This window comes from Dipodomys merriami, unplaced genomic scaffold (assembly GCF_024711535.1).
Source record: "Dipodomys merriami isolate MVZ:Mamm:240054 unplaced genomic scaffold, mDipMer1.0.p SCAF_239, whole genome shotgun sequence".
Classification (NCBI taxonomy): domain Eukaryota; kingdom Metazoa; phylum Chordata; class Mammalia; order Rodentia; family Heteromyidae; genus Dipodomys; species Dipodomys merriami.
In genome coordinates this window covers 1,544,151-1,616,239 of record NW_027203815.1, presented here as the reverse complement: position 1 = coordinate 1,616,239, position 72,089 = coordinate 1,544,151, and the positions used below count along the sequence as shown (strand labels likewise).

The 72,089-nt window shown below is 37.1% G+C and overlaps 3 pseudogenes; 2 read left to right on the top strand and 1 right to left on the bottom strand.

Moving 5' to 3' along the window:
* Positions 1-6,582: 6,582 nt before the first annotated feature.
* Positions 6,583-7,053, top strand: LOC138835458 (golgin subfamily A member 7 pseudogene; annotated as a pseudogene).
* Positions 7,054-11,916: 4,863 nt separating this feature from the next.
* On the top strand, positions 11,917-17,711 carry LOC138835453 (periphilin-1 pseudogene; annotated as a pseudogene).
* A 23,784-nt stretch (positions 17,712-41,495) lies between these two features.
* Positions 41,496-41,589, bottom strand: LOC138835467 (U6 spliceosomal RNA; annotated as a pseudogene).
* Between the last annotated feature and the right edge of the window lie 30,500 nt (positions 41,590-72,089).

Sequence of the window (72,089 nt, the reverse complement as noted above, 5' to 3'; positions counted from 1 at the left end):
GTGTAGATCAATTTTAGACATTTGCAAGGCTATGTAATCCTATATAAAAAGGCAATATTTATTGATTTTCCATAGCTACACTATGCTATATCTTTGTAGGAAAACAAGTTAAAATTTGGAAACATAAAATAATATCATTATTTACTACATACAGTTTTATACTTCAGTTTCTTCAAGTAGAAATACCATTTACTTCTACTGCAAAGGAAGGAAAACCTTAATATTACAATTTGTGCCATATTTCACATTGGGAAGCTTTGTCTGTATCAATAAGCTTATTTCTTTTGTTTCTGCTTTCCTATTCATAACTTTGTTTCTCATACTATTCTTTTTTTTAATTTAATTTTATTTTATTTGAGAACATACTGTACAGAGGGGCTACAATTACATGGGCAGGATAATGCATACATTTCTTACCAAGCATTGTAGCCTCCTCCTTTGTTTACCCTTCACCTCCCTTCCCAGCCTCCCCCCCTCCCCCCACCAATTATACCCCCCTCCCCCCCCACCGACATTGTAAAGTTGGTTTTGACATGACATTTTGTACTTCTCATTGTTGCAACAGGTCCACCTGAATCCTTAAACGACTTGTTTGTCCCCATCTCCTCCACATGTTATACTGACATCAAATATAGTGAAAGCGGGGGTTACACTGTGGGGGAAGGACATACAAAGCAACAAAGAAATAATCCTATAAATGCGTTAGAAACACATGCATGAAAGAAACGAAAACATTAAAATACATATTTAAGGGTTCATTTTCCTAACATCACATTATCTGACCTTTTCCGCTTGACTCATACCTATACTAGATATTGCAAATAAGGGAAACCATGGGACCTATGCTTCTTTGGGCCTGGCTTACTTCACTTAATATAATTTTTTCCAAACCATTCCATTTCCTAACAAATGGGGGAATGTCATTCTTTCTGATGGAGGCATAGAATTGCATTGTGTATATATACCACATTTTCTTGATCCATTCATCTACTGAGGGGCATCTGGGTTGGTTCCATATCTTAGCTATGGTAAATAATGCTGCAATAAACATAGTTGTGCTGGTAGCTTTAGTGTGGTCTTGTTTGTAAACATTTGGGTAAATGCCCAAAATTGGGATTGCTGGATCATAGGGGAGATCTATGTGAAGTCTTTTGAGGAACCTCCATACTGCTTTCCAAAGTGGCTGAACAAGTTTACATTCCCACCAACAATGAAGTAAGGTTCTTTTCTGTCCACATCCCCTCCAGCATCTGTTGTTGTTAGAGTTCTTGATTTTTGCTGTTCTAACAGGAGTGAGGTGATATCTCAATGTTGTTTTGATTTGCATTTCTTTTATGGCTAGGGATGTTGAACATTTCTTCATGTGTCTATTGGCCATCCTTCTTTAGATCTTTACTAGCCATACAACGGACAAGGGTCTCATATCTAAAATATACTTGGAACTCAAAATTTAAACCACTCATACTATTCTTCTAAGGATTTTTTCTTTCTCCCAGTGTGGGGCTTGAACATACCTCATGCTCTCAGTTTGTTTGCTAACAGTAGTCAATCTACCATATGAACCATGTCTGCAGCCCAAAAATTTTGGTAGTAAATTGGAGATAGAACCTCATGAACTTTCCTACCAGCCTGAAAACCATTATCCCTGATGTCTCATCCTTTTTATTCATTAGGATTACAGAGATGAGTCATGGACAGCAAGAGTCAATGACTTTTATGTCTTATAGATTCCACTTGTTTGTTAGTGAATGTAATAATAAACTACCACAGATTGGGTAGCGTTAGTACTGTAAATACATTGCCTTTGAGTTCGTGGGAGTAGAACTCCAAGATCAAAGTTGGCTTCTTCTGAGTCCCCTTTCCTTGGCATATTCAAGGCATTCTGATTCTCTTGGAAGAGACTTCAACTTAAATGCTCCATTTGAGATTCTGTTTCCAAATGCAGTCACTTTCTAAGACAATGGGTTTTCTATCTTTAATATGACTTCAGTAGGACAGTATCCAACACATAACATATTACTAATGGATAGAAGAAAATCTCTAATAGGAAATTATTTGATTTGGGCATGGAAGTTATGGTTAGACTTTTAAAAATTAGGCAAAGGGGTAAAGGTCTTATTAGAACTTGTAAAATGAGTATGAAGTCTTGACCTTAGATATGCCAAATTCTTACCCTGGCACACACTTAAATTCTTGGTGGTACTAGAGGACTGAACCCCAAACCCTATACTTATGAAACAGCATCTCTACCAGGGTCATACCTGCAGATTATAATTGGATTTCTTGTTTTGAAGTAATATCACTATGCCTGGGCCTGATTGGACTGCAGTCCTCCTAACACAAACCAAACATTGTTTCCAGCAAATGATTAGTTTCTGAAACTTCTTTGTATTGTCTGGGCTTGCCTGGAACTGGAATTTTCTAATTGTTGATGCCCAAGAAGATAAGATTGCAGGTTTGAGACACTTTAACCAGTAAAATTATTCAATTTCAAAATTTCTTGATATTTTCTATATTTGTGTTTAACATATATAGCTACCCTTCATTTTCTCCCTTTTTTGCTTAGTATTCTTGAATTGAAATCATTGCCTTTGTTTTGGATGGAATCCCATGACAATCAAAAAAACTCCCAAAATTTTATGTCAAACATCATGGAAAAGAAGGCTTCAGGTTGGAAAAAAACATTGATCCTTAAGTTATAAATGCTATATATTTATAGTGTTGATCAACGTTTTCTTAACTATGAAAAGGAAGACAGAAATGTAAAAGATGTCAGACATAATTTTGATGAACTTCCAGGTCTCCTTAGAAATTCTGTAGTTGTCACTTCATGCTATCTTCCTTCCTTAAAGCTTGCTTTATTAAAGCCCTCTGGGAGGATATTGGCTGGACTGAATGGTAATATTCTCCAGGAGATGAAGCTGATTTTATAAAGCTGATGGTGTGGTAAATAAAGGAATGATGAGAATAAGCACAGATATTGTCACAGAATGAGCAGACCAGGCTCAAATACTGAACACCAAAACAAAGCAAAGTTTCCAGTCTGATGATCCACATTGGAACATATATATATATATATATATATATATATATATATATATATATATATATATATATATATATATAACTAAATATACATATACAAATATATACATATACAAATATCTGCATGCATGAATTAGTAAATCTCCAGTAGAATATAGAGAAACTTGGCCTGACAATTATTAAACTATATCAAACTGGTTGCAAGTAAGGTACAGTAAAAAAGCAATAATTTAGAATACATTTTTTAATTTTTATTTTTTATTGTGAAAAAACTGTACAGAGGGGTTACATTTACATGGACAAGATGAGTACATTTCTTATCAAGCATTGTAGCCTCCTCCTTTGTTTCCATTTCCCATCGCTTCAAAGCCTCCCCCCAAACCTAATCCTCCCCTCCCCTCCCCACCAAACTTGTAAAGTTCATTTTCGACATGACAACTTGTACTTCTCAACTTGCAACGGGTCCACCTGTATCCTTATTTAAATGACTTGCTTTTCCCCTTCCCCTCCACAAATTATACCGACATCAAATACAGTGAAAGCAGGGGTTATACTGTGGGGGATGGACATACAAAGCAACAAAAAATAATCATATGAATTCATTAGAAACAAATGCATGAAAGAAAACAAATATTGAAATACATATCTAAGGGTTCATTTTCCTAACATCACCTTATCTGAACTATTCTGCTTGACTCATACATATACTAACTATTGCAAATTAGGCAGACCATCGGACCATTGGGCTTGGCTTACTTCACGTAATATAATTTTTCCAAGTCTTTCCATTTCCTAACAAATGGGGCAATGCCCTTCTTTCTGATGGAGGCATAGAATTCCATTGTGTATATATACCACATTTTCTTGATCCATTCATCCACTGAGGGGCATCTGGGTTGGTTCCATATCTTAGCTATAGTAAATAATGCTGCAATAAGCATAGTTGTGCTGGTAGTTTTAGTGTGGTCTTGTTTGTAAACATTTGGGTAAATGCCCAAAAGTGGGATTACTGGGTCATAGGGGAGCTCTCTGTGGAATCTTTTGAGGAACCTCCATACTGCTTTCCAAAGTGGTTGAATGAGTTTACACTCCCACCAACAATGCAATAAGGTTCCCTTCTGTACACATCCCCTCCAGCATCTGTTGTTATTAGAGTTCTTGTTTTTTGCCATTCTAACTGCAGTAAGGTGGTATCTCAATGTTGTTTTGATTTGCATTTCATTTATGGCTAGAGATGTTGAGCATTTCTTCATGTGTCTATTGGCCATCCTTCTTTCTTCTTCAGAGAATTATCTCTTTAATTCTTTAGCCCACTTATTTATTGGGCAGTTGTTCCTTTGAGGATTTGTTGTTGGGGGATTTAATATTTTGAGTTCCAGGTATATTTTAGATATGAGACCCCTATCCATTGAATGGCTAGTGAAGAACTTCTCCCATTCCGTGGGCTTTCTATTGATCTTGCTAACCATGCAGAAGCTCTGAAACATCATGCAATCCCATTTGTCCAAACTCTCTTTGATTTGTTGTGTTTCCGGGTTTCTATTAAGAAAATTTTGGCCTGCGCCAAGAAGACCTAGGGTTTCTCCTATTCCATCCTGTAATGTTTTCAGAGTTTCTGCTTTGACTCCGAGGTCTTTGACTCTTCTATTTCCTTGAATAATAAGCCTGGAATATTCATAGGTATCGTATTGAATTTGTAGATAGCTTTTGAAAGTATTGCCATTTTCACAAAGTTGATCCTTCTAATCCCAGGATCATGGGAGGTTTTTCCACTTCCTAAATTCTGTTTTAATTTCCTTTTTCAGGTTTTTAAATTTTTCATCATAGTGATCCTTCAATTCTGTGGTTAAGTTAATTCCTAGGTGAAGTGCCCAGATCTCAGATGCCCCCTCGCAGACTACCAGAGACCACGATCAATGCAAACATCAAAGAGTCGTTTATTGCAAGTTCGAGCTTGGTTCTCTGCACACTCGGTAACCGGTGATGCTAAGAGTTCCTGAGTACAAAATTAAAAATTAGCACAGCTTTTATAGTATCAAACAATCAAGTTTAGGGAGTTTCACACAAGCGAGTTAACAAGTTCAGGGGGTTTCCAAACAAGCAAGTTCACATTTTCAGGGGGTTTAAGTTCACCCTGATGGCACATCCCTTTTTCTGATGGAACACTTAGGCAACTGCTCTGTTCCTTAACGGTGGGCAGGGTTGGTGGCAACCTGCGGTTTTTTTAGAACTGTTCCTCTTTTGAGGTTATTATGAGGGCAGCACAGCTACAGGTTGTTGGCTTAATCTTAAAATGCAGTTTCTGTAGCTCTTCATTCCATCCTTTTCTAGAGCATCGGGAACCAATCATGGTCTCCTAATTGGCACAGTCTTTTATATTTACAGTTTGGTATTGGGATCTCAGAACTAAGAAATGGACTGCACTGATCTCTTTTTTTTACAAGGTCCAATTGTGAGTAAAAAATAACGGTACCAAAGGTCCTTATATTTTTTTAACATTTTAAGACGTACTTTTTAATTTATTTTTTATCCAAAGGATACCATTTTTTCCCAATTTTTCCCCCAAAGCTTCCTTTACTACCCTCCTCTTCTTTACAATTCCTCGAGCTTCTTTGTGTCTAGAGTGTAAAACTGTCCATTTTTTCCTCTTGCTTGTGGGACCAAGTTATCTCAGAACAGCCTCAAAACACCACTGAGATGGAGAATTTTGCTAGATTTTAATGCTAAGAGCAGAGCTGTGTCTTATCCTTTTAATACCTGCATTGATAACACACTCAGATTATTACCATACCAGAGCCAAACTAGTCTGTGACTATAGAGTAGATTTCCAGTGACTATGCACTGAAGTGCCTATGGCAAGCAAGCCAGTGATATCCTTTCTCCCAATATCTACTTTGGGAATAGAGAGGGTTTTTGGATATCACCCAAAATAATGTCCCACAAGATCTTAGTTTTAGCAGCTTTTAACCGGGTTGAGTCTCAGGTGATTGAACCCAGAAGGAGTTCAGACTACTTTTCCATGGTGGAGGTGGTCTGAGTGACGATATAGATTTCTTCCAGGTGACTGTCAGCTGGTCTTCAAACTTTACCCTTTAGGGTGTGCAGCTGCAGTAGCAGGTCTCTCAGTGGCTCCAAGGGACTGTCACAGCTCATGCTGGGCTGCAATTTCCTACACAGACTGGTTAAGGATACATTGCATAGACTTGGCAGGCTTTGGCCCTGTTGGATTTTAAGACCTTTTAGACAATAGCCCAGGATAATTTACCAAAATGACATTTTTTTACTTACCATATATATTTTTAAACAAACACAAAAGGCTTAATCTTGTAACCATCTCCAACAGATGCAGTCTGAACACTTGCACACCTGTTAACACTATTCTTTATGCCTATTTTTTTTAAATAATTATTTTATCTATTTTGCCTCGTTTTTCCAAAACTTACTCTGGACTCTTGATCTTAAAAAAAGGATTGATGGGGCCCAGCGCAACAGCAGCTGGAGGGCCTAGGAGGCAGGGCGGCGGGTCCTGTCCTCGCCATGAGGCCGCAGCAGGCGCCTGTGTCCAGGAAGGTATTCATTCAGCGCGACTCCAGCAGTGGCACACGCTGTCAGTTCCAGACCAAGTTTCCCACAGAGTTGGAGAACAGGATTGGTAGGCAGCAATTTGAAGAAACAGTTCGAACTCTAAATAATCTTTACGCAGAAGCAGAGAAGCTTGGGGGCCAGTCATATCTTGAAGGCTGTTTGGCTTGTTTAACAGCATATACCATCTTCTTGTGCATGGAAACCCATTATGAGAAGGTTCTGAAGAAAGTCTCCAAATATATTCAAGAACAGAATGAGAAGATATATGCTCCCCAAGGCCTCCTCCTGACAGATCCCATTGAGAGAGGACTTCGAGTTATTGAAATTACCATTTATGAAGACAGAGGTTTGAGCAGTGGAAGATAAGCCATAGAATTAAAGATCCCACCTGCCGCTGGAACCCTCATCTGTCCATGGGTCAATCGCAGAGTGTCCCTACCTCCTCTCCAGAGCATCAATCCTTTGTATCTGCTGCCAGAGCCATGGTGCCATTTATGCCGAGGACTAACTTTCTAAAATTCCACACCTGATGTGACTTCTAGTCACTCAGCATCCACTTTGTGTCTCCAAATTGTGTAGGACTTGTCATCTTTTGATTAGCTTCTGAGAAAATACAATGAAGCATTTCACTTTTTAAAATTCAGTCATTAAATAAAGTATGCAGTTAGAGGGCCTAATAAAAAGTTTGTTTCTTACCTGCAACCAGGTAAGAAATTGCCATTGGTTCTCTTCATTCCTTGAGCCAGTTTACCTGGTAGCTTTATACTTCAAGAAGTCAAATCTTAGCCAAAATTCTGATTAATAAAAAGCTTTTCTCTAGGTAAGGGGTGTATTATGTCTGTGGTTTTGCCAATGCATCTCCCAGATTTCAGAGAACTATCATTTCTGCCATGTTTCAAATCTTAAGATTTATTTCTGCTGTTCAGTTTCTCAAGCCGAAGCTCAATGAAAAAAGGAGTATAATGTTATTTGTTTTATTACAGCAATTTTTGCTCATAAAATCAGTATTTAATGCAATGTTCATTCTTTTCTTGGGTGACTTAGGTTGATTTGCATTACCTTTGGGTGTGGGAAGATGTGGTTTGTGTTGCTTGTTCATTTACACAAGTAAGCAAAATGAAATGGATGCTAAATTGTCAAACACATAAATGTCCCTGCTCTTTTCCTGAATTTGTAATACACAGTGTTATAATACTTTAAATATAGTTTTGTTATAAAGATAACTTTTAAGAAAAATACTGTATATTGCTAATTTTTAATCATACGGACACACTTTCTGATCCATATTCTCCTCATATACAGTATTCAGTACACAGAAATGTTAGGTTTGGTTCAAATAAAGTGAGCTAAGTGACCCATGTGGAACTCTCAAGACTTCAGTCGAGATTTCTAGTTCTTTTGTCTATACGTTCTTAGTATTGGAGTTTCTTATGTTCTCCTTTTTTTTCAGGATTTGAGAGCACTGTTTTGGGAGAAAATTAAGGAATATATTAGAGAATGAAGTAGTTAAAAAGTTCCAACTTGCAGAGATATTGTAGGTGCTAATACTAGATTTAGTCTTACAAATTTAATTTCTGTCTGGTAGTTAATATATCCCATCTGTCTGTAATATTTAATTGTATAAAACTTATTCATTACTTTATAGCCTGTAATAGTGTGTCTGCCTTTTAAACCTATTGCAATAACTTCAACTTTGCTGAAATATTAACATATTAGTAAAACTTTTCTTAAACAAACAAAAGAAAGGGATTGATGGGCAAAGGTCTATATTCTATAACTTCTTCAAGCTGACTTTTTGGGCGTTGATCCTACCTAGGCAGGAACACATAACCTTAGCCTATTTTACAAAGAGGTTACCAGGGTTAGATATCATTAAGAACAATATTTTAAATTTTGACAAAGGCAAAAACATGTTCTATAGCTACAGCAGTCTCTGGCTACAGCAGTGTAGCTTGTTTAGCACTCTAGTTTGTAAAAGCATCTTTTTGGATGGCTTAGGAATGTGATCTCTAGTGAACCTAACAATGCCTAAGTTACCTGTGCAGGTCCTCAGACAGATGCTAATAGAAACACAATCTCAGGTTTAAAAACGTTTTCTGAGCAGATGAATATTATGTAGCTGGTGTCACCTCAATTACTGCCAATTAAGGCTTTTGGCACATACTTGGGTTGGGATTTAAACTATCCCCCACATTTTACAACCCTAGCTTTTTACTACTATCATTGATGACTGACAAGTTCCTGGCCCTTACAAGGCAGTCATGAACATTAGGCATGCTTACAACCTATCTTCCCATGATCTCCTGGCTCAGTAGTTTTTGCAGAGCCGTGCACAAATGACTCTATGATCTGACATTTCTCACATCCAATCAGTGGCTTACTGCCTCTGGAAGCTCCACCATTGTTTTTGTCCCAGGAATGTCTTCTGCATGCTTGGAAAAATGCCTTATTGGCATGTCCCTTAGCTGGTTGCTGGACTTGGAACTTGGGGCCTGAGTGCTGTCCCTCAGCTCTCCAGCTGAAGGCTAACATTCTGCCACTTTGAGTCCCAAAGCAACTCTGCTTACACATTCAGCACTCTGCTGGCTGAGTAGAGGTGACACTCTCACAGGGACCTTTTTCTGTCTGGGCTGGCTTTGAACCAGTTTGCAGATCTATGAGTCTCATAAAAGGCCACTTTACTCCAATTAAAAGCAATAAGGTCGTCAACATAGAAGTAGCTTTTAAGCATGCTCTTACCTAAAACTTATTAAGAGCCAAACTTACATCTTAGAAATTTGTAAGAATCCTCTGTGCTTTGCTCTGGGCTTGCTGGAAACTATTAAAAAAAAAACCTATAAGAACAAACCTGAATAGCAATTATTTTGGTAATCCTAAATTTTTGTTCAATTTGAGGCAAATGTTAAGAACAATTTTACTTTTAAACTTTATATACCAAAATCCATTCCTAATTTTTAAGCTTCTTATTATTCTCTTTTAATATTTTATAATTCAGTTTTTATTTGCGTTTTGAAAAGATCCATTAAAATCTTAAGGCGAAGTGTCACTCATTGTCTCTTATCTGCTTGTTTTAAAACAGATACACATTAAAAACTTTTAAACTCACATAAGAATTTTTCCTTAATGAAAGAATTACAATTACTGTCACTGTACCAAGAAGCTAGGCTTAACCTTTATAACTTTTAAAAGCATCCTAATTGTAGAACATCATTAAAAGCAAGTCACATTATACAAATAAACTTTTTAGTCCTCTTTTTAAGGCCTTATTAAATTTAATTTTAACACATCCAAGGGGCAGTTTTAACAATACAAATCAGATCGCCACATAAGTAATTTTTATCATCATGTTTTCAAAGTCTATATGCAGGGAATAAGGACAGAACAAAGATGGGCCACTCGGCATCTCCTATGGAATAGGCACGCACCCAATCTGACTATCTAGGGTTAGATGCACTGAATTTGTGCCAAGTTTCCATCTTTTACCATGCATGGACTCCTCCCAGGACCTGTCCCACCATCTGTGGACTCCCCCGAGGGTCTGTCCCACCATGCATGACCAGCTGAACTGAACTTCTACCGGCTTACCCTCTTCCCTAAAGGTAGATCTTCTGTTGGCTTCTAAGTTTTTCCCTTTTCTTTTCTTTTTCCTTTTCTTGGTTCATAAATAAAATACAGTTTTAGACAGACAGAACAGGTAACCTTTTTTGACAGTGTAAAACTAAGCTTTATATTTTAATTTTTGTATTTATCCCCAAATTTTTGCCATGGGAACTAAATCCCAAACAGCCAATGCATTTTAAAATATTAGGGTTTTAAATACCAGATTTTCTAATTTTTAAGTTAAAGAATTTCTGAAAAGCCATTTAAAACAATGTAAAAGTTATTTAAAATTTTGGTAATGTCCAAACCTCATAACCTTTTACATTTGAAATTTTATCTCACCTAATTGTTACAGCATGCTGAAAATTTTTATCTTGAACATGTTCACAAACACCTACAAAACACTCACACAGATGTTAAAGTGCACAAAAATCAAAATCAGTTGTATGTACATTTTTAAATTTTTAAACAAAAATTTAAGACAATTTTTCTTTAAAACTAAGTACCTTTGTTGAGCTTCATTTTCCCAGAGCATGCTTTTTAGCAAGGCAATTGACCAATGGATCTTTTTAATCCCTTCTGTTGGAGGAAGGCTGGGGGAGGGGGTTGCCTGAAACTAAACTGGCCTGATTTTTTTTAATCCAATTTTAGACAAGAGCAATTTTCAAATTTTTACATTGTCAGGACTAGCTGAAAAGTCCAAACCAGGCACACAGCCTTCCACACCCTCCCCACTTGCAGACTCCACAAGGAGAAAATATGGCCTGAGGTGTCAAGGGAACCAACCTTCCACGCCTCATAGGAAGGGGGCATAGCACGTCTGTGACTGAGCCCAGCTAGGGGCTGGAACTTTTATTCCCCCAGAAATGTTCAAATTAATAACAAAAACACAAATAAACACAAAAACCACGTGTCCACACTTAAAACTGGTACCAATTCTAAAACAGAACTAGACAACAACCAAAGGCTGGGTTGGGGACGAATGGGCCCCCAGTTCATACCTATCAGAACTCTTCACAATTCTCACTCAGCAAGCTGAATCCAGAGTCTGGTGAGTGAGCTGGCCACCTTCACCAAGAACTTCCCCACCTCAGAAAACAGAACAGAAACCACACCAAAATAAACAAGACAGACAAGTGGCCACAAAGACAAAATCAGGTCTGAGTGAATGGGGTGACATCTCACCATTATTCACAAGTGGGACTCAATTCCATTTACCAGGGGATTTGAATCCCCTCTACTCACCTCCGGAGGATTTTTCATTTAGATTCCTGCAAACGTGACACAGGGGCCTTCCAAAGAGGAGAAGAATTCCCAGTCATCCTGGAGCAAGGGAAAGAAGTCTCTAGTGGCCATCCCTTCAGACTGACAGGTTCTTCCACATGCTCAGACCTCCGTGGGCCAAGGCCTGAGGCTAAAATCTTGCTGGGGCCACTTGCAGGTAGTCAGTGACAGTTTCATCCTGAATATGGTTGATAAATTGAAGGTGCCCAATCAGAACGACAAGCAAAACACTCAACAGAAAGACACAACTAAAGAAAAAGACACATGCTGAGCGTTGTAATTTGCCAACCAGAAAGTGCCAGACTTAGATGGAATATTCTCCAAAAAATTCCCGCATGAAAGTGCCATGCTACAGATGGAAAATTTCCACAAAAATGATGCACTAAACAGCAATTCACCCAGATGGGGACTGGGGGATTCTCCCACAGACCCCGTGGCAGCCCTATAGCATGTCCTACAAGACTCTTTGCCAACCAGAATACAGATCCCGCAGGAAACCAGAATTACAGATACAGAATCTGCAGGCGACCAAAAATAGAGAACGGTAATGACTCCACTTACTTGTCGGGTTTTTCACGACTCCATGCTTTGGGGTCTGGGTGAGTTTATGTGGGGCATCACGGATGAGCCCCCAGAAGAAGTGCCCATATTTTGGATGCCCCCTAACAGACCACCATAGACCATGATCAATGCAAACAGCAAAGAGTTGTTTATTGCAAGCTCGAGCTTGGTTCTCTGAACACTAGATAACCAGTGATGCTAAGAGGCCCTGAGCACAAAATTAACAACACTTTTATAGTATCAAATAATCAAGGTTAGGTGGTCTTCACACAAGCAAGTTCACAATTTCAGGGGGTTTCCACACAAGCAAGTTCACAAGTTCAGGGGGTTTAAGTCCACCCTGATGGCACTACCCTTTTTCTGATGGAACAATTAGTCAACTGTTCTTTTCCTTAAGGATAGGAAGGGTTGGTGGCAACCTGCGGTTTTTTGAGAACTGTTCCTCTTTTGAGGTTATTCTGAGGGAAGCAAAGCTACAGGTTGGTGGCGTTAATCTTAAAATGGGGTTACTGTAGCTCTTCACTAGGTATTTTATTTTTTCTAGCGCCATTACCAATGGAGTTGCTTTCCTGATTTCAGCCATGCTTTTCTTATTGTTGGCATACAGAAAAGCCATGGATTTTAGAGGGTTAATTTTATACCCTGCTACTTTGCCAAAGTTTTGAATCAACTTGATTAAATTGAGAGTGGAGTCCGTGGGATTCTTTAAATGCAAGATCATGTCATCTGCAAAAAGGGAGAGTTTTACTTCATCTTTCCCCATTTGGATCCCTTTTATGTTTGCATCTTGTGTTATTGCTGAAGCTAGGTATTCTAATACTAAATTGAAGATAAGTAAAGAAACTACACATCCTTGTCTGATTTCTGAGTTAACAGGAAATGGCTTTAGTTTTTCATCATTAAGTATAAGGCTGGCTGTAGGTTTGTCATATATAGCCTTTATTGTATTGAGGCAGTTTCTCTGGATTCCTAATTTTTCCAGAACCTTCATCGAAAATGGGTATTGGTTCTTGTTAAATGCTAATTCTGCATCTATTGTGATAACCATGTGGTTCTTATTCTTGCTCTTGTTGATGTAATGAATTATATTAATTGATTTGCATCCCTGAAATGAATCCTGTTTGACCATGATGTATGATTATTTGGATGAAGAGTTGAAGTGCATTGGACTAAATTTTGTTGAGAACTTTTGCTTCAATGTTCATCAAAGAAATGGGTCTATACTTCTCTTTCGTTGATGAGTCCCTGCCTGGTTTTGGGATGAGGGTTATGATGGCTTCATAGAATGAGTTCGGTAGTGAAATTTCTCTTTCAATTTCATTGAAGATTTGAAGGAGTATTGGTGTGAGCTCTGCTTTGAAGGCCTTGTAGAATTCCACTGTAAATCCATCTGATTCTGGGCTTTTCTTGTATGGGAGTTCTCTTATTGTTGTTTCTATTTCAATGCTTTATATGGACCTTTTAAGATGGTTCAACTGATATTGGTTTAGTTTCAGCATGTCAATATTTGCTAGGAAATGGTCCATTTCTGCCAAGTTCTCAACATTATTAGCATGAAGTTTTGAGAAGTATTCCCTTATAGTGTTCTGAATCTTGGTACTTTCTGTGGTGAAGTTTCCATTCTCATCTCTGAATTTATTTATTTAGCTGTGTTCTATTCTTTTTCTAAGTTTTGCTAAAGTTCTGTCTATTTTGTTAATATTATCGAAGAATCAACTCTTTGTTGTGTTGATTCTTTGTATGTTTTTTGTCAGATTCTAATTCGTTTAATTCTGATTTAATTTAATGATTTTTTTTCTGACTACTGGATTGGGGTTTATCTTGCTGCTCTTTTTCAAGGAGATTCAAATCTGTCTAAATTTTTTATTTCAGCTCTCCAATTTGTTGTTGTAGAAACTCAGAGATATAAAATTCCCTCTGAGTACTGCCTTTGCTTTGTCCCAGAGGAGCTGGTAATTTGTATGTTCATTTTTGTTGAACATCACGAACATTTGAATTTCTTTCTAATCTATTCCGTGACCAATTGGTGATTCAACAGTGTGTTGTTCAGCATCCAAATGTTACAGGACTTTCTTTGGTGGCTTTTGGTGTTGAGTTCTAAATTTATTCCCTTGTGTTCTTAGTAATGTAAGGTATAACTTCAATATTTCTGAATTTGGACAGGTTTGCTTTGGACCTAAAATGTGGTCTATTTTGGAAAATGTTCTGTGTGCTGCTGAGAAAAACGTGTATTCTGATACTTCTGGGAGAAATATTAGGTAGATGTCTGTTAAATCTAGTTGTTTAGATTTGTGGTTTCTCTGTTGAGTTTTTGCCAATTTGATCTATGAAGTGGGGATAGGGGTGTGATAAAGTTCCCAACAATTAATGTCTTTGGATCTATGTGAAAATTGAGGGAATGTAGTGTTTCTTGGATAAATTTGGGTGCTCCGTGGTTTGGTGAATAGAGATGTAGTATTGTAATATCCTCCTGAAGGAGCTATCCCTTAATTAGTATGCAGCGACATTTTTTATCTATTCTCACTAAATTTAAATTGAAGTCTCTTTCATGTGATATTAGTATTGCAATTCCCACCAGTTTATGGGAGCCATTTGCCTGGTAGATTTTGTTCCAGCGTTTCACTTTCAAAATGTGTTTTTCTAATGGACAGTTCTGACTTCTGAAGGCAGCAGATAGAAGGATCTGGCTTTTTAACCCAACTAGACAGTCTATGTCACTTAATTGGAGAGTTAAGTCCAGACTTATGAATGAGAGGTGTTTGAGAGTTCCTGCAAAGTTATCCACATTCTTGGGAGCTTCAGTGGCTGGATTCTTCCTATGGTTGTTGGATTCTCAGTTTGGGTGCAGTTTCTTGGCCTTTATTGTGGTCTTGTTGATTTTCTCTGTGTAGGCATCTTTAAGTATCTTTTATAGGGATGGCTTGGTGAAGATATATTGTTTCAGTTTTTCTTTGCTATGGACAGTTTTTATTTCACCTTTGGTTATGAAGGAGAGTTTAGTTCGTTACACTGTTCTTGATTGATAGTTGTCTTTAGAGCATGGCCTTGATCATTGCATGCTCTTCTTGCTTTAATTGTCTTGCTGCAATATATGAGGTGATTCTAATTGGTTTTCCTTTTTAAGTGGTTGACTTTTACTCCTTGACAGCTTTAAGGAACTTTTCCTTTGTCTGAACTGATCCCGTGCGGATCATAAAGTCATGATGGGATATCCTATCCTTGTCTGGTCTATTTGGGGTTCTAAAAGCTTCTTGTATCTGAATAGGCCTATCTTTTTTCATGTTTGGGAAATTCTCTTCTAGGATCCTATTAACCAAATTTCCTAGACCATTAAGTTCTGTCTCTATGTGATACTCCACATCCATTATCCTCAGATTACGCCTTCAGATGGTGTCTTCCAAATGGTGAATAGATGTATCATATTTTTTGGATTTGTCTTGGATAGTTGTATGTTCCTTCTCTATAATAACCTGGCTGTTCTCACTCCCTCAGATTCAATGTTCTGCATGGTCTAACCTACTGTCAAGATTTTCTACTTTGTTTTATTTTTCTTTCTTTTCCTTCTAATTGGTTGGCATTGAAGGCTTCAAATTCTTTGTTGGAGCTTTGTTTTCAATCTTGTATGAACTTCTTTATTTCCTTAATTTTGTGCTCAGTGTTTATTCTAAAATCACTTAGTTGATTGGTTATGGTTTCCTTGAACTCCCATTCCTGCTGTTGGGCTCCATTCTGCATTCCCTTTGTGATTTACCTGAATTCTTTCAGCTGTCTGTTTATAGATTCCATGAAAATATTTGTGTATTCTCATCCCCTCTCACAATTCCTGTATAACTCTTTGATTAGCTTTCTCACGTTCACACAATTCCTGTCTTTTTTTTTTTTACTGTTCTTAGCCTGCTCACATAATTCCTTTATTTCTCATTGACTGTTCTCAACCTGCTCATGCAATTCTTGTATCACTCTTTGAGTAGTTCCTCATGCTCATGAGATTCCTGTATTGATCTTTGGTTTGCCTCCTCTCTCTTCCTATCGTGCTCATCCTGAGACTTTTTCAAGTTTTCAATCATTTCATTCACCATGTTTAGCAGTAGTATTTGTAGAGCTTTTTGGGAACTCTCCTCTGGATTATTCATTAACTCTTCTGTCACTTGATTATCACGAATGGGAGTTGAGATACCCTGATTTGCCATTTTTCTTGTGTTTTTCTGTCTTGTTCTGTCCGTTTGGTATGAAAGTAACATTGTGTGCTAGAATAGTATTTTAAGGCAAGCATCAACCACAGTCCTGTATTTGCACAGTCAAAATGGCTGCAGATAAATTGTAGTTCAACAGATACAATCAATTCAAACAAGTATGGATTAATAGGCTTTGAACAGCAGAGAAGAATTTGGCAAACCAGAAATTATTAGGTTTAGGGAAATATGTGGGAGAAATAGGTTTAGATGTATGTGGAAAGGTAAAAGGAGAGTGAAGTTAATCAAGTCCTAACTTCAGGGAGGGAAAAGGATTGGACAGAATGTTAGGAGAGAGATTAAAAAAAAAGAAAAAATGGAAAAAGAACAATTGAAATTTAAAAAGTGAAACTCAAAATCATGAAAATGTAAAGAAATGTTATTGAGAGAAGAAAAGGTAGGATGACAGGAGGGGAGGAACAGAAACGAAATATGAAAAACTAAAAAATAAAAATCCTTAAAATTAGTTACTTGAAAATTATATAGGTATAAAGAGATAATACTGCTATTAAAGAATTTAAGCCTAAGAGTTTGTGAATAGAGTAATAAATTTCTTGATTATGTGTGTTCCCAATTGGGGATAACATATGATAATCGATGAAGGTTATATATCTGCGGCTGCGCAGAACAGCAATTAAGGCATGCAAAAAAGAAAGAGAAAAAATGAAAAGAATAAAAAAGAGGGGGAAACAAGCTACATAAAATATAATTTCACTCTTTCTTGTCTACTCTCCAGCCACCATGAGGGACAGAAGAGATGGTTTTAGAAGGAAAAGTTTCTACTCTTCCCATTTTTCAAGGGACCATTCTCCCCATAAAAGGGAGCATCCATTTTTCAGAGTCACCTGGAGGTCAAAAGGACTCTCCACAACAGATCTGGCTCCAGTTTCAGCAGCAGGGGCTACTCTCCAGGACGGAGCAGAGCATATTCATTCTACAAGTCTCAGCATAGTTGTGGTGCCTGAACTCTGGGCCTGGGAGCTGTACTTCAGCTCTTCAGCTAAAGGTTAGCACTCTACCACTTGAGCCACGGCACCACTTCCAGGTTTTTACTTTTTGCTTGTATGGTGCTGAGGAATAGAACACAGGGCCTCATGCATGCAAGGCAAGCGCTCTGCCACTGAGCTACCTCCCAAGCCCTCTACTCAGTCTCTGAAAACATCACGAGACACTTCACCTTCAAGCTCTTCAGCAGTTCCTTCATCAAGGGTTTATCGGCAACACTGGGAAACTTTCGGGATGGTTGTGAAAATGCTGATTGAAAAAGATCCTTCATTATTACAGTCAATACAGTTGACACTGAGGCAGAATTTACATGAAATAGGTGAGCGTTGTGTTGAATAATTGAAGCATTAAATTGCAGAGTATGATAATTCTGCTCAAGATTTTGGAGAGCATTTTTAGAAGAATTAGTGTTTAGGTATAATAAACATTAAAAGAAATGTTTCTAGATATAACCACCCTCCCTCCTCCACCTGTGGAACTGTGTAAATCTTTAATGTATGGGACTTTTGTGATGAAGAGCAATATTTTATTTGGCCATATTTCCAATTCAGTCAAAGGTCTAAAATAGTCTTTGAACGATACTTTAGCTATAATTTTTTTCTAAACATAAAGTCACTTAATCCATATTCCCCCTTTGAACTTGCTCTATTCTACTGTCTTCCATAACATATGCTGATTTGTTTGGTCATTTGAGTGTAATTTATAGCTAGACATCTTTCCATTTAAAATGATAGTCTTTTGCATTCTTGGAGCAGAGATCGCAATGTAAAAACTGCTACCATTTTGAGTTGTGAATTTTTGTTTTTGCTGACTCTTTTGTTAGTCATTTACCAAGTTGAGGATATCATTCAAATAAACAGTACCCTGGTATCTTAGTGCATATTTGCTTTCAGAACAGTTTTCATTCAGCAACAAAACAACTTTCAAAATTCTAAATCATAACTTCAAATTTTTTCTCAAAATAAATAACAGTGTTATCTCTTAAAATATTCATGAATGTTTGGAGTACTGTAGCTGATCAAATCTTAAATATCATATAGTAAGAATAAAAGAAAGCAATTTGAGGTGGACGATGAGTATTATAAAAATGTAATTACTGAAATAACTTTCTGCGGAAAAAACTCAGCAAATATAGGAGATTGGAGTTTAACATTTTCATAGACCCATACTGGTTTAAACAATTTTTCAAACTATTCTTTTATTAGTCTCTATAATGTGAGTGTTTTGTTCTGCTGACTTTTTTTTTGGGGGGAGGGGGGGTCCGGTTGTGGGGCCTGAACTCTGGGAGTAGACGCTGTCCCTCAGCTCTTCAGCTCAAGGCTAGTGCTCTACCACTTGAGCGACAGCGCCAATTCTTGCTTTTTTCTTTTTGCTTATGTGGTGCTGAGGAATCAAACCCAGGGCCTCTGACATGCAAGGCAACCGCTCTACCACTGAGCCACCTTCCCAGCCCCTGTTCTGCTGACTTTTAAATGTCTTAATCTTCAAAAATGTTCTTAAAGAAACAAAGGAGAATTAGTAAGTTAGCAAGAAATCTGTGTGTGTACAGTCCTTCATGAGTGAGCCAACCAAATCATGAGTTAGTTAAGAATTTAACAGGGACCATTAGAATATTCCATTTATTTCCTGGCCATTTTCAGTAGTCCTGTGCATTGAACCAAAATAATTTTTTTTATTTTTTTATTTTATTTGTGAACATACTGTACAGAGGGGTTACAATTACATGGGCAGGATAATGCGTACATTTCTTACCAAGCATTGCAGCCTCCTCCTTTGTTTACCTTTCACATCCCTTCCCAGCCTCCCCCCTTCCCCCCCAATCCAAATCCTTCTCCTTCCCCCCCTTCCTCCCGCCCCCCCACCCCGCACCGACGTTGTAAAGCTCGTTTTGGACATGACAACTTGTAATTCTCATTGTTGCAACAGGTCCACCTGTATCCTTAAACAACTGGTTTTTCCCCATCTCCTCCACAAGTTATATAGTGAAAGCAGGGGTTATACTGTGGGGGAGGGACATACAAAGAAACAAAGAGATAATCTTATAAATGTGTTAGAAACAAATGCATGAACGAAAAAAGCCATTAAAATACATATCTAAGGGTTCATTTTCCTGACATCACATTATCTGACATTTTCAGCTTTACTCATACATATACTAGATATTGCTAATAAGGGAAACCATGAGACCTATGTTTCTTTGCTCCTGGCTTTGTAGCATTAGTTAATACAGAAATTTTAACAATCATATTTGTTATTACTGCCCAATTGCATTATACTCCCATTCTTTTTCCATTTCTATCATGTTCTCACTTCAATTCTGTCCTATTTCTATGCCCTTTATTGTTGCCTTCATCTAAAAGTACCTAAAATTTACATTGAAACTGGAAATAGCAATATAAATAATTTAATGAAGCTTATGATGCGTGCTTCAAAATATGTGTTATATCATTTTACAAGTTTTGATGAAAGCCATTTAAGTTTTCTAAGACCACCTTAATTTTCCTCTCTTTGAAATCTAACTTCTTAATGTTTCCAATATTTATAAACTATAAGCCCCATAAAAGTTCCATATATTATCTGCTATTCTTCAGTGTGAATATTGATGTGTTGCTCACTTTAGAAAGATCAAGACGTCATTGATGTTATTTTATTTTATCCTCTCAGTGTTTTCTTTCCCTTAAATATTCTGTTCCCAGAATTCAGTTCCTTTAATCAAGATTTTTTTACAAGTAAAATTTGAGACAATACCCTAGGCAGAGGAGTATTCACTTTATTGAAATTATTTGATGTTTACTAACATATATTTCAGTACAGGCACAAGCATTTAAAGCTGTTATAGCTTGCCATTGGCAGCATTCTAACAAGCTTGTCAGTGTTTAACAGCATATTTGGTTTTTGCTTTTTGATGCCTTTTAAAGTCTAATTTTAGGATAGATATATTCAGAAGGGTTCTACAGTATATTTTGCAAAATGCTCTTATTTTTAGATTGTTGTTTTTGATTAATGCCCAAATGATGTGACAAAACTTTTATTGTCTTACTATAAAGCTTTCATGACCAACAGGAAAAATAGATATTGTAAAGATTTTTGTGAATTAAAAAACACAAAATAAAGTAATCAAGTTTAAATAAAAAATATATAATTTCACTGTATTGCTATAGTAAATATTATTCTATGTGTATTACCTTTTAAAAAAATGAACACTATTTGACATCTAATTTGAATTAATTACCCCCTTCTTCATCAGAGGGTCATCAACTTAAACGTTATCAACTATACAATATTTTCACAATATATTTGCCATTATTTTGGGAAAAAACCCAAAATTTTAGTATTGTCACATAGTAAAACCGAAAACAGTTTAATTCTCTGGAAACTCCTAACTTTTAAAACTGAATAATTGTTAAGAGGACAGAATATATGTCTTCTTCAAAATTATTACAAATACTAACTACTCATTTTCAAATTCTGAACCAGAATTTTGACATTCAAATTTTGAATGTCTCTGGTACACAGACATACAGAGACATTCAAAAAAGTACTTATTTGCATGTTAATTAATTCTGCAATAGCTGCAGTTTCAATGGGGGTTTGAGAAATCAACAGAAAATATAGCCACATTCTTGTAGAGGATAAAACTACGATGTGTAATAATTAATTCCTCAAGAATAAGCTATTTTTTCTATGACCATCAATCCCAAGCTTTTATGCCATAAAGTCAACCTAGCCCAACAATTTCCAACTTGTAAGGTGCACCTTAAAATTCCCGTAATTCCCATCATGAACAGCTTATCACTATTGCAAAAAAAATACTACACTTCTGCTAATGTGATGCCCTTCTTAATGTGGAAAGAACACTACACTAAACTTTGCTGCAACATTTTCCCCCCAGTGGTATTCTTGAAATCCGAACACTTGCAAATATTATTTATATTTATATTTTTATCTATCATAGATATTCAGGAGGCTAAGATCAGAAGATTATGGTCAAAGCCCACCCAGGGAGGAAGGATCCTTAGATTCTTATCTCCAATAAACTGCTCAGAAAAAGCCACACAAAAGTGGCACTGAGGTTGAGTGGTAGGGCACAAGCCTTGAGCACAAACCAGCTCAGAGAGAGTGGCCAGCTCCAGTGTTCAAGACTGAGGACAAACCAAAAAACAAAAACAAAATAAAAACAAACCGCAATCCTGGCATTTTTCTCATTGTATACAGAGGCACGTAATTGAGGAAATTTCTTCCTGTATTACAAATACAGAGACGAACCAAGACGTCACAAAATTACTCTCTTCATACCTTGTTACACCAAAGCTTCAAAAAATTGCTTTTTCTAAATTTATAAATTAATTTCATGCATTTGTTGCCAACTCTGTCTAGATTATTCACAGTATCATTTTATACATGCATTATCTATTAACTAAGTTCTAATTATACCTCACTTGAAAGAAAATTTTAAGCAAATAGAATTCCAGAATCATTTGTGATTTTGTCAATTAAACCCTCTACTTAAAAATAATTTTTGGTATCCTATAGAATACAAAATTACAAAGACAAAATATTTATTTGAAATCTATATTCTAATATAGCCATGTCTACAAAGTCCTACATTAGATGAACTTTGCTATTTCCCCAGGCTTAAACTTTTGTAATCCTTCATCATTTGTTTGGAATCCAACGGGATGCTTACTTTTTCAAAGTTTTCATTGGGAATCATGAGCCATTTTGCATCTATGAATGTTCTGTAGTGAAGAGAGCATTAAAAACACAACTGAGGATTATAAGGGACTTGCATTTCAATAGGAAACGACTTCTCAAAACATACTGACAAAAATTAGCCCAAACTTCCAACTGTGTATCCCTTTCTTTTTGTTTGGTGTTTCATGGAGATAAAATTATACTATCTGGCCCAGGGAAGCTATCTCTATGTAATTATACTCTTTAATCTCGTGTCTTAGTCTGAGTGCTAGAATTCCAGGCTTGTATCACATTGCTTTGTCATAGTTTGTTGGTTTATTTAATCTACAGACTAACAATTCTGAACTTCTCTGACTGCTCAAACTGTTTATGTACTATTTTCAAAGATGTGCTAACATTTAACACAGGATATGAACATGTTCAGATGCACATGCAGGGGTCTCTGATTCATTCTTCCATGGATCCAATCCCTTTAATAATGATTTCTTGACCTTCTTACTATCTCTGGTTCCTACCTTTGTAATATTCTCAAGCTTTTTGAAGAAATTTCACTTGAGGATCTAATATTAAAAATTATCACTTGTTCTAGTTTTACTCAGGATATATTTTATATTTCTTTAACTTTTCTACACATTCCGAGAGTTGTTTTATTTGTGTAGGTTTTTTTGCATATATAATTACCTCTGTGTGTATGTGTATGTTTGTAAGTATATATGCAAAAGCCTCAACAACCTTATTCAGCAATCTTGCTCATTGACTAGTATTTTATCACTTGAGCTCATGCCTATAATTCTAGCTACTCAGGAGGCTGAGATCTGAGGATTGCAATTCAAATCTAGCATGAGTAAGAAAGAAAGGTTCTGAGGCACTTATCTCCAATTAACCACCGGAAAACTGGAAGTGGCGTTGTGGGTCAAGTGGTAGAGCTCTAGCCTTGAGCTGAAGAGCAGAGAGACATTGCCCACGCCCACAGTTCAAGCCCTGCCACGACCATCAAAAAGAAAGAAAGAAAGAAAGAAAGAAAGAAAGAAAGAAAGAAAGAAAGAAAGAAAGAAAGAAAGAAAGAAAAAAAGAAAAAAAGAAAGAAAGAAAGAAAGAAAACAAGAAAGAAAAAGAAATGAGATCTTAGCCACTAGTTCATTGCTAGTATAATTCCCTCACTCTCAACATGGACTTTTTTTTTTCCAGATAAGTACATGCTCTTATATCTAACTTGCTTTGGAACCAGAACTATTCTTCCATTCTAAATTTTACAAATTTGTGTGATTAGCAACCATGATTTAGAGCCAAAAGATGAAAGAGAGTGGCCTCATCCTTCATGTTCCACTTAGTATTAATGCTTTCTGTATGTCACTCCCATAGATCTACATATTGGCATTGGCTTTATTGTTTCAAAGTTGTCTTATTTGCAGAGTTTTCTGTAGTATATTGAACCAATATACTTAAACACAGAACTTTTCTTTCTCCTATTATTCCTATTGTTTCTTCTACTGTTAACTTATGTACACTTGGGAAATAATGCACAACACACAAACTCACAAAAAAAATTCTGAGAATCTTCTTCCCATTTAAATTTAAGTTACAGAGAACTTATGAAATTTGAACTTAATGTACTCTTGGATAATGGTTTCTTTCATGTTTTTATTGTCAAAATATTGTAGAGGGCTTAGAGTATGTTAATGAGTACATTTCCTATTGAGAATTGTTACATTCTCTTTTGTTTTTCCTGTGGCATCCCTTCCATCTCCATCTACTCAAATGCCCCCTCCCCTCCCCAAGTTGTAAAGTTCATTTTCTACAAAGTGTCTTGTTCATCTCATTGTTACAATAGGCCATCCTGTATCTTTCTTTCACCATTTTGTTATTTACCTTCCCCTCCCCACATTAGAAAAATGTATATACAAGATTCAGTGCACCTACATTAAATCCAGTAAAAACAGTGGTTATACCATGGGGGAAGAACATAGAAGACAAACCAAAAATCACATAGTACATTTTAGATACATTAAAAACTAGAGCAAGTAAAATACAGTAGTTTGTGTCCCTATCTTGGGGTTCATTTCACTTAACATCATCTTCTATGGCCATATGCACATGGATAATGTTTTTATAAGTCATTTAAATTCCATATTTTGTCTTTGCAAAGTTGTCCCTGAAACACGTGTCACCTCATGTCCAAAGATGTCTTTGCGCTATTTCAATGAAGCCAGAAAACATTCATTTTAACTCGAGCAGCACCATAGATTGTTACTGGAAATAAGTGGAAGCAACTGTTACTGCAAGTGGAAACTGATGCCAAGAGAGGAATTGAACATGGAGAAATGACAAAATTCAAGTTAATTTATGTGTTCCTTTGTACTGAACAAGGAAAGAATCCATGTCTTGAAGGAAACTCTGTCCCTGACTTGTTCGAGTGTGTTATTTACTCATATAAAACATGTCTGTAAAATTATAGTTGAGAGTTTAAAAAAAAAACAATGTGCCATTTGAAGGCCAGCATAGGAAAAAAGGAAATAACTTAGTTTAAAAAGTTTTCTGCTGGGAAGGTGGCTCAGTGGTAGCACGCTTGCTTTGCATGCCTGAGGCCCTGGGTTTGATTCCTCAGCACAACATAAGCAAAAAAAGAAAAAACCGGAAGTGGCACTGTGGCTCAAGTGGTAGAGCACTAACCTTGAGCTGAAGAGCTGAGGGACAATGTCCAGGCCCAGAGTTCAGGCCCCCCGACCGGACCAAAAAAAAAAAGTGATCAGCTGTAAAGAAATAAAGACATGGACGTTTTAAAGTGACTTACGTGTGGATATTTCACTCCTGAGATGATTTTCCTGTTGCAGGAGTCAGTTATCCATTCCTCTAGTCTGCGCCTGAGTTCTCGATCCCAATAAGGATTCCAAAAAGGCAGGATCCAGTGAGTATGATCAGCAAAAGAAGTCTCTTGTCAAACCAATGCTTTAAGGATGGTCCCAAAGAAATATGTGCAGGTTTTTTTGCTTGTTTATTTGTTTGGTTGGTTGGTTGGTTTGTGCTTGTTCTGGGGTTTGAACTCAGATGCTGGACCATGTCCCTGAACAATTGTCTTCCTAGTCCAAATTTCCCCAAAGCTAGTACTCCATTGCTTGAGCCAAAACTCCACTTCTGGCTTTTTTGTGTTTAATTACAGATAAGAATTTGAGAGACTCTCCTGCCTGGGTTGACTTTGAAATGAGAAAGTAAAAAAGCCAAGTGACATAAGATTTCTGTTTTGAACCAAAAAATACTAGAAGAAGTTTATTATAGAGCTAATAATTGACAATTTTTAAAAGAAGAAAATATGTCCAGCAAAGAAGCCATAACTTCAATAACTCAGCAAAAGTAGGTACACCAAATCATCTTGGAATTATTTTTTCTTCTTGGGAAGATAACTATTGACTTCGTAGTTCCTTTTGGGGAAACTTAAAGTCATATTTACATTTTTTTTGTTGGCCATGGGGCTTGAACTCTGATCTTGGGCACTGTCCCACAACTCTTCTGCTCCAGCTGAGCACTCTACCACTTTAGGTACAGCACCACTTCCAGGTTTCTGGTGATTAAAAGAAGATAAGAGTCTCATGAACTTTCCGGACCAGGCTGGCTTTGAACTGCAAACCTCTGGTCTCAACCTCCTTGAGTAGCCAGGATTACATGTGTGAACCACCAGCACCCAGCTCATATTTGCATTTATGTGCAATTCATGACACTATGTAGAAAAAGAATGGAAATTTGAATCAAATGATGTGACATGGCAACTTTTCAGAAAAATTGAGGTAGCAATAAATATGTCCTCCTTTTCCATGTTGTTACATTAATGACTCATGTGCTATGCCTCTCTTACATTAGCATCCTCTACTGTCGGCGTATGTGGACTTAGTATAACAAGTTGTTCACAGAGAAATAGAGAAAAGTGAGATTTTTAGAAGGCAAAGATTAGGTATGAAAGAACAGCACAGAAGGAGATACAACTTATCACACAGAGATTAAGAACTAGCCAAGGAGATTTAGAATGCTAAAGGCAATGAAGAATAAGCCTACTTGATTACTAGTTCTTCAATAGCCAAAAATGGTTCGCTCTAACAGTCACAAGTATACCTTAGTTATTATTATTATTATCATTTATTCCTTCCATTTGGAGTTATTCCTTCTTTTCAGTCACAACTGTTAATTAGCCTCTGCATTTTTGGTGCCATGACTGAGCAAAAAGTTTTCAAATCTTACTTAGTCTACCTGTCTCATTGTGATTAGCAGTGACCACTGAAATGCCTGGAAGCCTTCAATTTCCAGTATTAATCTTCACTTGATATCTAAGCACATTCCTGGCATTAATTGCCATGACCTATTAACAAAACATTTTTTTCAACATTGTATTCTAATATGGGTAAAGTACATGAATTAAGGACTATTGACAGTTATCAGTATGAAAGGAGCAATTATATTTTCCAAGTATGGCTTCTTTATTTTGCATTTACTAAATGTCTTTTTTGCTAGTCCTGGCACTTGAACTGAGGGCCAGGGTACTGTTCCTGAGGAGATTTTTGTTTTGTTTTGTTTTGTGTGGTTTTGCTCAAGGCTAGCACTCTACCACGTGAGGCACAGCACTACTTCCAGTGTTTCTTTTTCTGTTTACTTGGTACTGAGGAATTAATTCCAGGGATTCATGCATGCTAGGCAATAACTGTACCATGAAACCACATTCGCAGAGACTTAATGACTTTCTTAAGATAGCATTAATTTTTCATTCCATTACTATGTATTATAATTTAGGCCAGGTTTTAGAAAAGGAAGTGGAAAACAATAATAAGTCCAATAAGGCTGACATTCCTGTCACATCACTAAGCAAGTACAGTGTAAAGACCTGCAGGACTCATAGGGCTGTTACATGTGACATTATTATGTAAAACACCATTAACAGTCATCTCCAACATCTGTAACATTCTATTTCCACTTTCAAGGTCAAGAGACAAATATCTAAGCCTTTTTATTGATTGTTTTTCCTAGGAAGGAAGAATGAGGATGTGGAAGGAGATGGTGGGAAAATATGTATATTGGCTTCCTGCCCACATTTTTTGGATTTTTAAAAAGTGCTACTGATTAACGCCCATTTACATCTAATTGATTATACTATCTGCACAAGATGCAGATAAATGAATGCATTTATTCTGGTGGATAGTCACATATATTAACAAAATCCACTTCTGGAAAAAAAAAGATACTAGGTAAGAAAGTATAAATTTTTGACTATAAAATGGTTTCTTCTCTTAGCAGAACAAAATGTAGTATTGAAATGTTTACTCCAGCTATCTGAGACTTTATGCTGTCTCAGTATCAAAATGTTCTCTAATTCCTGTGACATCCAAGCATTGAAAACATGATTTGAACATCTCAGTAGTTTTAGAAACAAAGGTACATAATAGCCTCCTTCTTGCAGAGACATGTGATAGAAAGTATGATTGACTGTATTATAGTTCTCATTTTTCCCTCTTTATCTCAAGTGTTGCATATTTTGGTATATTACTCTATATCCTGCATCAGCTCCTGTAAGTGATATTTAACTCTACTCTGCAATGTCGATGGGTCATGTGACTTACTTTAGCATACAAAAATGAATGAGAAGTGGCGACAGATTTCTATGCAATTCTCCCTGTTTAAAAGCTGACAGCTGACTTGTTTTCTCTTAGCTATTAAAATAGCATATTTCCAGAGGGAATCTTCTTTCAACTTATATAATGGAAGAACATGGCATGTGAAATTGAGGCAAAATTCAAATATAGCCATATATAACACAACAAGAATTAAGGTAATATTAGAATGTGATACTGTTAGTTTCTTACCATCCTTGTATGCCTTTATGATAGTTGACTGTAGCATACCAGAATTTAACAAATACTAAACAAAAACTAAACAAATAGACAACTTTTCCTGTTTGATGATACTACATTTTTATAAAGAAGCATTCTCTATGAGATCACTTATGGGGTTATCTTTTTTATATATGGGTTTAATCACTCTAGAGGACTGTACCTAATATCCACAATCATTATCCATAACTTGTGATTGAGATGAGGAAGAACAAAATATCTACATTTCTTTTTATTTATTTATTTTATTTGTGAACATACTGTACAGAGGGGTTACAATTACATGGGCAGGATAATGCGTTCATTTCTTACCAAGCATTGCAGACTCCTCTTTTGTTTACCCTTCACATCCCTTCCCAGCCTCCCCCCTCCCTCCCCAGTCCCAATCCTTCTCCCCCCCACGTCCCCCACCCCCGCACCGACGTTGTAAAGCTCGTATTGGACATGACAACTTGTACTTCTCATTGTTGCAACAGGTCCACCTGTATCCTTAAACGACTTGTTTTTCCCCATCTCCTGCACAAGTTATAGTGACATCAAATACATCCTGGATTTCTCCTCTTTTTCTAGTGTGAATTCTCATCCTTTTTCCAAATTCTCCTATTAATAAAGGAAGAATGACACATTGTGGATATCAAGCAAAAGACTTCAAATCAAGAATTTCATTCTTGGGAGAATTTTGGGAAGATGGCGGAGGAGAAGCTGAAGGCAAAACAATCTCTCGCATAGAAAGCAGTTTTAGAGTTCCAGTGAACAGTCCTAAGCCAGAGAATCACACCAAGTGTGCAATCACAGAACAGAGAGATAGGCCAGAGAGGGAAAACCCAGGCAAGGAGAGAGACCTGAGTGGCAGCAGCCATACTGCCATACCTGAAACAGAGAGAGTCTGGGACGAAAGAGCCAGATGCGGCAGGCAAGCGGATTCTACTCAAAACCAGCAAGAACGAACAAGGAGCGGACATCTTCATACTACAGTTCGCAGACCAGAGATGACCCAAGAATCAAGACTCAGCTTGAGTAGAAGACTGACGTCCTCACTCATTCTCAGGGAGCAGAGGAGGGAAGGCCACCCCTCCCCTCCCCCAGTACCGGAGATCTCCATCTTGGATATGCACAAAGCTCAGTGGAGCTGCTAGCTCCAACTCAGGCGTTGGAATAAAACTAGGTCATTTAGCAAGGCACAAGAACTTAATGGCGTGACCTGCCAGACTCAGCTCCACCGAGGGAAAAGTCACCCAGTTCGGGCGTCAGCCCTAGGAGTGACTTTTTCCATCAGGTAATCAGAGCCAGAGGCTGCCCCTCCCTTTAGCAGCCTCAACAATCAACTGAAATTCAGTAAACAGAAACCCTGAGAGTGTCTCCAGGCTGGCCACTGTGAGTTTCTCACAAACTAGCCCCCAGGAAAAGCTACTGTTTGCTGAAAGGCCTCAACTCTACCCAGAACGTAGCCTCATCACAGCATCTCCAAATTTGAGGAAAAAGCCATCTCCATCTTTTGTGATACTCAAAGCACACCCCCTCCCATTGAACTATCTTGGGAGGAGGATCAAAAAATCCTGGGTAAAGCAGAGCATTTTTCTGCCTGTCCAAACAAACTGACTTAAGAAACCAACCAAGCCATAGGACCACAAGCAGACCAGAGACTACAACCACAGGCTGAATACAGACACAAGGGAGATGCAGGATTTTTCCCAACCCTCCCAAAAAAATCAAAGCACTCTTTTCTTCCTCCTCTTCTTTTTTTTATACCTTTTACAAAAAAAAAATTCTTTTCTAAAAATTTTTTAAATTTTTAATTTTTACTTTTTTTGAAAAAAATGTTTTCTAGTAATTTTCCCCCTTATAATCTTTATTTTAGCGATACATGTGTGTGTGCATTTTTCTTTTTTTTTTCCTCTTTTAAAAATGTTTTTTTCTTTTTGTTTTTTGCTTAGCTCGACTGAATTCTGATTTTTTTTCTTCCTTATCCTTCTCACTTTTCCTCTCTTTTGTTCTTCTTTATGGGACTTAATTGTTGTTCTGCACATCCTCTGATAAACACATAGTTGATTATTAGACCCTATCCCCCATTGTGTACACACTTAATCCACAAATTTATTACTCAATTCAAAACTTCTGAGGCTTAAGTTCCTTAATAGCAGTACTACCTCTTTATACCTATATATTATATTAAGTATTCTTATTTTTAAGTTTTTCACATCTCCTTTATATCCCTCCCCTTCTCTCATTATATTCACGTTCTTTGAATAGATTTTTCTTGAATCTGCATATTATTTATTTTTATTTTTCTATTTTTTCCGGTGTCTTTTTTTCCCTTTCTCTTTCTTCTTGTTTTCTCTCTCTGTACTTTCATCCTATCTAACCTATTTCCTGCTTTGAGACTAGGACTTAGTCAAGTTAACTCTCCCTGTACCTGCCCACATAACTTTATTCCTATTTTTTACCCACATTTCTCCCTAACCCTAATAATTTCTGGTTTACCAAATTCTTCTTTTCGGTTCCTAGCCCATTAATATATAGTTGTTTGATGTTGAAAAGAGGTATCTGTTGAACTAGTTTGTATCTGCAGACTATTGACAGTGCAAATTCAGACTTTGGTTGATTCTTGCCTTAAGTTAGTGTTCTAGCACAAAACTGGTGTTACTTTCATCCCAAATGGGCATAGTAAGCGGGAAAATCAAAGAAAAATGGCAAGTCAGGGTAACTCCAATCCCACTCATGATTATCAGGGGACAGAACAGATAATGAATAATCCAGAAGAGAGTTCTAAAATAGCTCTACAAACACTGCTGACAAACATGATAAATGAAAATATTGAAAATATACAAAGAACTCTGTATGAGCTTGATAGAGAGAGAGAGGAGGCAATCCAAAGATTTATACAGGAATACCATGAGTGTGAGGAAGCTACTCAAAAACTGATAAAGGATTTGCGTGAGCAGCTTGAGAAAACTCAAAGAGAAAGGCAGGAATGGCATGAACAGGCTGAGAACACTCAAAGAGAACTACAAGAATGGCATGAATAGGAGGAAGCTAAGCAAAGAGCAATACAAGAATTGAGAGAGCAGGATGAGAATACACAAAGATTACTAAAGGCATTCATGGGATCCATTAAAAAGAGCTGAAGATAGTCAGGGAAACCACAAAGGGAATCCTGAATGGAACCCAAAAAAAGGAATGGGAGTCCAAGGAAACCATAACCAATCAACTAAGTTATTTGAGAATAAACACTGTACAGCAAATTAAGGAAGTAAAGAAGTCCATAAAAGATCCATAAAAGATTATAGAGAAAGAATATACAACCATCCAAGACAAGTCCAAGAAAAATGATAGATCTATCCAATACTTGGGAGACACCATCAGAAGGCCTAATCTAAGGATAATGGGTGTAGAGGAGCACCTAGAATCAGAAGTTAATGGTCTAGGAAATTTGTGTAACAGGATCCTAACAGAGAACTTCCAAAACATGCAAAAAGATAGGCCTATTCAGATACAAGAAGCTTTTAGAACTCCAAATAGACCAGATCAGAATAGGACATCCCACCATAACATTATAATCCATACAGGATCAACTCAGACCAATGAAAAGATCCTTAAAGCTGTCAAGGAGGAAAAATTAATCACCTATAAAGGGAAACCAATTAGAATCACCTCAGATTTCTCAGCAGAGACAATCAAAGCAAGAAGAGCCTGGAATGATGTATACCAAGCCTTAAAAAACAAACAACTATCAACCAAGAGTAATGTAACCACCTAAACTCTCCTTCATAACTGAAGGCCAAGTAAAAACCTTCCAAAGCAAAGAAAAATTGAAAAAATACATCTCTACCAAACCAGCCATACAAAAGATTCTTAAAGATGTCCTACACATAGAAAACCAACAAGACCACAAAAAAGGCCAAGAAACTGCACCCAAACTGAGAATCCAAGAACCATAGGAAGAACCCAGTGTTCACAACCCCCAAGAACATGGATAACATGGCAGGAACTCCCAAATACCTCTCAGTCCTATCTCTTAACATAAACGGACTGAACTCTCCAATTAAGCGACATAGACTATCTACTTGGATTAAAAAACAAGTTCATTGATCTGCTGCCTTTATGAGTCACATCTTGCCCATAAAAACAAACACATTTTCAATGTTAAAGGCTGGAGCAAAATCTACCAAGCAAAAGGCCCCCATAAATAGGCAGGAGTTGCAATCCTAATATCAGATAAAATAGACTTCAAATTAATATTCGTGGGAAGATATAAAGAAGGTCGATACATACTAATTAAGGGATCACTCATTCAGGAGGATATTAAAATTCTAAATATCTATTCGCCAAACAATGTAGCACCCAAATTTATCCAAGAATCACTACTTTCCCTCAAATCAAACATAGATCCAAAGACATTAAGTGTTGGGGATTTTAACACATCACTCTCCCCACTAGATAGATCAACTCAGCAAAAACTCAACAGAGAAATTGCAGATCAAAACAGCTGCATAGATCAAGTAGATTTAAAAGACATCTACCGAATATTTCACCCAACAGCATCTTAATACATGTTCTTCTCAGCAGCACATGGAACATTTTCTAAAATAGACCACATTTTAGGCCACAAAGCAAACTTGTCCAAATTCAGAAACATTGAAATTATACCTTGCATTCTCTCTGACCACAAGGGAATAAAATTAGAACTCAACAACAAAAGTCTCCAAAGAAAGTCCAGTAACACATGGAGGCTGAAAAACACACTGCTGAATCACCAGTGGGTCATGGAAGAGATTAGGAAGGAAATTGAAATGTTCATGCCATTCAACAAAAATGAGCACACAAATTACCAGCTCCTCTGGGACAGAGCAAAGGCAGTACTCAGAGGCAAGTTTATAGCTCTGAGCTCCTACATCAACAAATTGGAGAGATCTGAAACCAACAATTTAATGAGCTATTTGAACCTCCTTGAAAAAGAGCAGCAAGATAAACCCCAATCCAGTAGATGGAAATAAATAAATTAAATTAAATCAGAATTAAATGAATTATAATCCAAAAAAACAATAGAAAGAATCAACAAAACAAAGTGTTGGTTCTTCGAAAAAATTAACAAAATTGACAGACCCTTAGCAAATCTTATGAGAAAAAGAAGAGATTACACCCAAATTAATAAACTCAGAGATGAGAATGGAAATATCACCATGCAAACAACCAAGATTCAGAACATTACAAGGGAATACTTTTCAAAACTTTATGCTAATAAGTTTGAGAACTTGACAGATATGAACCTTTTCCTAGCAAATATTGACATGCCAAAACTAAAACAAGATGAGTTAAACCAGCTTAACAGGCCCATATCAAGCATTGAAATAGAAACAGAAATAAGAGACTTCTAAGCTAAGAAAAGTCCAGGACCAGTTGCTTTTACAGCGGAATTCTACAAGGCCTTCAAAGCAGAACTCACAACAATATTCCCCTAACTCTTCAATGAAATTGAAAGAGAAAGTTCACTACCGAACATATTTTCTGAAACCATCATAACCCTCATCCCAATACCAGACAGGGACTCATCAAAGAAACAGAACTATTGACCCATCTCTTTAATGAACATTGATGCAAAACACCTCAACAAAATTTTGGCCAAACGACTTCAACAATTCATCCAAAAATCATACACATCGATCAAACAGGATTCATTTCAGGGATGCAAAGCTGGTTCAATATACACAAATCAATTAATTTTATTCATCACATCAACAGGAGAAATAATAAGAAACACATGGTTATTGCAATAGATGCAGAAAAAAACATTCCACAAAATCGAACATCCCTTTATGATGAAGGTTTTGGAAAAATTAGGAATCCATGGAACATTCCTCAATACAATAATGGCTGTATATGACAAACCTACAGCCAGCATTATACTCAATGGTGAAAAACTAAAGCCATTTCCCCTTAACTCAGGAACAAGACAAGGATGTCCACTCTCTCCACTTCTCTTCAATCTAGTATTAGAATGCCTTGCTACAGCAATAAGACAAGATGCAAACATAAAGGGGATCCTAATAGGGAAAGAAGAAATAAAACTCTCCCTCTTTGCAGATGACATGATCTTGTATTTAAAGAATCCCATAGACTCCACTCCAAAATTACTCAAGCTGATTCAAAAATTTGGCAAAGAAGCAGGGTATAATATTAACCCACAAAAATCAATGGCTTTTCTGTAGGCCAACAATGAGAAAAGTGTGGCTGAAATTAGGAAAGCAACTCCATTTGTAATAGCCCCACAAAAAGTAAAATAACTAGGAATTAACTTAACCAAAGACTTGAAGGACCTCTATGATGAAAACTTTAAAAACTTTAAAAAGGAAATCCAAACAGAACTTGGAAAATGGCAAAACCTCCCAATGCTCCTGGATTGGAAAGATTAACATCGTGAAAATGGCAATAATTCCCAAGGCTATCTAAAAAATTCAATGCGATACCTATCAAAATACCAACCACATTCTTCAAGGAAATAGAAAAGGCAACCCAAAAATTCATATGGAACAATAAAAGACCCCGAATAGCAAAAATGCTCCTCAACAGAAAGAACACTGCTGGAGGAATATCAATACCAAATTTCAAACTCTACTATAAATCCATAGTAATCAAAACCGCTTGGTACTGGCATAAGAACAGACCTCAGGACCTATGGAATAGATATGAAAACCCAGAAATGAACCTACAGACATATAGCCAACTAATCTTCGATATGGGAGCTAAAATAATAAAATGGAAGAAAGACAGCCTCTTCAGTAATTGGTGCTGGCAATATTGGTTAACTACTTGTAGAAAACTAAAGCTAGATCCTTATATATCACCCTTCACCAGAATCATCTCCAAATGGATCAAAGACCTCTGAGTTAAAGCAGACACTCTGAAAACATTACAGAATGGAATATGAGAAACCCTAGGCCTCCTTGGCTCAGGCCAAAATTTTCTTAATAGAGACCCAGAAACCCAACAAATCAAAGAAAGGTTGGACAAATGGGATTGCATGAGGTTGCAGAGCTTCTACTTGGCAAAGGACATAGCTAGCAAGATCAATAGAAAGCCCACACATTGGGAAAAGATCCTCACTAGTCATACAACAGACAAAGGTCTCATATCTAAAATATACTTGAAGCTCAAAAAATTAAATCCCTCAACAACAAATCCTCAAAGAAACAACTGCCCAATAAATAAGTGGGCTAAAGACTTGAAGAGAAACTTCTTGAACAAGAAAAAGGATGTCAGACACATGAAGAAATGCTCAGCCTCGCTAGCCATAAAAGAAATGTAAATCAAAACAACATTGAGATACCACCTCACACCAGCTAGAATGGCTATAATCAAGACCTCTAACAACAACAGATGCTGGAAGGGATGTGGACAGAAGGGAACCTTACTTTACTGTTGTTGGGAGTGTAAACTTGTTCAACCACTTTGGAAAACAGTATGGAGATTCCTCAAAAGACTTCCCATAGAGCTCCCCTATGACCCAGCAATCCGACTTTTGGGCATTTACCCAAATGTTTACCAACAAGACCACACTAAAGTTACTAGCACAACTATGTTTCTTGCAGCATTATTTACCATAGCTAAGATCTGGAACCAACCCAGATGCCCCTCAGTAGATGAATGGATCAAGAAAATGTGGTATATATACACAATGGAATTCTATGCCTCCATCAGAAAGAATGACATTTTCCCATTTGTTAGGAAATGGAAAGGCTTGGAAAAAAATATATTAAGTGAAGTAAGCCAAGCCCAAAGAAACAAAGGTCCTATGGTTTCCCTTTTTTGCAATATCTAGTATATGTATGAGTCAAGCAGGAAAGGTCAGATAACATAATGTTAGGAAAATGAACCCTTAGATAAGTATTTAAATGTTTTTTTCTTTCATGCATTTGTTTCTAACTCATTTATAAGATTATTTATTTGTAGCTTTGTATGTCCCTCCCCCACTTTACAACCGCTGCTTTCACTATATTTGATGTCGGTATAATTTGTGGAAGAGATGGGGAAAAACAAGTCGGTTAAGGTACTGGTGGACCCGATGCAACTATGAGAAGTACAAGTTGTCATGTCAAAAAGGAACTTTACAACTTTGGTGCAAGGGGGGGGGGGCGGGATAGGGTGGGGGGGGTGGGGGGAGGCTGGGAAGGGATGTGGAGGGTAAACAAAAGAGGAAGCTGCAATGATTGATAAGAAATGTACTCATTATCTTGTCCATGTAATTGTAACCCCTCTGCACAATATGTTCACAAAAAATTAAAATTAAAATTACTAAAAAAAGACAAAAAAATACAAAATACAAAAAAAAGAATTTCATTTTTTTCAGAAATAGGTGAAGTAAATCAGAGTGCCTCGAGGAAGAATACAAACATGATTTTTTCTCCTGTCTGACTTCAACCATAGTGTCCAAACATGACTTTAAATATATAATAAAATATTTCCTTTCGCTAATTTTTTTAAAAAATAGTTTTTTTAATAAAAAGTAATTTTTAATTTTTTTAAAATATATACAAATCGTAATTTGTTGTTTGCTTTTGGCAGGAATGAAATAAGACTGCATTATCATTGGGGAGTTGAGAGGCTAAATTTTATCAGAATATAAATATAATAAAAGTAGATGATTTAAAAATAAATACCTTGTAGGTACATTTTTAACATGTCATACCCACAGAGACACTTTTTTCTTATTTTCCTCTCCACACTGATTCAATTTCAATAACCAATTCATGTAATTCAATTAGCTGTTTCAGAAATAGTTTAGACAAAAAATTTAGAAAAAGAAAACCAGTATTGGGTGGTGCATTCTTTAAAAATAGCAGTCAAATAAGTATTAACCATAATTCCAAAGTAATAGCAGTTAAATGCTCTTGAAAAGAGAAAATTTTAAGCAGAATGAATAAAAAAATTGATAGTGCCAGAACTGCTTCAGGAGGTGGTCTCTGGGATTTAGGATTTATAGTACATGACAATGTTTTAACCAGGATTACTTGCTTTCAGGGACGAGTTGTTTTAATTATATTTTATTGAAATATGTTATTCAAATTTAATGAAAGGATAAGTTTATAGTAGAAATAACGCTACACACTCATTGTGGTATGCATTATATATTATATATATATATATAATTTTACAAACATATATATATATATCAGCATATATATGTTTATTTTTAATTTTTGTCCATGGGGCTTGAAATCTGGACCTGTACACTGTCCCTCAGCTCTTCAGCTCAAGATTCATCCTCTACCACTTGAGCCACTGCCAGTTTTCTTTTGCCTCATTGGAGATAAGGGTCTCGTGGACTTTCCTGCCTAAGCTTGCTTTGAACCATGATTCTGAGCTCTCAGACTCCTTAGTAGCTGGTGTTGCAAGCATGAGCCACCAGCACCTAGCTACATAATTATTTTTTACATATTTATGAAATATTAAGTGGTAATCCTATTCATTTATATGTTGTGTAATGATCAAGCTACATCATATCCATTAATTTCGGCATGTAACATTTCTTTTTAGTGAGAATGCTCAAAAACTTATCTTCTGGCTATGATGAAATATATATATTCTTAACTATAATCACCTTGCTTCTTGTAGTATACAATTAATATAATTACTTTTAGTCATGGAAGTCTGCTAATTAAGTTATATAAAACATAAATTGTAAAGTGAAAGAAATTAATGGTTGCATTACTTTTTTTAAGAAGACAATTATACCTTTTGTTTTCAGTTATATTTCTTTGGGAATGTGTACTATTCATTGATTCAACTGTTAAAATTGATAGCAATTACATTATATCAAGTTGATTGAAACTTGTATTTGAAAACTGCACACAACACAAATATACTTCCACTTTATTACATAATTAAAATAACAGTAAAGCAAAGATTGTTGTTAGCCATTCATGTGTAGAATCCTAGAAACCCAGGAGGCTAAGAGCTGAATATTTTAGTTCAATGTCAGTCCAAACAACAAAATGTGAAAACTTATCTCCAATTATCCAGCAAGAAGCAGAAGATGAGAATGTAGCTCAAGGAATACAGTGTCATCAGCCATGAGCAAAAAATACAAGATAGACAATTAAACTTCAAGTTCAATCCATAAAAATGGCATATACACACAAAACAACAACACAAAATTATTATGAACATCAATAATGAAGACAAAATAGTAGAAAAGATCATGAGAAATGTGTAAACATCTGGAAGACAGAAATCATTTGACAGAAATTTGATTCACGAGAGGGAAAAGTCGCAGGCTCATTTGTACAATCTCATTGTAGGCATTTGTGTTGAAACCTGGCTATTGGGTAACATGTGAAAGAGTAGATTGGATTACCTGACATAGGAGACATTGCCTGTGACTATGCACCATCCCAGTCTTCAAAATCTAAACTCGTGAGTGTTAATTTAAATAAAAGCTCATGTTCGAGACTGTTTGGACCACACAGACTGGGGTCCTTATTTTGAGGCTTCAGACCAGTGTTTTGTTTATAACCGCTCCTGTTTTACACCCCTTTCTTTGTGCACCTATGCCTTACTGAGCTGGCACCAGGCCAAGGCTTTGAATTTGACTCCCCTCCTGCCTTAATCCCTCCATTTCTCCACCTACATCTCATTTCACATGCTATCTCTTTCTTTACATTAGTTGTTTTCTTACTAATCCACACCAGAAAACTCTTACACTCATGTAAATCCCACCATAAATAACCTAGTGAAAGGAGTGTTTACTATTGCCTGAGGCTCTCATCTGTGGTTTTGGTCCCTAATAAATCTGTGCTACACGATCTCATTTTTCTTCAGGGCTTTTGAGTCTGACAAATGATTGATTTGGTTTGATGTAATCCCACTTATCCAGACTTACTTTGGAACTTTTGATCTGTACCAAGGAGCCCTCATGTTTCTCCTAACTCTACCTGTAACATTCTCAAGGTAGCTGGAATTACATGGAGGTCTTCGATCCATTTGGAATCTATTCTGATACACGGATATATATAAGGATCTAAATTCGGTTTTCTGTATACTGCCAATTCTACCAGCACAATTAGTTTTTCTTCCATCCTATGTGTCTGGCTTCCTTGTAAAAGATTATTTACCTATAGGAGTGAATTCATTTCTGGATCTTCAATTCTGTTGTATTGTTGGAATTCTGTGCTTCCATTGGAAAGAATGCCATTACCCCATTCCTGAACAAAAGGAAAGACTGGAAAACAATGATATTAAGTGAAATAAGCAAGGTCTAATTAAATATATGCTGCATGGTTGTCCTCATTTGTAATAACTAGACATGTCTATAAATCTACAAGTTAATCCAATAGTTAGTAAAAGAAATACAATTACACTTGGATATGATTAACTAAGAGCAATCTAAGCATTCACATGGCAGGAACAAGGTAAACTATTCTTAGGAGAGAATCACAATGTCTCAATACCTATATGCATATGACCATATAAATGTTGCTTATTGCAATGAACTCTAAGAATCAATCATACATGTGAAATACATCTATCTGTATATAATTTTAAAAGATGTCATGAAAATAACCAACTTCTCTGCAAATTCAAAAGCAAAATTCTAAGTGTAGAAGATAAAATTGAAGAATGCTTTCAGCACATAAACTTAAACACATAGGGAAAAAGGTGGGACAGAAAAGATAAGATGAAAAGTAGAATAGGTAACTATTGAGGAATTCATAAACTATTTCAAAAAGTATACAAGAGAGCTGGGGTACATCTCAGTTGTAGGACTAGACTAATATATACAAAGCCATAGGTTCAATCTCCATGAAGGCCTAATAATAAGTTAATAAATAGTAGTAATACAATAATTACCTGAAATAAATGCTTTCATATTAGAGAGGCCTGAATCCAAAAACAGTAAATAAATTATTCTCAAGGCTTGTATCCAATGACAAGAAACTACAAGAATGAAGAGCAAATATTTTACTTTTCTTGCCCTTCCTGTCCTATTCTGGTTTATTCTTTTCTTTTTTCCTTTGACACTACTGGTGCTTGAAGTTGCTAATTCTCTAATCACTTTAGATTATTTTTCAGGCTAAGCCTCCCTTGAGGAATGATAGCTTACCAATGGTTTCCACAAACGTGAGATAACAGGGAAATTACACTATATCTAGCTTTGTTTGTTTTCGTAGTTTCTCACGAATTTATATTTTTTAGAACTGGCCTTGATATCAGTCTTCTAAATCTCTGCCTTCTAATTAGCAAAGTACATTTCATCTCAAGCTTGGACCCACACTATATTTCAGTTTAACCATTCAATATTGACTTCAGTTCAACCAACGTGAACTATTGGGGAAATATATGGACACCTCATTCCCACTGGTAGGCAATTCTCATGAAGATGAGGAACAAGATAAATAAGTGAGGAATGGTATCAGTTGCAAAAAAAATGGAATAGGATCCAAACAATTACTTCTTTGGGCTGCCGAAAATAATCGGCTTACAACAGTTCCAAGACTACTTTTCAAAAAGGCCACTCATGTGAATACTACGGATGAAGATGAGTATACCCCTCTTCATCGGGAAGCCTACTGTGGACACTTAGACATTATCCACGAGTTGGTGGCTCAAGAGGCAGATATTCATGCAATAACTGTGGATGGCTCGACACCCCTGCACAGTGATTATACATGGAATAATACCAGAGTGTCTTCTTTCTTACTGCATCAATGTGCAGATACCAATGCCCAAACTTAAGGCCTTTTGACCTCTTGCATCTTGCTGCTGGGAATAGAGATAGCAAAGATATGCTGGATCTCCTTCTGTTGAACCTTTATCTCAAACCAGGTCTAAAAAACAACTAGGAAGAAACTTTATTTGATAATGTCAAAAGGATAAGTATGTATCACTACCTCTTTGAAGTTGTGGAAGGCTGTACTAATTTTTCCTAAGTCATAATGTTTCTGTTAAGCTTCTCAAGTTTAAAAGTGCCAGTCCATTCGTTGGTCCGTTCAAAATATTTTCACAGTACAAAGTACCAGCAATATCTTACTGTAAAAATTCATGTATTCCATTGTATTCTTCCAAGTCAATTGCCTGACTTTGATGTCAAAATGTATTCAAGAGGTTTTGTATACATCTATAATAATTTCTGCAGAGTTTGTGAATTTTTTAATCAGAAATTATTTTAACTTATCTGTTGAAATGAGTAGTACCGAAACTAAAGATATTTCTAGTGCTTGTCTGAGAAAAGTATATTTTAAAATATTTTATATTCTGTTCTTTGTACAATTTCCATAATCTATTTCATTCTCTCCTAGATATAATACATTGAATTCTACATCGTTTTATAATATATAGGTTCATTAATAAATGTGTCCTTTAAGATGGCATTCCATATAGAAACAGTTTAAGATTCCTTTTTTTCCTAGGTACTTATACTATTTTATTTCTTTGGGATAAAATGACAATGTTATCTAATTTAAAAAGTTTTGTAAAGTTTATGCTATTTAAAGGCCTTTCTAAGGTGAAAACTTAATATACTGATGTCAAACTTACTTTCAATTCTATGAATTACATATATTGTTACACTCGTATTTTTGTAATCAACTTTTTAATAACTTTTTTCATTTCTTGCATCTAAAGAATGAAATAATTGGACTACTTCACAAATTTTCATATCATCCTGTATTTCATATCATCTCTGTGTTGTTGTAATTTTGGTATACGTGCTGCTGAAGCACGTATATTAATGATGAAATCTTTATATAGGTATATATCTTTGGATGCCTATTTGTAACAAGGAAACTTATTGTTCCTTACAATGCTATTGATCTTCTTTTCCTAAAATTCTATATATAGTGGAAAAAAATTTATATTGTTTGGTCTATTGCTCACATGTGCAATTTTTTGTCAATGGATATTTTTTTTCATTTTAAATTTGATCATACTTTGAAGCATTTATAGCCAGGTCCAAAGATGATGGCTTTTTCAAATACTTATTTATCCAACTGAGTTAGCTTTGTGGAGCTAATGGATTCAAAGTAAGCCTTGCTTAAGAGCGACTTATAAAATTCTGCAGCATAAAATTTCCCAAATGAGGTCTTACTGGCACAAATGTCTACCTGACCATTTACTCTTCTTCCATGTAGCAACAGATCAACTAGAATATCTTACCCTGACAGCATAGATTGTCTTACTGAAACAAAACTATTATTAGTTACAAGGGATGATAGAGAGATGAACAATTCAGACAGAACTGTTCAGGATAGAAGGTATTTTATTAAAATACAATTATTTAATATACCTACCATTTCAAAAGTAGCTAAAGCCAAGAAGGTGAAAAAATTGTTCATATGCATGATTACCTAATGTCCTGGCCTGTCAACCATCCAACCAGGCAGGAACTTACACTACTGCCTTTCTATCACCAAAATATCCCCATAGCTCCAGGAGAAGTCCATATGTTTCTCCTCATTATTAGGCCTTAAATTGGTAATGTTTTAATCAGAGTGTTCCCTGGTGTGTCCAGGTTGTAAATCTGCAAATAGTAAAGCTTTAGTTCTAACTCTACTAAACACTGAGGTAGAGATAATGGAATAATACTTTAAAACAGAGTTGCCATTTATACTTTAACCACAACAGAACAATGCAAAACATGTGCCCTTTCTATTATATTATATATAGTTTTATATTTTATATTTATATGTGCTGATTTTATATTTCACACAGTGAATCTTACTAGAAATAATTGATAATTTGACAAAAAATTATATTTATTTATTCCAATAAATAGATTGGAATATAATTAGGTTTACAATATAAAAAGTATCAATGCATTGTCTTTCATACAAACTTGTGATACCTTCAAAGTGCTCTTGGTCTTCTGAATTCACATGGTAAAAAAACAATTTTGTTTTCCTATAATCTATAAAATATTTTACTCTGATGCTCTGTTTATTATTTTAACTCGCTGGTCCTAAACAGTTTTTCTTCATATTTCTGAAGCATTCCTACTGATTATACCCAAATTTTGCTTATATGACATCTACAAGATCTTTTTTCTGCAGGACCCACAATTCCTATGCTCCCAGGTCCGAGTTACCTGCATCATCAAATAACAGAGGCAAGACTTCTCACCTAGGCCCATGCAACATGCCAACAGAAAGTAATTGAAGACCAATCTCAATTTCTCATTTCCTATATTTCAGGGCCCGAATTCTTTGAGAAACAGGAATTTTCAGTAAGCAATTGTGAAATGCAATGCAACTTAAAATAAAAGATGATATCACAAAATCTGAGAGAATGTACTGTAGTTCAAACTTTCAATTTACAGATGACCAGTCCATATGATTGAATGAGATAAAACATGTCACAAGATTATTTTTATACCACTCTCCTAATGATTACTGAACGATTTCAGTCCAGCATAAGTAGGCCAAAAAAGTAGATCCTGGAAGGATAGATCCACAATTGGTCTACCAAAACCAGGAAAACTTGACTTAGAGGTCAAATATAATTCAGAAAAACATTAATTGAGAAGAACATTAGTACTTCAAAACAGGGGTACTTCTGTAAAACTTGGTTCGGTAGTATAAAAATGTCGTCATTCTCAAAACAATAATAACCTACATTTAATCTTCTGAAAGTATATTCTTTTTCAAATATACTTTTAAAAATCACAATCACCTAAATAATATTTGACAAGCAGATTATACTTAGTGGCATTACAAGTTTTTCAAGTGTAGTGAGCAAGTTACAATAGAGTTGATTTATTTACCCAGCACCAATGCCAAACAGGTTCAACTATTCATTAAAGTATAGAAATTGTTCCGCCCACCATTTCTGTGTTAGTAGGTGCCTTCCAGAAATGTGTTAAATAGATCAGCCTCCTATATTTCAAACCCAAATGTTAGCTAATAAAGTAAATTTCATCACTTAAATAAAGTACATTTCAAAAAGTCACAAAGAGTTGCCTCATCATATGTTGTTTTATTTTTTTCCCTATCTGTTTAACTTAGTGAGAAATATGACTTTAAGTCTTGAATATGGGTATTCATCAGAGATGTGACAAACATAAAATCTGTCTTCTATTTCTATCATATTCCTTGATAGTAGTAAATCTTAGTTTTCTTCATTTTCCAAAACTTATATGTAGTAGATAATATTATCCCATGTAAAACAAAATAATCACAAACCATTGTACAAAGCCATTTATAAAAATTGGTAATTAGGAATACATTCTAAGCCATTTTAAAACTTTTTTGACTAAAGATTAATCTTCCAAATGGATGAGAATAAAACCATGTCTAGGTCCTTCACGTCTACAGTTTGCAAATTATTATTGCAGATGAATGAATTATGGAAATATAAGCTGACATCAGTTCAAACATATGCAGGATTGAAACTCCATGGAATGTGTATAAAACTTTCAAAGTATTAACGGTTTAACAGAATGACTACCAGGAAATTGAAACCAAAGTAGAATAATAGTAAAGATGTAGAATGAATGAAAAATGGAACAAGTGGCAAGTACAGTTAGAATACTTAATGTACACATGTGATAAAGGAAGTGGTAAATCTGAAATAAATCTTGAAGAAGGGGTTTGTTGAGAATGATAGAAAAAGTGACTCTGATCCAGGAGCATTGGACAATTAGATGAACATATTTAATTGTAACACACTTGCACAACCTTTTGAAATTCAGTTAAAAAACACAACAAAAAACAAAAACACACAAAAATCACAACCAAAGAGAAATCTCTAGAGAGTATGAATATGAACTCTCAAAATTTTAAGGAGTTAATGAAGGACAGTCTTGGGGAAAGCAAACAATGCTTTTCAAAGAGGGCAGTTCGGGGTAGGGGGGAATTTTGAATAGATTTAAATAGATTGTCTAAGGTTAGAAATCACCTACATCTGCTGCAAATATTATCTTTCTTCTGTCAGTTCTCTTTGTCTGAAATGGGTACTGCAGTCCTGACCCACACTTGATAGCTTCTGAAGATAGAATGGAAGAAACAAGATCAAGAACCTAATAGGTTCTGTCCACTGGAGAGAAAACAATCCTCTATGTTTTCTCTCATTTCTCTTCACTACTCTTTTTTCATACTTTTAAGTCAACTGATTTTGAATTTTATTTTTCCTTCTTTGTTCTGGCAAAGTAATTGGTCAAATTAGTTCACTAAATATTATTTGCCTTTTTTTTTTCTATCATGCTGTTTACTTGTCCGAGTCCATTAAACTTCACCCTAGCATTTGGTTGCCATGACAACCCTACATCTATGTTAATGAGGACAAATTCTAATGTAAAACTTTGTCTCCAAAAAATAAGTCCCAGAAGCTGTGATCACAAATATTTGGCTATACTTTTTTTTTTACCTTGAAAGTCTTCTTGTGTCTAAAGTGCCCACAAAAATAAGTACTCCACCACTTTTTGGTTCAATCACTTCTAACCTCAAAGATATATTTTGATAACAAGATGCTTAGAGGAAATCAAAGAATACTCCACTTTTATCTTCTCTCTTAAGACTCTCCTTAGATACCTTATCAGTTTCAGTGAAGTTATTCTTTGAAAAATTATTTCAATAGATTATTCTTCTCTTGGTCTTGCATTTGTTCAGCAAGATGTATGGGAAAGAAGAGTTAAATCATCCATTCCTTGGATGACAGTGTCTGTTACAAAGGACAATGCTTCTATGTCTAATTCTATGTCCTCCTCTTATCTCTTGCCTGATTTCCAATTAATCACAGCTTCTTGGCTTCAAGTCCAGTGAAGCTGAAGGACTATAAGGTCTCCCCCCCACCCCACCCCACTATATCTGCATGGTTTCTCTTTTAAAACTCTTTTAAGTTGCCTCATTTGGACGCAGAATTTATTTTCATGTCTTCATTCAATCTGTTCTGCATTATAGTCAGCCAAATAGGCTCTATAAAATCACTTTACCTATCAAAAATTTTAAGACAACATACATAAATGTTTAGGCCTCCCTCCAGTGCTGAAGCCAATATGCTTAGCTAGGGCTTCTAAGAACACTGTCTTTTTACCCTTTCAATTTTCTCAATTCTTTTCTAATCCCAAAACTTTTTGGCTTATATAATAAGAGAAATCTTTACTATCTCATGTTAATAAGGATATTATTTTTTGTGAGCTACTTAGAAATGTGTAATCATTGGAGTATCCAATCATATTTTTTTTCTGTGTTTCAGTGCTTCACGTACAAAGACATTGTAGAAAGTGTTACAAACAGAAAAGTGTGAACCCAATACCTTTTTCAATTGTGGAGGGCACTTTCGCCCTAAATATTTTGACCAAAATTATCTTTTTCAAATAATTATTTTGGTAGTTAAAGGTCAATTCACAAATGTAGATATCTTAATTTTTTAAGAACTTTGAATTTCACACAATGAGAGTATATTTCCTGGGTAAGGTCAATTCTCAAAGGAACCTACAGGATTTACAGCAAGGTTTCTTAAGTTTGTTTCTTTAGTGTGAAAATGAACTATCTTCACCCACATTGCTCCCTCTTAACTAAGTCTCCATAGATTTCTTTGCATGAAAGCCTATTTACCCAGGCAATTTTCTTAATAAGCTAAGTTGTTAAAAAGTTTGAACAATCAAAATATAGCTGTCATAATTTTCAAACTCTTTTGAAATTCCTTTAACAGAATCACATATTCACTAATTCTAATTAAACCTTTACCCTCAAAAACAGTTGACATGATGTTTTCATGATATAGTGTCCTTACAACTATTTTTTTCCAGTGGGTTTATGTGTATATATGACCATAAAAGCTGGTGCTGAGCAAAATGAACTTCAAGATATGGAACAGAGATTTTTTTGTAGTTATTGTTTGTAATATACTATGTGATTTCTATTTTCTTTGTGTTTTTTCCCTTATGGTTTTCCCCTGCTGTATTCAATTTTGGTGCCCTGTGTATTGTGTATACATTTACCTTAATTAGGGAAGGGAAGATGAACAACAAAATGGTGAGACAAAGGACAAAAGGAAAACCAATGCAATAGAAATACTCACATGCAATATGTTGGAAATGTACATTACAACTTGTGAGGAGTACTGAGGCGAAGGAAAACTGTGAGAAAAATGAAGGAGGCGCTAAAAAGTTTGAAAAGTTATGTATTCACTACCTTACAATTACTGTAACCCCATTGTACATCAATTTGATAATAAATTTTAAAATAAGCTGCATAAAATATAATTTCACTCTATTTTTACAGTAAATATTATCCTTTATTTTATGTTGTAATTTATTAAAAATCAATACTATTTGGCATCTAATTTGAAACAATTACTCCTTTTTTATCAGAGGGTCATCATCTTGAATGTTATCCAACTAGACAATATTTTCACAATAAACTTGCCAATATTTTGAAAAAAGAATAAATTTAGTACTTTCTCACACTAAAACCAAAAACAGTTTAACTCTATGGAAACCAATAACTTTTAAAAGTAAATAAGTTGTTAAGAGCACAGAATATATGTGTTCTTCAAAATTCCTATGACTAATAACTACTCATTTTCAATTTCTGAACATTCCATACCTGAGAGATTCAAAACAGTACCTGTTTGCAATTCTGCAATAGATGCAATTTCCAATGGAGTGTTACAGATTGAGAAGTCAACAGAAAAATAGCCACATTCTGGTAGAGGATAAAATTATGAAACATCTGTAATTAATTCTTCAACAGTAAGCAAATATTTATCAAAGTAAGCTATTATTTCTATGACCATCAATCCCAAGATTTATGCCATAAAGTCATCCTAGTACAATACTTTCCAACTCGTAAAGAGCACCTTAAAATTCCCTTAATTTACTTAATGAATAGTTTATATCTATTGTGAAAAAAATACTCCACCTCTGCTAATGTGATGCCCTCCTTGTTCTGGAAAGAACACCACAATAAAATGGGTTGCATAAATTTCCCCCAGTGAAATTCTTGAGATCAGAACACTTGAAAATGTTATTTATATTTATACTTTTTGTAAACTATCACAGATATTCAGAATGCTAAGTTTGGAAGATTATGGTTCAAATCTCCAATAAACTTCTCAGAAAAAGCCAGACACAAGTAGCACTGAGATTGGAGTGTTAGCACACGAGCCTTGAGCATAAAGAGGCTCAGAGACAGCTTCCAGACCCAGAGTGCAAACCCTAGGACAAACCAATAAAAGAAAAACAAAACCCAATATAACATTTTTCTCATTGTATACAGAGGCACGTAATTTAGGAAATGGCTTCCTGTGTAACATATAGGTAGAAGAAAGAAGATGTCACACAATTATTTTTTTCATACAATGTTATACAATACAATCAAAAATTGCTCTTTTGCTAAATTTATAAATTAATATCCATTTGTTGGCAACTCTGTCTAGATTATTCACATTATCATTTTATCCATGAACTATTGGAATTATCTATCAACTAAGAGCTAATTATAATTCTCTTGAAAGAATATTCTAGGAAAATGGAATGCCAGAATCATTTGTGAATTTTTCAATTAAACCCTCTACTTAAAAAGAATTTTGTATTATCCTATAAAATATGAAATTACAAACAAAACCAAAATATTTATGTTAACTCTAAATTCTAATTTAGCAAAATCTACAAATTCCTGCATTAGGTAAACTTTGTTATTTCTCTAGGCTTAAGCTTTTTTAATCCATCATTTCTTTCGAAACCTACAGAATGATGCTTACTTACTTTTTCAAATTTTGGGTGGGAATCATGAGCCATTTTGCATTTAGGAATGATCTGTAATGAAGAGAGCATTTAAAACACAACTGAAGATTATATAGGAGTTGCATTTCAATAGGAAACTTGACTTCTCATAACATAATGACAAAATTAGCCCAGACTTGCAATTGTGTATTCCTTTCTTGTTTGATTTTTTTTATTAAACAAAATTATACTACCTGCTCCAGGGAAGGTATCACTATGTATTTCCACTCTCTAATCTCCTGTCTTAGTCTGCATGCTAGAATTCCAGGCTTGTATCACATTGCCCTGCCATGGTTTCTTGGTTTATGTAATCTAGATACAGACTGGCAATTTTGAACTTCTCCAATGATATTATCCACTAGACTGACTGCTCAGAGTGTTTATGTACTATTTTCGAAGATCTTCTATCATTTGACACAGGATATGAACATTTTCAGATGCACATGATGGGATCTCTTATTCATTTCTCCATGGATCTGATCCTTTAATAATAATTACTTGACTTTCTTACTATCTCTGGTCCCTACCTATGTAATAGTCTCAAACTTTTTTGAAGAAAGTTCACTTGAGGATTTTCTAATATTAAAATTTATCACTTGATTCTTACTCAGGACATATTTTCTATTGTTTTTTAACTTTTCTACATATTCTAAGTTGTTTTATTTGTGTAATTGTGTGTGCACATATAAGTGCTTCTGTGTGTATGTGTATGTTTGTATGTATGTATGCAAAAGCCTCAAGCTCTTATTCATCAATTTTGCTCATGACTGGTATTCCATCACCTGAGCCATTCTTCCAATCTAGCTTTTGGCTGTTAGTGTGGCAAAGACTGTTCTGCTCAGGCTGCATGCCAACTAAACTTCCCAGACTCATTTACATTCTTAGGTTTTATTTCTCCAGAAGTATCAACTTTTAAACTACAAATATTTTTGTGAGTGTAAAGTCAAACTCTAGCCCAGATTTTTAACTCAAGAATTCATATAAAGATAGATGAACATACACATTGCATATGCTGAGTATACACTATTAGAAATGTGATCTTAAGCCAGGTGGTGGAGAGATTTCAGGACTGGGGTTCAAAGTCAGCCCAGGTAGGAAAGTTCCAGAGACCCTTTTCTCCAATTAACTACCAGAAAACTGAAAGTGGTACTATGACTCAAGTGTTAGAGCCGTAACCTTGAGCTGAATAACGGAGGGATAGCGCCCAGGCCTTGAGTTCAAGTGCCAAGACCAATAACAACAAAAAAATATATAAGAAAAGGAAAGAAAAATAAATGTGATCTTAGCCACTAGTTCACTGCTAGTATAATCCCTGCTCTCTCAAGACTCACTTTTTTTCCAGTTAAGTCCATGCTCTTATATCTAACTTGCATTGGAACGACAATTATTCTTCCACTCTACTTTTTACAAATTTGTGTGATTAGCAAGTGTGATTTAGAAAGGGAGTGGCCTCATACTTCATTTTCCACTTAGGAGTAATGGTTTCTCTATATCACTCCCATAAATCTTCATATTGGAATTGGCTTTTTGTTTCAATGTTGTCTTATTTGTAGTCTTCTATACTGTACAAGCTGGAGCTTGGGGGTGCCCTTGAGAGAACTAGAGAACAAGAGGCTCCCACCCAAGGGGAGCACCACTCAAATGACACAGCACCACGTCACCTCTCCCTTTCTCCAAGCCAGATCCTTCCTCTTGGGAACAAACAGCCTTGACTCCACATTCACCAAAACCCTAGGCCAGGATGCTGGATGAAGGAGTCCTGAGACAGGTGGCTTCTCAGAGCCTGGGAGGGGAAACTAGCAGAAGGTCATGGTGCCCCCAGAGGGGTGTCTTACCAGGGGTGGGGCAATGTTGAGGAAATGGATGGGGTCCTAAATGCTACATACATGGATATACTCTTTACTTCTAGCCTACATGTTTCTGGGCTAATTGGCGGATTCTTGGGGAGGAAAAGAAGACCAAATGGACCAAAAGCACCAGCAGATGCTGGCAGAGCTGGGAAAGGTGATGACCCTGTGAAAACTTTTGACAGCTGAGGGGTGTGGGAACAGGCCGGGTGTATGTGTGTGTGTGTGTGTGTGTGTGTGTGTGTGTGTGTGTGTGTGTGTGTGTGTTCCTCCCAGATATTCACCTTCTGCTCTGACCCCCAGCGCCCTTCACCTCCCTCCAGGGATTTTCTGGGACCCTCTTCAGGTGAAAGGGTGACCAAGCATAGAAGACAAGGGCTTACACAGCAAGGGGGGTGGTCTATCTTCTGTATCCAACAACCCCCATGCCCAGAAAAAGAAAAGACGCAACAACACAAGTGTGGAGGTGCTGCTCCCCACCTCTGACTAACGCCACCAAGCTCCCACCAGGGAGAGAAAGGGTGCAGATGCATGGCTCTCTGGCTCCCACCAGGGGCTCTGTGGTGTCCCCTCTTCACCTATCCCTGCATCTGCACTTTTCCTGGGACATTGGACACTAGGGATGTGCCCACTCCTGGGGCATATTAGTGGCAGAGTCCCCGGACTGTGGGGTGTGAAAGAGGTGCAGGTCCGGGACCTGGTTGGGTTGTTGTGGGATGCAGGTGTCACAAGGTGCAAGCCCTCTGGGCAGCCACTCACTTGTGATGCTGGGAGAAGTTGTTGGTGGCTGCTCCAGTTAGGGTGAGCAGTAATGGAGGAGGCATTGCAGACACTCAGGTCCAGGACAGAGGACCAGTGGCTAGGACCAGGTTGAGGCTGCAACCTGCCAGTAGCTTGATACCGCCTGAGGTTTGAAATGCAGTGCCTTGGAGGAAGCAGGGTAGGAGGTGTGAGGCAGGCAGGCACATCAATTTCCTACTCCAAAGTAGCTTCAAGTCTCTTGCTCACCACTCAGCCACCTCTACCTTATTCAACTGCTGGTAGTTGTGTCAACCAGCCTAGGGAATCCTGGTGGTACAAGGCAGCATGGAATGTGGGCGTGGCCACCATTCTTGTATCCCATTGGTCAGAAAGAAACATGAAAGAATGGGGGTGTGGCCAGAATCCTGTGATGCAGGCAGCTTGGGCAGAGTCAAGATGACAGCACCTCCCCCCAGCTCATTTCCCAGGGAACTATACTCAATTCAGTTGGAGACAAGAGGGTGACCTGCTTTAGCCAGATAGCTGCACAGATTCTTGTGTATGTCTGTTTGTTGCCAGTCCCAGACCTTGAACTCAGGATCTGGGATCAGTCCATGAGCTGTTTTTGCTCAAGGTTAGCCCTCCACACTAGATCCACATGGCTCTACTTCTGGCTTTGTTGGCACTGAAGTGGGACTGGGGTTTCAAGGACTTTCCTGCTTAGTGTGAATTTGATCCTCCCATCAAAGCCTTGTAAATATCAAGGAGGACTCTTGAGAGCCACTGATGCTTGCCTCATCATTGGTCTTGCTGATGTTCTTGGACAGAGCAGTGAGTTCCCTATCCTCGGATTTAAGTGGAGGGAGGTGGAGCCCACAGTTCGAATCCTGGTCCTGTCAGCTTCAAATGACAGGAGATCCTAAGAAACTCATTCTTATCCCTATGATTACCAATGGAATGTGATCAATGTCATGACTGAATGAGCAGTTGTTGAATGATTCTATGATAAAATTATACACAATTATATATAGGACACTGATCGATTTTAATTAATACTTTATTAAGCATTTAAACAATCACATTCATTAAATGGAGGCATAATGAAATAACTAAGAATTGCACCTCATATACTATAAAGGTGCCATTTTTTCTGCCAAGACTGGGATTGGAACTCATGGTCTGGGTAACTCTGTTGCACTGTGTGGGAAGGGGAAGCTTGCCTCCTTGAAGTCAAGAAATTCAAGTCTGTTCCTTAGGCCTGAAATTGATCCCCACGACTAGAATACATCCTACTCATGTACAATTTAAATATATAATTTATATTTAAATACATATGTTGACTCCATATTGCGTTCAGTGGAGTTACTCATTTTATTTTTTGTTTTATTTATGTATTTATTTTACTGACTATTATTACACATAGAACATTGATTATATTGATTACATAGAATATATTTCTGCATATGTATTCCACTTCATACCTGACACCCAGGAAATCCACAGAACAGGAAAACATGTGTCACCATCAGTTTCTTTTTCAACAATTCATTTCTTGGGAGTGCTGGCATCTGAACTCATGGCCTACGATGCCAAATTCAGGAATGGGTGAGAGTCAACGCGCCATTGTGGGGCAAATTGAGCTGACAGGCAGTTCCCAGGACCTGACATTGAGCCCCAGGTGTTGACAAAATAAGACCAAATTGACACGCAGATGACAGTATGCTAATAAATATATATCTTTATAGCATGCCAGAGATGTGTATCCATTATTCAGTTTTATAGACTACATTCGTACCAATTCTTGGGTACTTTTTATGCCTCCATGTAATTAATGTTATTGTTTTCATCCTTAAACTATTAATGAAATCAATCTCTGTCTTGAAATCATTGTGTTCCTGTAAGTAATAGTATTCTTTAATGCTTCATAAATATTAAATAAAATCAATCAGCCTCCTGAAATCATTCTAATTTTATAGAAGCATCATTCACAATCAACTCATTCGACCGTGACATTGATAACATTCCATTGTTATTCCTATGGATGGGAACGAGACTCTCAGTATCTCCTGCCATTGGTTGGGTCAGGACAGGGATTCGAAATCAATGTCTACATTGCCACGTGGGCCTATGGCTTCCCCAATAGTCTGCCAGACTTCAGCAATGCAAGGTGAAGTACCCTTTGCAACAGTGTCATTCAGACCCAGCAAAACATAAAAAGTCATCTCACCGCATTTTTTCTGTGCATTTTTTATACTGCATGCCCTGGTGGTTTAGGATCCCAGGAGCAGCTGTGGGTCCAGTGGCTTCACCCCAACCTTGGGTGATCAAAGCAGAGGCAGAGTTGGGACGACCTGAGTTCAAGTGCCATGCTGAGCATAAAACAAAATAAAAATTAAAAAATAAATTAGCTCCCTGACTTGCAATCCGTGCTGTTTATTCTGCCCAGTTTTGGATTTGAATTCAGGGTCTGGGTAAATCTGCAGCACTGTGGATGAAGGGGAAACTTACCGTAATCGAAGATAAGAAAGTCAGGCCTGTTCACTTGGCCCGAATTCCAGCCCCATGCCTTGAAAACATACTATTTATATACATTGTAAAAATAGGATTTATAGTTGCCTATAGATATTCAGTACATACATGTTTGGTGTGGTTGTTCCTTGTATTTTTTATTCATTTATTTACCATTGATTTTATTTACTATGATGATACCCACTCTGTTTATTACATTGATGATATATTATCACATAGCATCTAGATTTGTAGATATGTTCTCCATCATGCCTAACACCCAGGACTCTCAGATAAAAGGAAAATAATTTTCGCACTCAGTTTCTTACTTCATGATCCACTTGTTGGTAGTTCTGGGATCTGTCTCAGGGCCTAGTGGGACCAATTGGTGAAGAGGTAAAGGGGAACAAACCAACCTGTGAGCAACTAAAGAGCTAGGCCATTCCCAGGATCTGACATTGATCCTCAGGGTGCCCCCACGATAGTCATAACTTCATTATTTAAACATAGGATCTATATTTACATACATGTTTGGAGGTGTCTCACATTTGTTATACTTCTTATTTTGTTACAATTCATGGAGATATTGTGTATTTTACTGAGTATGGTGACAGGTACAACTGTGCTGACATGGATGACAACCTGTTCCAATGGTTATAGGTTTGCCTACTCATTCTCCATCCTTGTTGAGACCCAGTACTTTCACAGGAGTGGAAAACATGTGCAACGACTGCCTTCTGATATCAGGATGAATCTTTTGTCATTGCTGGGAATTTAACTCAAGTCTGGGTAGCTCTGTTGCACAATGGGGAAAGGGGAAGCTCACCATCCTTGAAAACTAGAATGTCAGCCCGGGTCTAGGACCTGATTTGAAGTGCAAGCACTGGACAAAATAATAAGCCCTTGTTTTTTAATAGGATCTCTCTTTACTACAGGTGTCTTATGTATCTTGCATTCAGTGTAGATATTCCTTTTTATTTTTTATTTATTCATGAATATATTGTGTATAGTATTGAGTATGGTGACAGATATAACTATGCTGACATGGATGACAACCTATTCCTATGGCTATAGAGTTGCCTATATAGCATTCTCCATCCTCTCTTATACCAGGTCTTTCACAGGAGAGGAAAACAGGTAGATCAATTGGCTACTCACATCAAGATGTAACTTTTGGCTGTTCTAGGATTTGAACTCAAGGCCTAGCAGACCCAATTATTGAAAGGGTCATGATGAGCAAACCAGCCTGTGAGCCACTAAGGAGCTAGGTCATTCCCTGGACCTGAGATCGAGCCCTGGTGGGGGGCAATATAGTCATAAATTCATAATTAAACCAAGGATCTATATTTCCATACATGGTTGGGCAGCATCTTGCATTTGGTGTAGTCATTCTCTTTATATTGTGTCTTTTTCATTGATGTACTGTGTATTTTCTTGAGTATAAGATGACAGATATAACTGTGGTGAAATGGATGAAAACCTCTTCCCATGAGTATAGAATTGCCAATACATTCTCCATTCTAGCTGAGACCCAGAACATGCACACCACAGGAAAACAGGTGCAATGACTGGCTTCTCACATCAGGCAGTGCTGGGATTCAAACTCGGGGCCTAGGACGCCCAATTGCCCAATGGGTCCATGTGATCACACCAGCCTGTGAGCCACTAAGGAGCTGAGCTGTTCCCAGGAATGGAGAAAGAGCCCTAAAGAGGCTACAATAGTCCTCAATGCATCATTGAAACATGAGATGTATATTCACATCTGTGTTTGGACTCCATCGTGCATTTAGTGTAGTTAGTCTCTATTTTGTATGCTATTCATGGATGCTTTGTGTATTTTCTGGAGTATATGATGACAGATATAACTAGGTTGACATGGATAACAACCTATTCCCATGGCCACAGGGTGGCCCATGCATTCTCCATCCTAGCTGAGACCCAGGACTTACACAGGATAGGAAAACAGGTGCAATGATTGGCTTCTGACATCAGGATGAATCTTTTGGCAGGCGTGGATTGAACTCGGGGCCTAGAAAGCCCAATTGGCGAATGGGTCTACATGAGCACACCATCCTGTGAGCCACAAAGGAGCTAGGCCATTCCCAGGACCTGAGATCGATTACCCAGGGGAGGAAGGAGGGAGGAGCACAATAGTCATCCATTCATAAACTGAAGATATTATGCAAATAAGTACATATTTGTACAGAGTAGGAGAGAAGGCAATCTGTGATGGAATCCAATCTATCAAGTGACTACTGATTCTTGGATGTTTCCTGATGCCTCCATTTCATGACTGTGATGATTATTGTCACACTTCATCAACTCTTCATTACAAATAATTGATACCCCAAGATTCTTGCCTATCATTTCCTACTCCCATCATGCACGAACTACTCATTCAAGGATGACATGAATTGCATTCCATGACACTTCCTGGGTCCAGAAATGAGTATCTCAGGATCTCCTGCCATTCCCTCCTCCTAGGGGGACTGAATTCAAGCCTCAGTCTTGGAAAATGTACTTCTTATATACATTTTAAAGATAAAATTTCCATACAGATGTTCAGTCCATATCATGTTTGGTGTGGTTATTTATTTTATTTCTTGTTTTATTCATTAATTTACCATTTATTTTATTGACTCTGATGACACCTATACCAGTTATTATATTGTTTAAATCCTATCACGTAGCATCTAGATTTGTAGATGTGTTCTCCATCATGCCTGGCAGTGCTAAGATCTGAACTCAGGGTCTAGCAGGTCCAATTCATGAGTGGGTGAGTGTGAGCATGGCATTCTAGCCAATGATACTGTCAGGTGGTTCCTAGCCTCTGAGTTCGAGCCCCAGGTTTGGCCCAAACAGCAATAAATAGATAGGCAGACGGTGGTATACAAATAAATAAACATTGGTAAAGAGTGCCAGAGCCTACTATTTATGACTGAATGACACCTACTACGTTCCTACCAATTCTTATGTATTTATTATACTACCATTAAAGGAATATTATTCTTTTCATATTTAATAAACTATTAATTAAGATCAATCAGCATTTTAGGATTATCGCATCCAATTTTAGACTCGACCGATGCATGAACTACTCTTTCAATTGGTATTTGTATGCATAGGAACAAGTCCCTTGAGATCTCCTGCTATTGGTAGGTGGCAGGACTGGGTTTCAACCAGGGGCCTATGTTGACAGGTTGATCTATGGCTTCCCTGATAGCCCCCCAGCTTTCAGCAATGGCAGGTCAGGTCCACATTGAAACCATGTCATTAAGACCCAGAATAATCACCTAGCAAAGAAAAAAATCGTAAAACCCTCCAGCCCTTTGCAGCTCGCCACTACTTGTGCTTTCCAGCTTTTTTTTTCTTCCTGCAAGCGCTCTGGGCCTAGGATCCCCTGATCGAATATGGGTCCGGATGCTGCACCCCAGCCTATGGCGATCAAAGCTGAGACAGAGTTATCACGACGTGAATTCTAGCCCAATAGTTGGCCAAAAAAAGAACAAATAAAATATTAATTAATTATTTAATTAAATTAAAACAATAAAGCTCACTTGTTTGGAATTTCTGTCAGTTTTTTTTCCTACCCTGGGATTTGATCTCAGGGTCTTGGCAAATCTGTAGCAATGTGTGGGAAGTGCAGCGTTGTCACTACTTGAATTGAAACCCTATTCCAAGCCAAAAATAAAAAATTAAGTCACTTTCCTGGGCAGGGGGAGTAGTTGTGGAGATGGGAAAGAAGGTATGGTAGGGGAAAAACAATGGAGGCAACAATGCTTAATAGGAAATCTACTCATTACCTTGTTCATGTAATGGTAACCCCTCTGTATAACACTTTTACAATAAAATTGTACAAAAAAAAGAAACGATGTAGTTCTCAGAGAAGCACTTTAGGGGTAAAGGAAGGATGTCTGAATAGCTGTACAAAATTTTCCACTGCATTTTTGTTTAACATTCAATATGAAATTGAATAAACATAAATGCTTCCTTAAAAATTAAATCTCTGTTTTGGAACTGGGGCAAGTGTTTCTGCCATTGCTCGGATTTGATCTCACTGTCCAGGTAACTCTATTGCACCATGGGTGAAGGTGAAACTCACTTTCCTTGAGGAAAATAAATTCAGGCTAGAGTTCCCAGGGCCAGAATTAAGGACCTGCAATGGAAAAAATATTTTTTCTCTACATGTGTAATATGTGATATATACTTACATATGTATGTTTATTACATATTGTGATTACTATTGATTTTGTATTTTATTTTTATTTGATTAATTAATTTATTGTTTTATTATTATACACAAAATATTTAGTACATTTTGAACATACATTATAAAATTATACAAAATAATTTAGGACATTAACTCATTTCTCATTAATACTTTATTAAGTATTGAAACATGATACATAATTAATTGGAGGCATTTGTCACAGTCTTCACATGTTTAAAATTTCACCCACGTATGAGCTGGGTCTTACCTTTGGACACCTTACTATAGTGATTTCTTTAGATGATTTATAGTCAGAAGCATTTTTTTGAGGATAGTCAAGTTGAGGGATAAAATTGTAAGGGTGGGGCTAGAAATGTGGCTTAGTGGTAAAGAGCTCGCTCAGCATCCATGAATGCCAGGTTTTGAATCCTCATTTCCACATACTCAGAAAAAGCCAGAAGCTGTGGAGTGGCTCAAGTGGTAGATCCCTAGCCTTGAGAAAAAGAAGCCCTAAGACTGTCAAATACATTAGGCCAGATGCCAATGGCTAACACCTTGAACCCTAGCTTCTCGGGAGGCTGAGATCTGAAGACCACCGTTCAAAGTCAACCTAGACAAGGAAAGCCTGTTAGACTCTAATCTCCAATGAACCACCAAAAAACCCACGTGGTGCTATGGATCAAGTTGTACAGTGTTCGCCTTGCTCAGGGACAGTGCCTAGGCTTGATTCAGGACAGACCACTGGAAAAAAATTAGGGTTAATCAAAGTACTTTTCTATTTGCTAATTAGGAGACCATTCTCTGGAAAATGAACGCTGATGTAAACCAGAATTGTCGTCAGAGCTCAGGGTTCAAGTGTAGCAGATCCATATGCCCAGCCTCTCAGACCCGAGCATTATAACCTTGTGTCCTACAGTGTTCTGAAAGGTCCAATGTTGAAAGACTTAATTTGCTCCCCAAGCCATTTGTGATAAGCAGTTGACTTGTCGATGTAAGTAAGCTTCTGAACCTAGCAGAACAGCAGTGGCTCACACCCATCAACTTACTCAGGAGGCTGAGATCTGAGAATCACAGGGTAAAGCCAGCAATGGCAGGAAAGTCTATGACACTCTGACTTCCACTTCTGAAAGCTCAGATGTTCAAGAGCTTCCTGTGTTTCTCTTGGTGATGAGAAGTTACTTGCACTCTAAATGTTCTCAGAATTCTTGAGCTCTTATAGAAGCAGGAAAGAAACATTTTGACCCATCCTGGGTTCAAATGAAGTTCTCAGAATCCAAGCCTAGTCCTGTTAGCAGGAAGAACTCCAGTGTAACACTGTATATTTAAAGGACAGAAAAGAGTTTCAAAAGCCATACTAGGTGAAGAGACCGAGGCCTGCAGGATTCGGAGGCAGAATGTAGATACACAACAGGGAAGTGAGCTGAAAAACCACTTCATGAATTCCAGGCACAGCCAGCAAAGGGGGGAACCCTGAAACATTTGTTAGTTACATCAGGGTCAGGCATTTCTCAGCCTCTTCAAACAATGACTAATTAACCTTCCTCCCTCAGGTGAAGGGAGCCTCAGGCTATCTTTAGGTTAACAATAGAGAGCCAGAGAGGGGAGGAACAGAGAAGAAAAACCCTGGTCTCTGGTCTTAAGCATGGGGATTTGACTCTCCATCTGTCAGATTTAAAGACCATTCTTCTACCTCTGCCAGTCCATTCTCCTTCCTTCAATCTGCGCGTCATTAATACAAATTCCCACTCCAAGGAGAGGCAGGGCCCTTTCTCTTCTGTCTCCAAGCACCTGAGTTAGAACCTGGCTCTGCCCTCTTGGCTCTCAGAACTTCGGCTACCTGAGAAGTGGGACAGAGACAGTCTTCCTGATCTGTGGTTGTGTGAAGGCAATGTGGTGGCCTAGCACCCTGTAGAAGTCCTCATCATTGGGAAGTGTTCCCTTCTTTCCTCCTGATGTCCAAGATCTACCCATCCACCTACCTATCTACCTTCCTTCCTACCTACTTACGTAGCTAACTATCTTTTATCAGTTTTTGGGATGAACTCAAGGCCTGGGCTCTGTCTCTAGCTCTCTGCTACTTGAGCCGCAGCACAAATTCTGGCTTTTTTCTGTGTAATGCTACTTAGGAATTGAACCCAGGACTTCTTGCATGCTAGGCAAGCACTCTCTCACTAATCCACATTCCCAGCACCCACATCCTTTTATTAATGGTAGTTTTTACATAATTATGCTACCATTTTATGTCCCTAAGTTTAATTTTCTGAATGCTGGTTATTTCTATGAACTCTGACTTTTTCTTCCTCTGCCTGATTTGTGACAGTTCCTGCCTTGGCCTCATAATAAAATGCAAATAAAGGCTGCTGAGAGCTTAAGTGTGCATCATATAAAGACACAGGCCTGGAATCCTGGAAGAGAAAAGCCATGTACCTGAAATGAAGAGAATGATGCAGTATGTGCAACGAGTATATCTGAAAAATAAATCAGTAAATACAATCAGAAGCATTGAATATGCTCTGTTTGCACTCAGGGTGGTAAAATACACATATAAATGAGTAGGGCACGGATACATAACTTGGTCTTCTCTTTTTGAAATTTTTTTGTTGCCATCCCAGGGCTTAAACTCAAATCCCTATGCATTCCTCGGTGTTTTGCTCAAGGGTGTGGCTCTACCACCCCCCACAGCTCCACTTCAAGCCATCTGGTCATTAATTGGGCATAAGCCTCTTCTGAACTTTCTTGCCTTGACTGGCCTGATTTTCCTGCTTGGCTTTCTTTCTCAAAGCTGGAGTTTTACCCTCTGGACCACTGCTCCATGTCTGGTTTTCTGTTGGTTTTTGGAGATAAGAATCTCGAAGACTTTCCTGCTTGGGCTGGCTTTGAACGGCGATCTCCTGAGAAGGCTTCAAGCTGTTTTCCTCAAGGATTCTCCAAGGAGCTGCTCCACACAAACACTTGGTCTAAATCTCGAGAGGTACTAGTGAAAAACAGAAACATGAAGATGCTTCTAGTATGTTCTAGATACTTAAGATTGGAGACACAAAACACTCATAATTATTAGGTCATTTTATAGGCAAAAGGAGCAATGCAGAGAGTATGAGGATCGCTCCAGCTTTTGGTCCTCTCATCCTGAAGCAATAAATTCACTGCAACTCAATGCTAAGTGACACAGCTGGCATGTCCTGTGGACATTTGCTCCCAAATCCTGGGACACTCATTTCTCAATTTTGGCTTCAAACCTGTGACCAGAGGAGAAGATAAGGAGAGAAAATCTTTTTTTGAGAAAGCAGCTACAAAGAACATTGGGGTAATTTACTTATAAATTCAAACCATTGGAATGACCCTGTTAAGAAGTTGCATTGTCCAGATTAAAAAAATAAAGAAGAAAATAAAGGCAAGTGCCAGTGGTTGCTGACTGTAATACCAGCTCCTGAGGAGCCTGAGATGTAGAGAATCTTAGTTTGAATCCAGCCAGTGTAGGAATGTCCATGACATTGTTATTTCTAATAGATCACAGAAAAACCCAGAAGTGAGGCAGTGACTCAAGGTTTATGCACTACCCTTGAGAAAAAGGAGCTCAGGGAGTACGCGTAGGCTCACAGTTCAACCCCAGGACCTACCCGCCCCCCGCAAAAGAGCCTGTACCTCCATGTCTTTGTGTATGTATGGATGTATTCCTATAGGTAAAGCTCCAGAGTAGCAATGATGAGTGGCGCCAATCTAGGAAATTTGTTTTCCATACAATGATTTCATAACACAGAGAGTGCTTTCAAGACAGTACATGTTCTGGGGCTCCCCTTACTGTTCCCAGTGTAACCTGAGGGTTTCTCTGCATCCCAGGCCTGCTGGAAGAACCTTTTCTCATTGTATGAACAGGCAGACAAAAGGCCTCCCTCCTGTACAACTTTGTAACAAACAAGTCCATTTGGACCAATTAGTGAGGATTAGTGTGGGCAGGCTCTGAAGGCTAAGAGAAAAATGCCTCTTTGTACTCCAAGTGATCTCTCTCCCCAGTGCTCTGTTTTCACAGGAAGCCTTCATTTGTGCAACTTCCTGTGTCAGGCCAAGTTCCCTGAACTTACCAGTGTTCAGATAAAGTGATCAATATAATTCAGAAGTCCTGGCAGAAAACTAGGGCACTGATTCCAATGAAATATTTCATTGTGTGCAATAATGCGCTTGTGATACCTCTCCCAGGTTTCTGGAAGCTTGGGAAATCCAAGCACATGTCTGATATCACAATGCTTCCTGTCATATGGGTCTGGTGAAGCTCATCAGATTTTTGAAAAGTTTCACTTGTCCTAGTTGGGCCCTGGGTAGTAGGTTTTGGTGTTGAACACAGAGCCTGGGTGCTGACCATGAGCTCAGAGCAGAATCCAAGAGCTTTACCATTTTGTGCCACAGCTTCACTTCTGATCTGTGTGTGTGTGCGCGGGTGTGTGCACATGCACGCACGTGCACATTTGTGCATACACCAGTCCTGGAGCTTCAACTCAGGACCTGAGCACTGTACCTAGTTTCTCTTATACAAGGATAGCCCTCTGCCACTTGATCCTCAGAGCCACTTCAGGCTTTTTTCTAGTGATGTGGTCCTGAGAAATCAAGCCCAGGGTTTCATATATGTAAAACATTATACCTCTAAGGCACATTTCCCGCCCACTACTGCAGGTTTGTTAGTTTGTTTCTGTCTTTATTGTTGTTGTTGTCAGTTGTAGGAGTTAGTGTCTGGGCCTGGTGCTGTCCCTGAGCTCTTCAGCTCAAGTTTTGTGCTCTACCACTTGAGCCACAGAGCTACTTCAGGTTTTCTGGTGGTTCATTGGTGCTATGTGTCTTAAGGACTTTCCTGCCTAGGTTAGCATTGAACCATGATCCTCAGATCTCATCCTCCTGAGTAACTAGGATGACAGGTATGAGTCACAAGCATCCAGCTTCCACTTCAGATGTCTTAGTGGTGAATTGGTGATAATACTCTCATGGAACCTTTTGTGTCTGGGATAGTTGGGAACACAGATCCTCAGATCTCAGCTTCCTATAAGGCAGGGTGACAGACTTCAGCTATCCAATCCTAGGCCGTGGCACTCTGCTGCAAGGGGGTCCATGGATACACGTGGTGGAGTCTTCGTCATGAGCCCAGAGGTATGGGTCGGCGCCTAGGCCCTGAGTTCAAGATTCATGACTGAGAAAAATAGAAACAAAACAATTGTCCGCAAGAGACAACTCACTAATCTTCAGTAATACATAATTTTGTTTTTGCCATGGGGACATATCTGAGCCTCAATATTCTTATCTGCATAATCATCTGAGTTGTGGAGCTCTTCGAGGACCAGATGAAAGAATGCACCTTATGAAGGACACAGTACATGTTACTCTTTGCAGAACTCAGCTGAGAGCACCCAATGAAGGATTCAGCACATAACTCTATTCCATAAACTGTCATTAGGATTAGGGTGCTTTCATCAGTATCACCATTCTTTGGGAATATTTCACAAACTAAACAAGTTCACATCTAATTGTTTAATGGGATGTTTTGTGTTTTTTTTGTGGGGGGAGGGTTACCCAGGGTGATTGAACTCAAAGTATGGGGATACTGTACTAATAATATTTGCTCAAGGGTAAAGCTGTACCACTTTGAGCCACATTTTAAAGTGTCATGCAGACTTCCTGCTAGGACTGGGTTTTAAAGCTCCCAAGCAGCCAGGATGACAGGGGTAAGCCAGCAGCGTCCGGTTCCTTGCGGTTTACATCTGTCTAAGTCAAGTTAGGTGGCAGCTGTCAGCACCAGACTCCTAGATTGCTCTGTGATGAGGTATTCAAAGTCCTGTCCTTCTACAGTTGCAGTTAGAAGATTCTGCCTTTTGTGTCAGCAGTCCTATGGCTTGAGTAAGGGCTTCAACACTGTCCTAAGCATTTGTGCTCAAGGCTGGCACTCAATTGATTGAAAGACAGCAGAACTTCCAGGTTTTCTGTTTATGTGGCACTTACCAGGTGAGCACTCAACACCAAGCCCCAGGATTGAATGAGATCTAAATAGATAGAGATTGCTGTATATAAGTATTATATTCACAAAAAGAGAGATGTATGTATATTATTAAATTATAGATAATATTACTACCAATTATTAGATATTAAATTATGACTCCATTTAATGATGTGTCCCAGTGGAACCATTACTAAAGCATTAATTAGTAATTACTCAATATCCTGTTATTATTTATCATATATGTATATACATCCATACGTATAATTACATATTTTATAGAGTGAGACAGATGTCTACATATAATTAAATTATGTATGCATCATGTGTTACTACCAATTATTATGTATTTAATTATGTCTCCATGTAATTTTTATTCTGTTAGTGCTTAATAAAATATTAACCTTAATGCAGTCCTATAGTTATTATATCTAATTTTATCCTACAATGATTCACTACTAATTCAAATTGTTTATCATGTACTGTAGTGATGACATTTATTACATTTATGACATCCTATTACATAGCATATAGATTTGCATACGAATTATACATCCTACCTAACAACGAGCACTTTCAAAGAAAAGGAAAACATGTGTCATGCTCGGCTTCTCACTCCACGATTACATTTTTGGCAATGCTGGGATCTAAACTCAGGGCCTAGAAGGCTCAATTCATGAATGAGTGACTGACAGCACACCACCCTCTAGCCAAGTCATCTGCCAGACAGTTCCGAGGCCCTGAAATCAAGCCCCATATGTTGACTCCATATTGCGTTTAGTGTATTCATTTTGTTTTTTTATTATTCATTTATTTACTATTTATTTTATTGACTGTTATTACACATGGAATATTTATTACATTTATTAAATAGGGTATAGATTTGCCTGTGTATGAAACTTCACACCTGACACCCAGGCCTTTCACAGAAAAGGAAAACATGTGTCACCATGGGCTTCTTAAATCCACGATTCAATTTTTGTGAGTGCTAGCAAGGCCCAATACATGAATGGGTGAGTGTCAGCCCACCAGCCTAGAGCATATGGAGCTGACAAGCAGTTCCTAGCACCTGCGATCGAGCCCCAGGTATTGACAAAATAAGAACAGATTGGAATGCAGTTGGTAGTACACAAATAAATATAGATCTTTATAGTGCCAGAGATGTTTATACATTATTCAGTTATATATGCTACATTCCTACAAATTCTTGGATATTTATTATGATTCCATGTAATTAATATTATTGTTTTCATCATTAATTAATTATTAATTAATTCAACCACTGTCCTGAAATGATTGTGTCCATGTAATTAATTGTATTCTTTTAATGTTTCAAAAAATATTCATTAAAATCCTTCGGCTTCCTAGAATCACTCTAATTTTATAGTAGTATCATTCAGGAAGAACTAATTCAATCTTGACATTCAAAACTTTCTGTCAGTATTCCTATGAAAAAGAACGAGACCCTTAGAATGTCCTGCTATTGGTAAGGGTCAGAACCGGGCTTCGAACTCAGGGCCTATGTTTCCATGTTGGCCTATGGCTTCCCTGGGAGCCCGCCAGCTTTCAGGAATGCCACGTTAAGAACATTTTTTCAGCTGTCATTCAGGTCCAGGATGGTCACCTTGCAAAGAAAACAAATGTAAAATCTGCAAGTAGGAGGGTTTTATTCTGTGTTGATTTATTCACTTTTTTCCTGTCAGCTTTTGGGGCCAAGGAACCCAGGTTTGGCTGTGCATCCAGTGGCTGCACCCTAGGTTAGAGAGATCGAAGCTGAGGCAGAGTTGCCACGACCTGAGTTCAAGCCCTGTGAAAAAATAAAAATACATACATACATACATGCATGCATACATACATACATACATACATACATACATACATACATACATACATACATACATACATAAGTACATAAGTACATATGTACAATACAAATATTTTAAAAATTATGAGGCTCCATGGCTTTGAATGTATGCCATTTTTTCTGGCAAGCCTGGGATTTGAACTCAGGATCTGGGTAAATCTGCAGCACTGTGGGAAAAGGGGAAGCTCACTGTGCTGGAAGACAAGAAAGTCAGGCCTGTTCTCAGAGCCTGAATTCAACCCTAGCACTCAAAAAATAATATTTGCATATATTTTAATACATGATTTATATTTACTTACAAATGTTTATTACATATTGCAGTTAGTGTAGTTAATCAATTTATTTATTTATTTATTATGTATTTTAGTGAGTATGATTACACATATAACTTTTTTTACATCCTATCATATAGGACTAGATTTGCAAATGTATTGTATGTCATTCTTGAGATCCAGGACTTTTACCAGTAAGGAAAACATGTGGGACAATTGGCTTCTTCCACCAGGATTAAGTTTTTGGCAATTCTGTGATTTGAACTCAGGGCCTAAAAGGCCCACTTCATGAATGGGTCAATGTAAGCACAACAGTTTGATGGAAGTAAAGTTGTCGGGCAAATTTGAGGGCCTGAGTTGACATCCTAGGAGTGGCTGATATATAAAAAGATAGATGTGTAGACTGAAGTGTGTGTGCATTTACATACGTATATGCGCCTATAAATAAATATATACAAGAGACACATTTATGTAGATTCTAGTGTATAACTCCATATAAAGAGTGATGGCTATTATGTATATATATATCAATATATTTATTCTATTACTACCAATTATTTGGTATAAAATTATGCCTCCATTAATTAATCATGGTAGAAGACTTAATAAAGCATTAATTATTCATTGTGTACAATCTTATACTACAATGACTAGCTAAATAGTGATTCAATTAGTATATGTCAAACATTCTATTAGTGTTCCTATAGATAGGAACGAGTTTCCTAGGATCTTCAGCCATGTGTAGGTGGCAGTCCCAAGATGGAACTAAGGGCCTCTGTGCCTGGATTGGGCTCAGGGTTTATTGATAGCCCCCCAGCTTTAGGCTATGCAAGGTCACATACAATTTTCAAGCCTAGTCACTGAGACCCAGGATGGTCACAGTGCAAAGGAAACAAAGGTATAACTGTTGTGTAAAACTTCCTGGTTTATTCATCCTCCAATTTTTTAGTTTTACGTTTGTTTGTCAGTGATGGGAGTTGAACTAGGGTCCCTGAATATTTGGATCATCTGTGGTTGTAAAACCTGCACCCCAGCCTAGGGTAATCAAGGCTGAGGCAGAGTTAGAACAACCTGCTTTCAAGACCCATGCCTGCCCTCCATCAAAGTGTTAAGGCATTGGCTTGGAATTTGGACCATTTTATCTGCCATACCTGGGATTTGAACTCAGGGTCTGGGTAACTCTCTTGTTATCTGGGTGACATAGGATCTCACCCGTTTGAAGAAAAGAAATTCAGGAACATTTCCCAAGGCGTGAATTCCAGGCCCAAGACTGGCAAAAATAATATTTGTATACATTCAGAAGGTATGTCATATATGTATGTATTCACATAGATATTACAGATTGTACCTAGGACACAAGATTTTCACAGAAAGATGTCTGTTAAATCTAGCTGATCTATGCAGTAATTTAGATCTGCAGTTTCTTTGTTGAGTTTTTGCCGAGTTGATTTATCTAGTGGGTTGAGTGGAGTATTAAATCCCCAACAATTAATGTCTTTCTAGCTATATGGGATTTGGGGGAAAGTTATGTTTCTTGGATAAATTTGGGTGCTCCATTGTTTCGTGAATAGATATTTAGAATTGTAATATCTTCCTGAAGGAGAAATCCCTTAATTAGTATGTGGCGACCTTCTTTATCTCTTCTCACGAATTTTAATTTGAAGTCTATTTTATCTGATATTAGGATTGCAACTCCTGCCTATTTAATCTTTTCTCCTTCACAGCTTAAAGGATCTTTTCCTTGGTCTGAGTTGATCCAGTTTTCACCCACAGCATCAGAATACACGTTTTTCTCAGCAGCACATGGAACATTTTCTAAAATAGACCACATTTTAGGCCACAAAGCAAACTTGTCCAAATTCAGAAACATTGAAGTTATACCTTTCATTCTTTCTGAAAAAAAAGGGAATAAGATTAAAACTCAACACCAAAGGACACCAAAGAAAGTCCGGTAACACATGGAGGCTGAACAACACACTGATGAACCAAGAGTGGGTCATGGAAGAGATTAGAAAGGAAATTAAAATATTCATGCTATTCATGCTGGGACACAGCAAAGGCAGTACTCAGAAGCAAGTTTATTGCTCTGAGCTACTACATCAACAAATTGGAGAGAGCTGAAACCAACAAGCTAATTACACATCTAAAACTCCTTGAAAAGAGCAACAAGATAAACCCCAATCCAGTAGATGGTAAGAAATAATTAACATTAAATCAGAATTAAATCAATTAGAATCCAAGAAAATTATAGAAAGAATCAACAAAACAAAGAGTTGGTTCTTTGAAAAAATTAACAGAATTGACAGACCCTTAGCAAATCTTATCAGAAAAAGAAGAGAACACACCCAAATAAACTCAGAGATGAGAATGGAAACATCACCACAGAAACAACCATGATTCAGAACATAATAAGTGAATACATCTCAAAACTTAATGCTAATAAGTTTGAGAACTTGACAAAAATGGACCTTTTCCTAGCAAAAATTGACATGCCAAAACTAAAACAAGATGAGTCAAACCATCTTAACAGGCATTGAAATAGAAACAGCAATAACAGACCTTCCAGCTAAGAAAAGTCCAGGACCAGATGCTTTTACAGCGGAATTCTACAAGGCCTTCAAAACAGAGCTCACAGCAATACTCCTCCAACTCTTCAATGAAATTGAAAGACAAAGGTCACTACCGAACACATTCTATTAAGCCATCATAACCCTCATCGCAAAACCAGGCAGGGACTCATCAAAGAAAGAGAACTATAGACCCATTACTTTGATGAACATTGATGCAAAATTTCTCAACAAAATTTTGGCCAATCAACTTCAACAATCCATGCAAAAAATCATACACCACGATCAATCAGGGTTCATTTCAGGGATGCAAAGCTGGTTCAATATATGCAAATCAATTAATATTATTCATCACATCAACAGGAGCAAGAATAAGAAACACATGGTTATCTCAATAGATGCAGAAAAAGCATTCGATAAGATCCAACACCCCTTTATAATGAAGGTTTTGGAAAAATTAGGAAACCATTGAACATTCCTCAATACAATAAAGGCTGTATATGACAAACCTACATCCAGCATTATACTTAATGCTAAAAAACTAAAGCCATTTCCTCTTTACTCAGGAACAAGACAAGGATATACACTCTCTCCACTTGTCTTCAATCTAGTATTAGAATGCCTAGCTATAGCAATAAGACAAGATGCAAACATAAAGGAGATCCAAAAAAGGAAAGATGAAATAAAACTTTCCTTTTTTGCAGATGTCATGATCTTGTATTTAAAAATCCCATAGATTCCACTCCCAAATTACTCAAGCTGATTCAAAAATTTGGCAAAGTAGCAGGGTATAAAATTAACCCCCCAAAATCAATGGCTTTTATGTAGGCCAACAATGAGAAAAGTGTGGCTGAAATTAGGAAAGCAACTCCATTTGTAATAGCCCCACAAAAAATAAAATACCTAGGAATTAACTTAATCAAATAAGTGAATGAACTCTATGATGAAAACTTTAAAAACTTGAAAAAGGAAATCAAAAAAGAACTTAGGAAATGGCAAAACCTCCCATGCTCCTGGTTTGGAAAGATTAACATCGTGAAAATGGCAATACTTCCCAAGGCTATCTACAAATTCAATGCGAAACCTATCAAAATTCCAACGTTATTCTTCAAGGAAATAGAAGAAGCAATCCAAAAATTCATATGGAAGAATAAAAGACCCCGAATAGCAAAAATGCTCCTCAACGGAAAGAACACTGCTGGAGGAATATCAATACCAAATTTCAAACTCTACCATAAAGCCATAATAATGAAAACCGCTTAGTACTGGCACAAGAACAGACCTCAGGAACAATGGAATAGAATTGAAAGTCCAGAAATGAACCTACAGCCCTATATCCATCTAATCTTCGATAAGGGTGCTAAAAAAATAGACTGGAAGAAAGACAGCCTCTTCAGTAAATGGTGCTGGCAAAATTGGTTAACTACATGTAGAAAACTAAAGCTAGATCCTTATATATCACCCTGCACCAGAATTAACTCCAAATGGATCAAAGACCTCGGAGTCATAGCAGTCACTCTGAAAACATGATAGGATGGAATAGGAAAAACCCTAGGTCTCCTTGGTGCAGGCTGAAATTTTCTTAAGAAAGACCCGGAAACACAACAAATCAAAGAAAGGTTAGACAAATGGGATTGCATGAGGTTGCAGAGCTTCTGCATGGCAAAGGACATAGCTAGCAAGATCAATAGAATGCCCACTGATAGGGAGAAGATCTTCACTAGCCATACAATGGACAAGGGTCTCATATATAAAATATACTTGGAACTCAAACAATTAAATCCCCCAACAACAAATCCTTAAAGAAACAACTACCAAATAAATAAGTGGGCGAAAGACTTAAAGAGAAACTTCTCTGAAGAACAAAGGATGGTCAACAGACACACGAAGAAATGCTCAACCTCCCTAGCCATAAAAGAAATGCAAATAAAAACAACATTGAGATAACACTTCACACCAGTTAGAATGGCAAAAATCAAGAACTCTAACAACAATAGATGCTGGAGGGGATCTGGACAGAAGGGAACCCTACTTCATTGTTGGTGGGAGTGTAAACTTGTTCAACCACTTTGGAAAGTAGTATGGAGGTTCCTCAAAAGACTTCACTTACAACCCAGAAATCCCACTTTTGGGCATTTACCCAAATGTTTACCAACAAGATCACACTAAAGCTACTAGTACAACTATGTTTATTGCAGCATTATTTACCATAGCTAAGATCTGGAACCAACGCAGATGGCCCTCAGTAGATGAATGGATCAAAAAATGTGGTATATATACACAATGGAATTCTATGCCTCCATCAGAAAGAATGACATTGCCCCATTTGTTAGGTAATGGAAAGGATTGGAAAAAATTTATTAACTGAAGTAAGCCAAGCCCAAAGAAACATAGGTCCCATGGTTTCCCTTATTTGCAATATCTAGTATATGTATGAGTCAACCAGAAAACGTCAGATAATGTGATGTTAGGAAAATGAACCCTTAGATATGTATTTTATTGTTTTTTTGTCTTTCATGCATTTGTTTCTAACGCATTTATAAGATTATTTCTTTGTTGCTTTGTATGTCCCTTCCCCAAAGTATGACCCCTGCTTTCACTATATTTGATGTCAGTATACTTTGTGGAGGAGATGGGGAAAAACAAGTCGTTTAAGGATACAGGTGGACCTGTTGCAACAATGAGAAGTACAAGTTGTCATGTCGAAAACGAACTTTACAACTTTGATGAAGTGGGGCTGGGGAGGAGGCTTGGAAGAGATGTGAAGGGTAAACAAAGAGGAGGCTGCAATGCTTGCTAAGAAATGTACTCATTATCTTGTCCATGTAATTGTAACCTCTCTGTACAGTATGTTCACAAAAAATTAAAATTAAAATAAAAAAGAAAAAATGTACTCATTATCTTGTAACTCCTCTGTACAGCATTTTCAATAAAATAAATAGATAAATAAAAAATATTTTCACAGTAAGGAAAACAGTTCACCAATGTCTTCTTAGTCCACCTATTGACTTGGCATTGCTGGGATTTGAACTCAGGGCCTGGAATGCCCAATTCATACAGTGGTCAGTGTAAGCACAGCAGCCTCAAAATATTCAATGCCAGGCAGTTCTCATTACCTAAGATCTAGCCCAAGGAGTCGCCAATATATAAATAGATAGGTGTGTAAATTATGGCATATATATATATATATATATATATATATACATATATATATATATATATATATAGAGAGAGAGAGAGAGAGAGAGAGAGAGAGAGAGAGAGAGAGGAAGAGAGAGAGAGTGTGAGAAAGAGGGGGGAGGTCAGGGAGAGAGAGATTTATGTATTTATTCCATTTTATATTTAAATACATAAGAATAATTACAGAATGTGAGATGTCCACATATTAATGTGCATGTAATGTATTATTAATAATTAATAGGTATTGAATTAAGCCTCCATTTAACAATGTATCATGTTTTAAGGCACAATAACATGTTTCCTTTAGCAAAAGGAGCTCAGGGACAATGTCTAGGCTCA